At 53.0% G+C, this 69,819-nt stretch overlaps 4 protein-coding genes across 4 annotated transcripts; 1 reads left to right on the top strand and 3 right to left on the bottom strand.

Annotated features, from left to right (window-relative positions):
- Positions 1-8,887: 8,887 nt before the first annotated feature.
- Positions 8,888-9,448, bottom strand: LOC122152981 (olfactory receptor 14J1-like). Its single transcript, XM_042789112.1, has one exon. The coding sequence runs from the start codon at positions 9,446-9,448 to the stop codon at positions 8,888-8,890; it is 561 nt and encodes a 186-aa protein (XP_042645046.1).
- Positions 9,449-36,216: 26,768 nt separating this feature from the next.
- LOC116963974 (olfactory receptor 14J1-like) lies at positions 36,217-37,155 on the top strand. Its single transcript, XM_033002097.2, has one exon. The coding sequence runs from the start codon at positions 36,217-36,219 to the stop codon at positions 37,153-37,155; it is 939 nt and encodes a 312-aa protein (XP_032857988.2).
- An 11,753-nt stretch (positions 37,156-48,908) lies between these two features.
- On the bottom strand, positions 48,909-49,972 carry LOC122153140. The gene is made up of 2 exons (XM_042789242.1): positions 49,492-49,972; positions 48,909-49,425 (listed from the first exon to the last, which is right to left on the bottom strand). Exons 1-2 carry the CDS (start codon positions 49,928-49,930, stop codon positions 49,010-49,012), a joined length of 855 nt encoding a protein of 284 aa, XP_042645176.1. The 5' UTR covers positions 49,931-49,972; the 3' UTR covers positions 48,909-49,009.
- Positions 49,973-55,112: 5,140 nt separating this feature from the next.
- On the bottom strand, positions 55,113-61,422 carry LOC122152980 (antigen WC1.1-like). Its single transcript, XM_042789111.1, has 9 exons — positions 60,996-61,422; positions 60,096-60,416; positions 59,696-60,010; positions 59,027-59,341; positions 58,098-58,412; positions 57,212-57,349; positions 56,389-56,484; positions 55,873-55,956; positions 55,113-55,282 (listed from the first exon to the last, which is right to left on the bottom strand). The coding sequence occupies exons 1-9, from the start codon at positions 61,420-61,422 to the stop codon at positions 55,113-55,115; spliced, it is 2,181 nt and encodes a 726-aa protein (XP_042645045.1).
- Between the last annotated feature and the right edge of the window lie 8,397 nt (positions 61,423-69,819).

Below are 69,819 nucleotides of genomic sequence, written 5' to 3'. Positions count from 1 at the left end.
AAGCCTCCCATCTCCGGGGCTAACCCCTCTCTGCCCCCAAGGAGCTGCTCTGCCTTTCAGAGGGGCTGAGGCTGTGGTGGGAGTACCAGGAACCTGCCTTGGGACTAACCCAGACTGGGATTTTCTGGGGAATGAGGTGGAGGAGGTCAGGGGAGGAGGAAATCTTGGAGAAGTTGGGCTTGAGTGGAAAGTAGCAGGAAGAGAAAAACAACAGAGTATAAGTTGTACTGCATGACCACACAGGGTGAGGACACACCAGGGGATTTGTGGTGCAGAGCCAGGGCTTGTGGAAGGGTTGAAGGCATGCAGGTGCAGGAGAGAAGAGGCTGGTCTGTGCCCTTTTTTAGAATGAACAGACCAGGAATGTGACCCAGGGCCTTCATCTCCCCCCAGCCTCTCTCACTGGCCATTTCCAGCACTGGCTGCTCACCCAAACTTATGGGTGAGTCTTTCTGTGAGACCATCTCCATCCTCCTGCTGGTCTCAGTGCCTGTATGGGGGGACCGGCCAGCCCTGCCCGGCCTCTCTCCTGGCCCAGACCCCGGCAGACCCTGGAGCAGGGCTGTCTGTAAAGACCAGCATGGGACACAACTGGGTCTGGGCAGGGGTCAGATGCTGGGGGAGCCTCCAAACCATCATGGACTTAGGAGAAGGGGCAATGAAAACTGTCTTAGGGTTTGCGACACAGAACCTTTCAACTATCACAAACCAAATGAAGGAGGTGATTGGGAAAATCCAGCAGATATTGCTCAAGGGCAAATCATGCCAATATAACATCATCATCTTCTTCAACAAAATAACATCTTCTGTTGACATGGGGAGATCAGTGGATGTTGTTGTCCTGGACTTCAGCAAACATTCAACACTGTTTCCTACATCCTTCTCCTGGACAAAGTGGCAAGACAGAGATTGAAGCATTGGTGTGAGAGATGGGTAGGAAATTGGCTCAGAGGCTGCACTCAGAGGGTGGTGATCAATGCTTTTACTTAGGGTGGAAGCCTGTAGCACATTGGATCCCCCCAGGAATTGGTACCGGGTCCCATGCTGTTCAAGATCTTCATAAATGATCTGGATGTTGGGATTGAAAACACCCTCAGCAAGTTTGCTAATGACGTTAAGCTGGGTGGTGAGGTGGACATGCCAGAAGGGAGAGTCATCTTACAGAGAGACCTGCACAGGCTGGACGAATGGGCCAGCAAGAACAATATGAACCACAAGACAAAGACAAGTCAAAAGTCCTGCACCTGAGTCAGAGCAACCAAAGAGCCCAGTAGAGGCCAGGAGGTGTGTGGCTGGGGAGCAGCCCTGCTGAGAGGAACCTGGGGGTTCCTGGTGGACAGCAAGCTGAAGAGGCTCCGGCAGTGCCCCGCTGCAGCAACAACAGCAAATAGGCTCCTGGGCTGCATCCACAGGGGCGTTACGAGCAGACACAGGGACATGATCATCCCACTCTGCTCAGGCTTTGTCAGGCTACAGCTGGAGTGCTGTGTCCAGTTCTGGTCCCCACAATGGAAGAAATCCACAGGCAGACTGGAGACAGTCCAAAGGGCTAAGGACAGTCATTCACTGGAAGGAACTCCCCAAGGATGTGGTGGAGTCCCCACCACTGCAGGTTTTCAAGAAACAATTGGACAGGGTGCTAGGTAGTCTCATGTAGGCTCCCTTTCCCACAAAACTTTGGACCAGAAGATCTTTTGAGGTCACTTCCAACCTGGTCTGGTCTATTATACTGTGATTCGATGAATATCTCTTTGGCCAGTTGGGGTCAGCTGTCCTGGCTGTGTCCCATCTAATCCCCAAATTCTTGCCCATCCCCAGCTACTTGTTGGGAGGAAGAAGAGTAAGAAATAAAGAAGACCCTGATGCTGCACAAGCATTGTTCCACACTAACCAAAACACTGCTCTGTTCTCAACACTGGTTTAATCTCAAATGCAAAACAAGCCACCATAAAGGCTGCAACAATGAAAGTTAACCCCATCCCAGCCTGACCAAACACACTTGCAGTGGGGGCCCCAAAATTGATACGACAGTGTACAGGTGATCAAACGAGTGATGAGTGGAGTGTAAATCACTCCCCTCACTCTTCTGGCAGGGCTCCTCTTTAAACACTCTGGCTGCCTTTTCTATCAGGTCATGCTGGATTGTGCTGATCGTTGCTGGATAATGTTTTGCTTCCTGACCCCCAGCACAACCAAGGCCTTGGCCACAGAGCTGTTCCCCAGCCAGGCAGTCGTCATCTCCTGTCACTGTAGGGTTTCAATCTCTCCAAGGGGCAAGACCTGGACATTGTCCTTCTTCTGTCCTGTGAAGTTCCTGACAGGACAGTCCTCTCATCTGCCAGGTTTCATTGGAATGGCATCCCTAGGGCACAGGAATGGTCCTCTCAATTTACTGTCATTGACAAACACTGTCAGAATTGACTCCTCTGGGTTAGAGATAGAGTTGTTAAATTGTCCAGATCCCAGGAGATTTTTCTGTGCTGCCCCACAATGCCCCAGTATCTCCCACTGCACTCCAGGTAGGGTATGACCCCTTCACCACAGCTCTCTGAGCCTGAACCTCCAACTGGTGTTTCACCTCTCTGTCTGTTGACCCACCAGACTGTAATGGCCTAATGTGGGTACAAGAATATTGAGGGAGATCATGGCCAGTGTCTTGCAGCATTGGAAGTACCTGACATCCACTGTTCTTATGTCACGCACAAAAACAGTTACTTCATCCTGCAGGCAATCAGGTTAGCAGGGCATGATTTACCCTTGGAAAGTCCCTGCCAACTGAATTTGGACATTTTCTTCTCTTTTAGGTGCCCAGGAACGTCACCCAAGAGGACTCTAACTGACGGCACACTCCTCACCAAAGAGAGCTTGTACAGCCTGTGGTTCCCTGGGTGGCCCTTGTGGGCTCTTTCCAAGATGGCTGCAACATTGGCTTGTCCTCTCCCACAAGAAGCCTCTACCAATCCCATGACCTCTTAAAAGACATATGCCAAAGAAATATCCATATTCAAGTCTAACTTCATTGCCACTACCCTGCCTGGTTTACCACATACTTAATTTCTCTAATATTTCATGAATTTGCACCTGGCCAGGATACAATGAACATTTCTCACGTCACCTTTTCAGATGCAGACCCCTGAGGCAAAGGACCTTTCCATTATCTCCAGATTTCTCCTGCCTTTTATTCTTTGTTCCTTCAGATAACTCTCACCTATGTTGCTCTTTTGAACTTCAGGGAGTAAAAACTGTCAACAGCCTCATTTTCTCCTTAGTCAACACTTTAATTGTGTTTATACCTATCTTTGTGTATTTACCTACCTAAGGTATTTCTCCTGACAGTAGCCCTTGCATAAGGCAACCTCATTAGTGATATCTTGTATTTAACATATGCATCTGGATCAGTCTTTATTGCTGATGAAAGTTTATCATACTTTAGATTTCTTTGTTTCCAAGGAACAGAAACCCTTCTGTGCCTGTGGGCAGCCAGTTCTCTAAGGACAGCAGTGGGAGCTGGTGCAAAGGACCTGTAAGATCCAGCTGCAGAGATCAGTGGAGAAGGCTGATGTAAGGAGAAGTGATGCAAGTCCCAGAAGGCCAATGTGAAAAATGGTGAGACTGGGCAATGAGGAGGAAGGTTGTCCATTCTGTGGTGGACCCCAAGGGACTGTCCAGACCTCCCGAGGAGACACTCTGCATCAATATCAGACACAGAATGTTGTTATCACCTCTTCTCTAAACTGAAATTAATATAAAATGCTCTTTATAATGAAGAATCATTTTTATTAGATATCTTTGGAAATGTTCTTCCTTGACTACATTCCAAAATTAATTCAATTAGCTGTAGCAAGTCTTGAAGACTTCAAGAAAATAACAGGAAAATGCATGGCTTGTTAGTACATTCTGTATTTTAATGAGCCCCATGGTGTGTTTGGCCCGGAGTCCATGAGCCTCAGATACTGAGTGGAGACTGAGCAAAATACTCAAGAAGTCAAAGTCAGAAGAAAACCCAAAGTACCTTGAAGCATTGATTGGCCCCACTGAGGGCCATTACTGACAAAGCCTCCCCATGGACTCGTTAGAGCAGATAATTGGAGGCTGTGATTACAGGTAGGCAAAGGCACTGTGCAGGTGGCTGTAAGGCTGCAAAACCCCTTGGTTTGTTTTATGAAGCAGAAAGGCCAAGCCCTGACCCCCCAGGCCCTGCGAAGGCATGTCATGACCCTCACTGTGTGGGTCAGGGCTCTTCCTGGGGGCAGTGGGGTGTGAGGGTGAGCAATGCCACATTTAGGGAAACTGCACAACACCTCCCGGCTTCCCCAAGAAGGGACAAGGAGGAAACAATGTTCAGAGTTAGAAAATAAGATTTATCCTGGCAGGCTTCAGTGACAGAGGCAACTGCCATAGCCAAAGGGACAAAGAGCTTGGTTTTTTTTGTAGCCTTTCAGCCCTTTATGAGCCCTTGGCTACTTCTACTGCAGGTTTTCTTCTGCTGTCCCCTTCATGTATGTTTTTCCCTTCAGGCTCCTGACATCCATCTTGCTTTCCCACCTAGCTGTCACCTCAGCATTTCTGTACTTTCATTGATATATCTCCACCATCGCTGGCTGTTCCCTGACAAATAATGCCACGGGCTGATCACAAACTTCACTGACTGCCATCTTACACAATAATGACACCCTTTCAGTGAGATTTCCTTTTCTCACATCCAGTCTGAACTTTCCAAGCTGCGTTTTGTTTTCTTCTCTTCCCGCTACCAAGAAAAGCTCCATCATCACTGAAAGTGCCCTTCAAGCACTTTCACAGGCTACTGCTACAGTGCCCTGAGCCTCCACTTCAGCAGACTGAGGAAGCCCAGGTCCCTCAGCCACCCCACAGACCCCAAACTCCTTCCTCAGAGATCTCGTTTGAAGCTTCTCCATTTCCCCTCCATTCCTCCAGAACAGAGAGCCCCACCCCCAGACACACTAGTCCAGATGTGGCCACACCAGTACTGTGTGAACGGGGATGATAATCCCCTTCTCTGGGTGGCCACGCTCCTCCTAACTCTGCCCTGTTTGCACTTGGCCTTATTTATGCTGATCATGCCCCGCTGGCTCACATGGCATCCCTTGTAATGCCCAGGCTCTTCTCATGACGGTCAGTCCTGGGCTGGTCGGGTCCCAGCCTGCCCTCCTGTATGGGGTTATTCTCTCCCCAGTAAGTGACTGGCTGCTTCTACTTGTAAAACTTCATGAAGTTTCTATTGCCAAATCCAAGAGTTTCTCAAGGTCCCCCACAAGTGAATGTTCATTGGGCCAGATTTTAATGCCAGGCAGAAGTGACCTGGCAGCCAGCACCCGAGGGGACACCACGTGCTGCTGTGCTGCAGAGGCCCCTGCTCAGTCACCCCAGCAGTGCTGGAGGCAGGCGATGCCCTCCACCACCCCGCAGGTACTCTGCCTGCCTGCCAGCTCCTGCTCCAGAAGGGACCCCATATGTCCTGGGACACACGGGTGCTCCAGCTACACCAGGGCAGTGGCCACCTCTGTGTGGATGGCAGAATCATGTCCTGAATGTATATTTTGGAAAAACTTCTAATTCAGCATAAAAGAGCTCGATATAATAGATGAGAAAGTCTTCGTTTCCAGCACTGTGAGGTTTTTAAGGAAGATTCTTTCCAGTTTACTTAGTCTTTTATTAACAGCACCAGGGGTATGTCCTATCAAACTGAATATTGCTCTCTTGCTCTGTAGAAATAGTTTTATGCAGCCACTTATCACAATAAATTTTCTTACCAATAATTGAAATGGAGAAACATTGCTCAGAAGAGCTACCGTGTTTATACAGGCACATTATTTATTCTACTTATGCCTCTCTGTCTTTTCTCCTTCCTCCGCCTATTTAAACTTCAATGAGCTTTTCAATGGAAAGATCCCATGTGTCATAGAAGTCCTGCTGGAAGAGACCTGAGCACTATCTTGTCTGATTCTCCCTCTCAAGGCAGGGTGAACTAGATGAGGTAGCTGAAAGGCTCCCCCAGATTGTCATCATCCACAAAGGACATGAAGGTGAGCTCCATCCTGTCATACAAGGAGATAATAAAGACGTTCAACAGTGTTGGCCCAAGTGCTGGTCACTGAGGGAGGTCGCTAGTGACTGGTTCTCAGGAAGACTCTGTACCACTGATGACATCTGGGACTGATCGTCCAGCTAAACTCCCACCCATCTCATCATCAACTTCTTCAGCCCAGATAGCACCAATCTGGCTGCAAGGAGACCATGTCTAAGGCCCTGTTAAATTCCAGGCACACAACACTGCCTACATTCCCCTCCTATACACCTTCAATAATCTTTTTCTTTTCTTTCAATGGCCTGTAGGAGGACTTGTCCCACCACCTTCCCCCTTCCCAGGGGCTGAGGTGAAGGTGACCATTGTAATTCTCACAAACTTCTTTCTTATACTTCTCAAAGAGAAGTGCGATGTTTGTAATTTCTGAGGACCAGGAAACTTCCCTGATTGCTCTGGGTTTTTAGAGATGTTTGAGAAAGTCCATGATAACACTGTCCAGCTCCACCAACACCTCTTTGTCCCTTCCCACACCAAAAACCTTCTAAATATCACACATTTCCACAGAAATGCCCAGGACAGAGCACATGCTTGTCCTTCTCCTCTGGTCCTGTTCATCAGACAACCAGAAAGGATTTCTGCCTGCAGGCCCACAACTCTGAGGGGGTGTCTCTACAGCTCACAGCTTGCCTGAGAATTTTTCTCAGTGTTGTTTGTATCCCCCAGAATATCTCTGGTTCACAGTCTGTAAATGAGGGTATTGATCAGGGGCATGAGGATAGTGTAGAAAACAAATTTTGTCAAACTATCTAAGGAGGCCACAGGACTGTATCTGGGACAAGAATGACATGATGACTGCAGATGACATCAATACCCCTAGCCAAGATACAGCTGCCTTCTCAGCACAGACCTGCCAGTTTGGGAATCTTGCAGAGAGAAGTGGGTGGCACACAGCCTGGTACTGTCCTTAGGATGTAGCCACCAGAGGGAAACACTCAGCACCTGCAAAAAGTGCCAAAACCAGCACTGACACTGCTGTGAGCAGAGGTGGTACCTACAAGGAAGAACTTTTGTTTCTTTGTTAGTTGATTCAAAGAATTGTAAAAGAAGTTGAGAGAGGTGAAAGATGAACATACGTGTGTTTCTGAGTGCATTCACACTCCCTAGATGTGCTCTGTGCCTTCTGAAAGGTGAGAAATGCCTTCTTCTGAAGGGCAGCATCGCTCATGCTTGCAGAACCCCTTCTGAGTGCGCAGGTGAGATGCTCCCCAGGGCAGCTCATTTCATTCTGTGCATTTGAAGGCAGGGGCCAGACAGCCAAGGAAGGGTGATGGAGCAGGCAGAGGCTTTTGCAATGAACATGTCCAAGGAGGCTGAGATGAGTCTCACTGGGAAGGTGGGGTTGTTCCTGCAGTCACACACAGAAGTGTCAGGGCTCTGTCAGGTGCCCACAGCTGAGCTGGCCTCGGGCACTCCTCTTACACACAGGGCTGTTCAGAGACACGAGTCCTTCCCTTGCACACGCAGAGGCAGTGCACTGCAGGAGCCATAGTGTCTCTCTGAACTCCTGCTGCCACCCCCAGAGGCTGGGAGGCACCTCAGCCCTGCGGTGCTCGCCCTTCTCTGCACCCGTGGGAGATGCCCCGAGACATGAGGAATGGACTCAGGGACCATGGTTCAGGGAAGCACCTCCCAGTGCTGCATTCAGGGGGTTTCCCAGGGGATGTCAGTCTCTATGTGAAGTGACCCCAAGAGATGGTCTGTGCCACAGACCTTCGTGGCAACCCCAGGAATAGCTGGTGGATTTTGTGCTCACTCTGGTTCATCTCACCGCTCACACATGATGTGCAGGTTTATGCTTTGTCTGTACAATACAAACACGGACTTCTGACCTAGTCCTTTGTTGTCCTTCTGTGGAAGTATGAAAAACCTATCTGATCTGAGGTAAGAGGTCCATGCTGGAAATGGTGGTTGTTATTGTCTGGTCTGTGGCAATTGCCCTGGGGCTGCTTCCCCGGGGTGTCCAGCACACACAGACACAGCCCAGCCCATGCTTTCCTGGTCCTTCAGGTCTCTCACAGGAGCCTGGCTGTACAAGAACACTGCTGTGAGCCCCCACCCTACACATGCACACACTTCCACACTTCACTGGTGGTTTCTCTCCCAGACAATTTCCTGGGCATGGTCTTGAGAGCAACTCTGGAAGAAGACCTGAGCCTTCCTGCACTGCCCTGAGGAGATCCCCTTGTCTGATGGAAACGCTGTTATGAAGGCCAGCTCTGTCACGGATGTAACCACTGCCTGTCCCTACCTGCGGTCAAAGGACTGCCACACCATGGGACAGTGACCAAGGCACAAAACCACTCATATCTTAGACCAATACAAGGGCTCAGGAGCAGAAAGTGGAAGTGGAAAATGAGCAGCACTGGAAAGACCAAGTGGTTGTGTTTTTTGGAAGCACTACTGTGCCGTAGTGCTTTTCCCATCCACCTCTGCACACACGCACTAACCCAGCAGGTCGGGAGATGGCCTTGGAGGAATGATCTCAGAGAAACATGTTGCTGCAGCATCCTTTATCTTGTTTAAACAGAAAGGAAGCACAGGTCCTAATTTACACAGTCTCTAGGTCACACAAAATCTTGATAGTTGCATTATTAGAAAAAGGTCAAATAATGACAATTCTTTGTAGAGAACACCATGTAAATTAAAGAAAGCAAAAAAGCCCACCCAACCCCAACAAAAAAACAACAAAAGCTACAGATTATGCACTGGGATGTAATGATTTAAAATATGAGTGGTTTACAGAAGACAGGTACTTTATTTTTTCACAAAATCATTCTGTTATCATTTCCTCAGGGCATCCTTGATCTCCTGGTTCCTCATGCTGTAGATGAGGGGGTTCACTGCTGGAGGCACCACTGAGTACAGAAATGACACCACCAGGTCCAGGGATGGGGAGGAGATGGAGGGGGGTTTCAGGTAGGCAAAGATGCTAGTGCTGACAAACAGGGAGACCACGGCCAGGTGAGGGAGGCACGTGGAAAAGGCTTTGTGCCGTCCCTGCTCAGAGGGGATCCTCAGCACGGCCCTGAAAATCTGCACATAGGAAAAAAGAATGAAAACAAAACACCCAAATGCTAAACAGGCACTAACCACAAGGGGCCCAGCTTCCCTGAGGTAGGAATCTGAGCAAGAAAGCTTAAGAATCTGGGGGATTTCACAGAAGAACTGGTTTATGGAATTGCCTTGGCAGAGTGGTAGGGAAAATGTGTTGGGAGTGTGCAGGAGAGAATAGAGAAATCCAGTGCCCCAGGCAGCTGCTGCCATGTGGACACAAGCTCTGCTGTCCAGGAGGGTCCCGTAGTGCAGGGGTTGGCAGATGGCAACGTAGCGGTCATAGGCCATGATGGTGAGAAGAGAAAACTCTGCTGTTATCAAGAAGAGAAAGAAAAAGAGCTGTGCAGCGCATCCCAGGTAGGAGATGTCCCTGGTGTCCCAGAGGGAATTGGCCATGGCTTTGGGGAGAGTGGTGGAGATGGAGCCCAGGTCATTGAGGGAGAGGTTGAGGAGGAAGAAGTACATGGGGGTGTGGAGGTGGTGGTCACAGGTGATGGCTGTGATGATGAGGCCGTTGCCCAGGAGGGCAGCCAGGTAGATGCCCAGGAAGAGCCAGAAGTGCGAGCTGCAGCTCCCATCTGTCTGCAAATGCCAGGAGGAGAAATTTGGTGATGGAGCTGTCATTGAAAATTTGCTTCCACTGGTCATTGGGCACTGTCCATGGAGGAAAATACATTGAAAAGTTAGGGTAGACTTCTCTGAGATAAAATCTACTCTGTATCTCTCAGCAACTGCCTCTCCCTTTTAACCAAGACCTTCGGCCAGTCCGTCCGGTGAGCTCAGGTTGGTGTTGGCTGAGGGTGCCCCATGGAGCAGGGGCTCTGCTGTGATCTCTGGAGGAGTCTGTCCTGCCAGACAACCACAGATAAATCGGAACACATGTGATCTGAGATTACATTCAGTCATGTTTCCAAAGAGGTTTTCAGCATGTTTGCAAACAATTCACCTGACTGCAGGGCAGACCTCTGGGGATTATTTTTGTTCAGACTGTTCTAGTTGTACCACCACACAAGGAGTGGTTTTAAGGCTGAAATTCTTGGCATTTCTGCTGCACTCCTAGTGAAAACTTCTGGGTCCTGAGAGGCCAAGGGTCTGTCCTGCAGTTCAGAGTGAGGAGAGTTGTTCTGTCCATCAACCCTGGTTTCCTCTGCTCTGTGTTGGCATCACTTTGAGCTGGATGATGATAGACAGATTTTCCCCAGACAAGAAACTGGACACTGCTGGGACTAGAGGAATCCAGTCTCCAAGCACAGCTCTCCAAAGCCCTCAGCCCCTCTCATCACACCTGAGGAGGATCTCAGCTCTCCCCTCCCAGCCAGGGACACAGAGGGCTCATTGCAGCTGCCTGTGTGCAGATGCCCAGCAGCATTTCCATGGCCTTAGCACTGAGGTGTTTCCTCCCTGGGGCTGCTGGATAACACAGAGATGTCCTGGGAAAGCTCTGCCCACCTGGAGAGAAACCTGCAGCCCAGCACGAGCCCCTCAGAGCAAGAGTTGAGTGTCTTAAAATTAAGGTGTCCTGAAGAGAGAATTAGGTCCTTTATTTTCCCCTGAGCCCACAGATTATAAGCAAACTTTACTCCCATGGACACATCTGCACAGCAGGACCCGCAGGGTTGGGCTCAGAAATGCAGCTTAACCCTGTACCCCCATCCCAGTAAGTCCAGGGATGACAGTAAGAGGAGTAGATACAGGAAAGCAAAAATGGAGAAATTCCTGAATGCTGGAACTGCTGGAGTGAGAAAGGGACAGGCAGTTAGGTATTGAGTAAATTTTCCTCTTCAAGGCTGAGGCTGCTGCAAAGGTGCCCCATGGCCTTCAGGGCAGAGGCTGTGTTGAGTGAGAGAGGAGAGCAGGGGGTTGCTCCATGGAAGGCATCTGAACTGAAGGACTTGGCAGGGAGGAACTCAAATCCCCCCTCCCATGGTGTTCTGGGAGCAAATCCTTTTCCCTCCCTGTCCATGTCTCTGATACCTGGGGTTTTCCCTGCTGGGACCTGCTTTTGTGTCCCCTTATCTCCTCCCTGTAAGTGCTGCCAGCCCCCATCCCACCCGCTGTGTGCTCAGCTCTGCCCTGCAGACCCCTCCTGGCAGCAGGACACTGCCCAGGGGCAGCTCTGTGTGTTCAGGGTCTCAGGAGCAGCTCAGAAAAGTGCTAATGAGAAAAGGGATCTGAGTGCCTTCTCCACAATAAAAAAATAATCTAACCATTCCACCCAGTCAAACAAGAAAAGAAATCTGAAAGAGTCGCTGCATTTCAAGTGCAGTCTTGACATACTTCTTCAGAAGGACCCTCTGCAAAATCCTCAGAATGATTTGGAGCTGTGAGCAGCACTGTCATTTCTGTGATGGGGGTCTCTCCTTCCCCCCACAGCTTCTCCCCACAGCACCGTGGGGAGCTCCCCGGGCAGGCTGAGTGCTGACCCTGGCAGGCGGCAGAGTCCCTGCCCCAGCACACAGCCCCCTGGGGTGCAGGGACCCTGCTGGGAAGGACAGCCCTGGGCACCCCTGCCTGCACACCCGGCTGCACACCCCTGCAGCCGGCCCCGCCAGAAGGCAGCCCTCATGCCCTGGCCCTCGCAGGGGGCACCAGGGAAGCCCTGCTCGGGAGCAGATCCTCCTCCTCCTCCTCTAGGCAGGAGGCAGATTCCTGGCGGCTCTGCCGCCTTCCCCAGATCCCTCCCCGAGCTGCAGCTGCATTGCCCTGCACCCCCAGACTTACTGTGGCCAGGGCCCTGACACTTTCTCCTCCTCGGAGCTCTCAGCAGCCTCCCAGCCCAGGCTGCCTTGAAGCTGTGTGTGCCTCACTGCTCTGCCCTGGGTGCCTGCAGGCAGTGCCCTCAGCCCTGCTGCGCTTTGCAGAGGAGCTGCTCCTGGGCAGAGCTGTCTCTCTGCAGCGCTGCCCACTTGCCAGGAGCTCCCTCCGGCCCAGGAGCCCGGCCCAGCTCAGCACCACAGCAACAGCCCAAGGCACTTTAATGACCCCTCAGGAGGGTTTGGTGCCAACTCCATAAACCTCAGACACTGAGAAGAACCTGGAAAAACCTCTGAAGAAATCAGAGTTAAATTGAAACTCCAAAGTTTCTTGTGGTTTTAATGGCTCCCACTGAGGGCCACTGCTGACAAAGCCTCCCCAGGCTCCGGTTAGAGAAGAAATTTGGAGGCAGTGACAACAGTTTCAGAAAAGCAAGGGAAAGGTGTCTCTGATGTTCAAGTAAACCTGAATGTGTTGCATTAAGGCAAAGTGCCAGGCCTTGTGCCCATTAACCAAATGGCCAAGCCACGACCCCCAGCCCCTGGGAAGGGAGATCCTGTCCCTCCCACATTCCTCAGGGCTCTTCCTGGGGTAGGGGGTATGGAGATGTGCACCTCCCAGGCTCCTGAGGATGCACAAGGAGGCCATGAGGCCCCCGTGCTGCAAGGGACTGTGCCTCCTCACAGTCATCAGTGGCAGGGACAACAGCCAAAGCTAAAATGATGATGGGGTTGACTTTACTGGGGGCTTTCAGCTTTCCCACAGCCCTCTGTCATCTCCACCACAGGCTGTCCTATGTGGTTGCATGCCCTGCGCCTTTTCCCCTGCAGGCTGTCCTCATCCCCCCAGCTTTCTCCCCTGGAGAATCTCAGGGGAGAAATCCCCTGTCCTCATCTCCCCCAGCCTTACAGCCATGAGGCTCCAGTGCTGTAAGGATTAGGTGTCTCCTGGTAGGCCTGCAGTTGATTTCTTGAAGGCTGGGGACATCCACCGTGCTTACCAGCCTTGCTCTCACTTGACAGTCTTCCTACCCTTACTGATATCTCTCCATCCTCATGGGCTGTTGGTTGGAATGCAAAGCTTTGGCTAATCCAGACTCTTTCTGGGTGGCCTACTGTACTTCACTTGGAGGGACGCTTCATGTAACTCAGTGTGACACAAAATCCTCATGTCCAGTCTCAACTTCAAAAGCTTCACTATGTACCATTCTTTCTCATGTTGTTTCCCGATTTAGAGAAAAACCTCCACCATCTCTGAAACCGACACTTCAACCCATGTCAGGATAGTCTGGGTGGCCATGCTCATCCTAGTGCAGACCTGTATGCAGGTAGCCTTGTTTGTGGTCAGCATGCACCACTGTCTTGTATGGTGTCCCTCGTAGTGCCCAGGCCCTTCTCCTCAGGGTCCCTGCTCAGCTAGTCAGGTCCAAGCCTGCCCTGATAAATGAGGAGATTATTCTTTCTCCTAATGCAGGACTGGACACTTCTCCTTGTAAACCTCAAGAGGTTTCTGTTGGCCAGAATCCCAGAGTTTCTCAGGTTTCCCTGGGCTGAAGCTCCATTTGGTCAGCTGTTAGTGCCTCTGTGCAGATAGCTCACCTTGATGGTGATGGTGTCTCTCACGTAATAACAGCCTGAGGAGCTGCAGGGCTCTACAGCCCCAGGTAGGAATTACCATCAACACAAGCTTCAAAACACCAAATGAGATCACAAAACAAGCAAAGTCAGGGTCAGTGGAGAAAGGGTAAATGACAGTTGGGCTGTTTGTATGTTAGACCGTGTTAGTGGAAAATATATACCTGTATAGAGACTGAAACAATAAGGATCTCTCCAGAAGCTGGTTTGAGGTCCTCCAGCTGTCTGGGACCTGGATCCAGGATTCCCTCATCCCCCCAGTTCCTCCACGCACAGACAAGCACACGCACACTCAAATGACTCTCTCCAGCACAGCATCACAGAACCGCTGAGCCTGGAATGCAGTCAGCTTCCACCTCCTCTGTCCTTCCTCTTCATGCTTGGTTTCTGTCAGGAGCTCCTTTTTCATCCATGCCATCCTCCTGCCACCTTTTCTTGACTTCCAGCATGTCTGTGTGGACTGTTCTGGAGTGCAAAGAGGAGATCATTAACCATCAAACAGCTCTCTGCACCCCTTTCCTATTCAGGGCTGTATCCCATGAGATTCTTCCAAGCAGGTCCTTCAGCAGGTCAAAGCCTGCTCTCCTGATGTCCTGCCCCTTGCTTTCTTCCTTTCTCTCAGCATCCTACACTCTACTTTCTCACCCTTGATTGTTACAGCCCTGAGCTGCTCTTCCTAGTTTGCAAGTATCAAGTCCTGCTGCAGGGCCCCTCACCTCACTGGCTCCTCAGTCACCCTTGTCAGGAAGATGTCACCAGTGAGCTCCCAAATCCTCCTGGGTGGCTTGCACCTCTTCAGCAGAGGCAGCTGGGACAGTTTCAGTCTGCCATGAGGTCCAGGGCCTGCAGGCATGAAGCTCCTTCCAATTGTCTGAAGAAGGCCTCATCTACCTGATCAAGAGGTCTGGAGCAGAAATCCACCCATCCTCCCACAGTGCTGCCCATGTTGTTCTGCCCTCTGATCCTGGCCTATCAGCTCTCAGCTAACTCACTGTTAGTCCCCAGGCAGAGCTCCATGCATTCCTGCTGCTCTCTCACACCAAGGACAACCTCCCCTCCAGGTCCAGACCTGTGGCCTTATCAGTACCTGACTGCAAGACCCCACATTTTCTCCAGGTGCTGCTTTGAGCCACTTTCTCCCTCAAGCAACCAACTCACAGATCCTCTGGGCTCACCAGGCTCTAGTGCAGACATAGTTTCTCTAAATACCTGGCTCCCAAGACTCTCTTACTTACTGGTTAATCTGGTTTGATGTACACTACTGGTTCCACCCACTGACTTACCCACCAACATGACACATGCACACAGCTTGATCTCTCCAGTTGCTGGCCCTGAAGGTGCATGAGCCCCTTTGACTCGTGCTTCCCACTCCAGGGATGGGCCCTTGGACCTCTATCTGTACCAAGAGCAGACATCTCCTCACCCCAGAAAGTTGTGAAGGATGGAATTTCATAAGAAGACAGGACAGACTTTCAGTTGCATGGTGTGCATAAACCAATATACTGACCAGCCACACATGACCAGCTCCTTTCATCCCCTTTTCCCCCTGTTTTCTGATGCTTCTTTCTCCCCAAACCACCTTGGTCCTTCCCTTTCCCTACCTTTGGTTCTTTCCTAGGCATGCCACAGCAAGCCTGGCACAATCCCCAGTGCTCTCTCTGGCATCCCATAAGGACTCTCAGACCCCCAGAAGCAGAAACCCCCACCCTCAGTCGGCAAGGTCACCCTGGGAGGCTCCTCCGATTGACCCACTTGTTAAATGTCACACCCAGATCTTTTGGACCTCTCTGTGAACGAGTATTTTTCACTTTGGGTTTTAAATTGTTTCTCTGAAAACAGGGTGATTCCTGTCCTAAGAAATGGAAATTATTTTTGTTTGTGGAAGTTCTACAGATTAGGGCAGATAAAAATATCCATGGATGTTATATGTGAAAAGGAGCACAGTTTGTCTGACTATGACCAGGTCCTGATGACATCGACTCCACAAGGCATTTACTAGCACTGATCACACATGAGAAGGAGCATAACATACATCTATCCCTGATCACCTGGTAAGTCCTCTTCAGTCCCGTCCACCTCTGTTTCTGTGTTCCCTCCCTCAAAGTCTTTGTCATGTACACAAGACCCAGTGAAAAAGATTTTAAAGAGTCGGAAGTGCAAGCCAGGCCGACAATAACCATTTTCCAGTGGTTAAAACACACTGAATATGTCAAGCAGCAGTCATACCCTGAGATTAAAGACACCCTGGAGTATTTGAGGGCACATCATAGGAAGGATGACCAGGCACCTGTATTGGGCTTAAGTGGCAAGGTTTTTTTTTAGCAGCGGGGAGAGGGGCATGCAGGGGTGACTTCTGTGAGAAGATGCCAGAAGCTGCCCCATCATGTCAGATGTGGGGTGCATAGGGTTAGCTGAACCCTGTTTGAGCCCAAGGGCTTCCAGCTCTGGATGAGATGCCCACATTGCCTCAGCTGAATTCCTGCCCTGCACAGGGGAAACAAATTCCTTCTTTATCCCTCCCTATGCATCCTTTTTTTGGTTTTGGACAGGAAAATTAGATTTTCCAGACAGATGCATTGACAGCTTTATCAGGCCAGACCATATTTTAATCAGTTTCTCTCCACTGTTGGGAGAGGTACATTGGTGATGACTTCAGATGACTTCAGAGAACAGTCCCCAGGGGTGGCCCCGCTGCCTTTCGGGAGCTTTCAGTCCTCGAGCACCAGGGATCTCTCGAGGGACAGCAGCGGGGTAGAGAAAGTTGTGCCTTGGGATGGGCCGGGCTCCGGGGGCAGGAGGAGCTGATGGCAAGTGGGAAGCACTGGAGAGAGACAGCTCTGCCCGGGAGCAGCATCTCTGCGGAGCACGGCAGGGCTGAGGGCACTGCCCACGGGTGACAAGGGGAGAGGAGAGAAGTGAGAGGGATGTAAGACAGTGTGCAGTGGGAGGATGCTGAGAGTTCACTGGGGGACAAATCATCACAGCTCCTAACACGGTAAGTCTCTGGCTGCAGGTGGGAACTGGTAGAGTCTCTGGGAGGGTCCTTCTAGAGCTGGCACATCCCAGGGCTGATGCTCTCTGGAGCAGTGATTATCTGCCGAACAGTCGGGGGGACGGGGCATGTCATCTCCCTTTTCCTGGGCACGGCTGCAGGAGCGTGAAGCTGGGTGTGCAGCCAGGGGCACCCCGGGCTGTCCTTCATCACAAGCACCCCTGGTAGGGCAGGGTCATTGTGCTGTTGAGGGGGTGAAGCGTGGGTCAGGGCTGCCCACAGGCTCCTGCTGACAGCCTGGACTGCTCTGGGGGGGAATCCAGCAAGATGGGAAAAAAGGGAGGCTTCAGCTGCAAGGGAAGGAGCCTGTGCTTTCAGTTTGCTACTCTGGGTTGGCTGGGTAGAGCAGCAAGAAGCTGGAGTGACTCTCACTGGTTTGGAGAAGGTACTGACAATGCAGATCTGTTTCACTGAGAGGTGAATGAATCTGGGAGCATCAGAGCAATTCCCCACGGTTTAGAGATCACCAGCATCACCAGTAGCATGCTAGGCAGGTTTTCTCTGCCATTCCTACCTGAGTTTTGAAGGACAGAGAAGGTCCTGGGCAGTGCCCTGCCCCAGGAGGTGTCTGCAGGGCAGAGCTGAGCATGCAGCAGCTGGGATGGGGTCTGTGAGAGCAGGAAATGGGAACCAAAAAACCAGGAAGCCAGCAGGCACAGCTCCAGGCAGCAGAGATGTGGGTAGGGAGTGAGATTTTTAACAGAAATCCTGTTTCATGGGATCTACTGGCACCTCTAGCCATGCCCTGCAGTGCAGATCCCTTCCCCTGTTGTTGGAAAATGGGTGAAGAAAAAACAGTTGTTTAGGGTAGCGTAAGAACTTAAGCAATCAGCCAAACACCTGTAACACGTTGTCTGTCGCACAGAGGTCCTTCAGCTAGGCAACTGTGATAAACAACTCATGGGGAATGCCTAAATGGAGAGGCTTTGTGTGTAAATTGGGAGACTCCTAATGAGAAGCCCTTGTCCTTGGAGATTAAAGTGCTCTGAAAAAGAATGAACTAGCTGAATCTAGTTTGGAGATAAGAAGTGCATACATAAACCAATGAAGTCCAATTCCAATATATAGGAAATGTTCTATAAGGGTTCCTTTCCAAACACCACCACAGACTGCTAGAGACCACCAATGACCCCATGGAAGCCCCTCGGGGACCTAAACTGCATGCCTAATAACTATGTATATATGATAATGAGTTTTAGGAATTTAGATGAACAGTGATATAAGTTTTGGCTACTGTAATGTACGTTGGACATGTCAGGTGATATGATTCCCTCATGTCCCCAGCCACATAAAGTAATGCTTGTTCATTAATGCTAAACCCACCATGAAGGAGTTTTCATTCCTGATTTCTGTGACACTGACATCTCTCCCCTTCTCTCTCCCACCCAGCAGAGCCTCTGCCCTCACAGCCATGGAGTCCAGCCCACCAGCAGCCTCCTCGCCCCCCTGAGTGCCAAGAAGAGGTGAAGGGCATCTCTCCTGCCCCGTGCCCGTGCAGCACAGGGGCTGAGGGTGACTGCCCTGTGGTGTCACCGGCTGGGAGGTGGTGGGCAGAGCTGGGACAGGGGAAGGCTGTCCCGAGTGCCTGGCTGTCTCTCTGCTGGCCTCTCCCAGCTGGGCCATTCAGGCGCGTCTGCTCGTCTCTCCTCGCGCCTGTGCCGCTGCTGCTGCAGCTGTCAGGCACTCTGGGGGTGGGAGGTTCAGCTAAAGGGTCAGCGCGGAGCTCGTGGGGCCTCCCACACAGACGTGTCCATGGGAACCCAGTGTCCCAGCTCTCCTCGAAGCTGTGGGGCTCTGGGCCATGCAGCCCGTGAGGGTGGGGACTGAGCTGACTTCAGGAGATGCCACCATGAGGACACTTGGTGACTCCTTGCGGTGTCCTCCCAAGCTGGTTGCTGCCCTGAAGATGGCATATCTCTCCCGCAGAATTTCTGTGTAAAACCCATTGGAGAAGCCCTGAGATGCTACAAGCAGGATTATGTTAATTTGTTGGAAAAATGAACTCTGTGTCCTTGGCAAGGAGTGGGGTGCTGAGACCTTGTGAATGTTCCTGGTGGCAGGGTGAAATACTTAGTATTCTGCCGTGGATCCCTCTGCTCTCAGCGGTATCTGATTGCTTCTCCGGGTACCTCAGGAGTGCAATCCCCCTCCATTTCAAGGGGCAGACACAGGGCAGCTGGGAACAAGACAAAGGGACAGACCAGCTCGCCTGTCCCTGTGCTAAGCCACAGCAAATCCTTTTGCCTCCCAGGATTTGTAGCTGCTCAGCCTGAGCACAACAGAGATGCTCAGAATTTCTGCCTTCAGAGAAGACTCCTTAAAGGAGGTGGGGCTGGGGTGGGTTGGTGTAGTGAGAAGGAATAACTTTATGAAAGAAAAAACACACAAAAAAATCCTGATTCAGTCAAGTTTGCTTGGGATTTGGGGTGGAGATGCTGTCAAGCCCTTTGATGATGAGAGGGAATTCACCTGAGAAGATCTATCAGACCTGGTCCCTACGTGCCCCTTGCTCCCAGGCAGACCCTGGCCTAGAGCATGTCCAACACGTCTTGGAGCCCACGGGCCCTGCTCTTCACAGCACCCCCAGCCAGCACAAACCAGAGCAACAGCCAGGAAGCTGCACAAAGATCTTGCCAAGCAGGAGAAAGGGAGGGGGGTTTGGCTGATGGAGCATGAATATTTGAGGGATGTCTTTGGTTTTGCACAGAGAAGTCTGTCCTCACTTGTCACTGTCTTTTCCTTCTGGTACAGACCCCTGGGTTCATATGGAGACCATGTCCAACAGCAGCTCCATCACCCAGTTCCTCCTCCTGCAGTTCGCAGACACACGGGAGCTGCAGCTCCTGCATTTCTGGCTCTTCCTGGGCATCTACCTGGCTGCCCTCCTGGGAAACGGCCTCATCATCACAGCCATAGCCTGCGACCACCACCTCCACACCCCCATGTACTTCTTCCTCCTCAACCTCTCCCTGCTGGACTTGGGCTCCATCTCCACCACTCTTCCCAATTCCATGGCCAATTCCTTCCAGGATACCAAGGCTATCTCCTACCGAAGCTGTGCTGTCCAGGTCTTTTTCTTTGCATTTTTCATTGGAGGAGAGTGTGGTCTTCTCACCATCATGGCCTATGACCGCTACGTTGCCATCTGCCAACCCCTGCACTACGGGACCCTCCTGGGCAGCAGAGCTTGTGTCCACATGGCAGCAGCTGCCTGGGGCGGTGGGTTTCTCAATTCTCTGCTGCACACTGTAAATACTTTTTCTGTACCACTCTGCCATGGCAATGTGGTGGACCAGTTCTTCTGTGAAATTCCCCAGATTCTCAGGCTCTCCTGCTCAGACTCAGGCTATCTCAGGGAAGTTGGGTTTCTTGTGGCTAGTGTATCTATAGTCTTTGCTTCTTTTATTTTCATTGTGCTGTCCTTATGTGCAGATCTTCAGGGTCGTGCTGAGGATCCCCTCTGAGCAGGGACAGCACAAAGCCTTTTTCACATGTCTCCCTCACCTGGCCGTGGTCTCCCTGTTCATCAGCACTGCATTTTTTGCCCACCTGAAGCCCCCCGTTATCTCTTCTCCAGCCCTGGATCTGGTGGTGGCTGTTCTGTACTCAGTGGTACCTCCAACTTTGAACCCCTTCATCTACAGCATGAGGAACAGGGAGCTCAAGGATGCGGTGAAGGAATTGATCCAACGCACCTTGTTCCACCAGCAGTAACCTGCCTCACCTTCTCTGCAGATTACTTGCAACTTGGATTAGGTCAGACTTCTGATTTATATTTCCCTTGTAATAACTGTCGTAAGAGGTAACTGCTTGGCTTCATTCCACTTCTCTAGAGGCTTCATCTGTTGTGTCTGACCCTTTCACAAATGCCTTGAACACTCTACCTAATCCAGCCGACATGATAGCATCTCAGCAATAAAAGGGGTCACCTGCGTGCAGTGCCTGAAGGCTGGGCTGTCCTAAGAAAGATGCTGCCAAAAATAAGCACAAAGAATTGGACTTTTAAAAATGTCTTTTCTCATTCTTTACTTCCTGCTATTGGAGCGATAAACTTGTGGCAACTGTGTGATCTATTGGACAGCCAAGTGGTGCTTTTAAAGACTATTCCTGGTTTCCAGGGGCTGTGTAGATGCTGGAGGAGCTCTCCATTACCTCTTAGGTAGCCACATATATAGCAGGGCTGATGGCATATAGTGTTCCCTGTGGAAAGGATTCTGGAGGGGTCAGGAAAGAAAGGACACTCTCTGTGTGCCCTGGGGTGGGCAGTGAATGGACACTCAGAAGATGAGACACCCCTCAAAGGTGAAACTCATCCGGAGTAAAGCACTAATCCAGACACCCACAAGCCATGACCCTTGCAGTTTGGTGTGAGCCAGCTGAAAATGCAGCAGGCACGGGGAAAGGAGACTGGAGAAATGTGGAAGCTGCCCGAGGAGCCCCAGGGCAGGGGGTCTCCTGCTGTCCTGGGCAGCAGGGCTGGTGGGGAGGCAGAGGCAGGACAAGGGCAGCTAGGGCTGAGGGATCACTTGCAGCATGAATGCAGGACAGACAGAGAGTGCCTGGCCTCTGTTTCCTCGTGCTCTTTGGACCAGCTCAAGTAGTGGGAACACTGAGGAGGCTGCCATCCCCTCGCTCGGATGCTCCCTGGGGCTGCTGTGCCCTTCAGAAGGGTTGGAGCTGTAGGGTGAGTGCCCAAGTCCCAGCCCACTCCTGACCTCTCCCCTGGCTCAGTCAGACAGAGCTTTTTGATCAGGTCGTCAGCCGAAGGAACAAGGCAAAACATGTAGCACTGACCTGCCCGCCACAATGGTCTTACAGGTAGCTGTGAGATCCCTCACAAGCATGGGGAATTGGATGTCCCCCCACCACCTGAATTTTTGGTGTCACACCTCAAAAAGCAGTTTGCATTTCACAGGCCCATTGTCTGTTTCTTCTCCTTCATGTGGTTCTTCCTGGGGATCCCCTTTGGGTCTTTTCCTCTTTGTTCCAACACACATGGCCTTCCCAAGTTGGCATTTTGCCCTGGTTTTCCATTTTCGTAGCCCACATGGACTGTGTCTTCCTGCACAGTTCAAAGCCCAGACTTGGCCCCAGTAACCCTGCATGGCCGGTCTGGGATGTGGGGGCCTCCCAGTCTGGCTCACTGGGCTGGACCCCTCTTTACACGTGACAGGATTTGTTATGGGGGCCCCTTGGAGTGTGACACAGTGGCAGTGTCCTCCTCTCTCCTTGCATCTCTGGTCTCTATGTGAAACATTCTAACTCAATTCTAACTCTATTTTCCTTTGTGGGTTTCCTCCATGCAGTAATTATTAAGGTGAACCTCACCATCAATCTTACTGAACCTTATCAAGCCCCTATCAAAACTTTGTTCAGTTCCATCGCACTTATGGAACTCTATCAATTTATTACCTTACCTCAATAAAACATATTGCTGCTTCCCTCTTTTGAATGAGGTGCATTCTGCTCTTCTCAACACCATGGAAGGGCCAAGGTCCTTCTTTTCCACTCTCTCCTAGTAGGACCCCTAGAAGGAAGAACATTTCTCTGTGTTCATTGCTTAAAAGAATGGTGAAGGAAGTTCAGCGAGGTGAACCGCGGAGGTGTGTGTTTCTGAGTGTATTAATATTCCCTAAATGTGCTCTGTGCCTTCTGGCAGTTGAGAAATGCCTTATTCTCAAGGACAATATTGCTGATGCTTACAGAACCCCTTCTGACTGTGCAGATGAGGTGCTCCACAGGTGTGCTTCTCTCATAGCGTGCATTTGAAGGCAGAGGCCAGGTAGACAAAAATGAATATCGTACTGGCAATGAGCCTTTCCAAGGTTGTTATGAGCCAGACTGGGAATGCAGGGAAGCATAAAGGTTCTGTGGTCCCCTTGGGTTAAATTAAAGTGAAATGACACCAAATGACTGGTTAAAATGTTATACTTGCAGTAGAAACAACTTAAACTTGGAAAAGGATAGCAAGCAATGTGGCCTCTTATTAATAAACCTGTAAGGAAGAAAAGAAAGGAAGTAAAGGAAAAGGGAGAGAGAGAAAGAGAGTCGAAGTATGTGGATCACCACCCCAAGTTCCAGCATTGTCTCAGGTCCGGTAATCTTGAGCGGTAGGTGCACCCCCAGCAAAGTTTTCTGTTGCCTTTTTAAGTTCATTTTCTCTGCTGGTGTTCATACTAGACAAGGAGAGGCAGGTTCTCCTCCAACTCATTTCCATGAGAGATGAGGAAAAGGTGGAATGTGGGTTCTGTGTGTGCGTGGAAGGGGGATCAGGTGCCCCTGCCCCCTTGTCAATTGAGTCAGTGGTTCTGCTCGCCCCAACACCATTGATTTTTTCCTCAGTTTTTGCTTAGGTCCTTCTGGTGCTGGTTCTTTCTCTCTCTTATCACTCCTTTAACCTGAACATATGGTTTCACTCAGTTTGTTTCCCTTCATTGAGGCTTATCTAAGGAATTTGGCAATACAACCATGAGGGAGTGGAGCTGTGCACCCTTCGATACACTCCATGCTTCCTTGGGCGGCGTTCCTTAGACTGATCACAATGACCAAAGCTTGTCAAATTTTTCTGTGTTGATGAATGCTTGAGGCATTTACTCCTTCAGTTCCTTACACATAACTGCCTGTAAAACCCTACGTGGGGCTCACCTAGGGTCGGGTGGTGGTGAGACGCTGCCACTGCTGGAGGAAGAACCATGGACGGCTGCCACGGGGTCTGTGCTGGGCAGATATTTCCCCACCCTGAACAACCACCCTGGTCCACACAGTGCCTGCACCATGGGGCTGTGGGGCCATGTGGGGCAGCAGGACTTGGCCAGCCCAGCTGAGGAGGTCCTCCCTGCTCTGCCCACTGCCACCCATCGGCACTGCCACAGCCCCTCTATGCTGGGCGATGAGGTTTCTGTGGGTGCCCTTCTGTGGGCCGCGTGGGCACCCACAGGGTGTGTCTCTGCTTGGAGCTGGTCGCCTTGGCCTGCCTGCACAGTCCTGGCAAGGCTTGGCGTTTGAGATGGGCTGTCATAGTCCTCAGCACATGGCATGAGCGCCACCCTAGGAATGACTCTTGTATAAGAGCTCACAATGTGCTGGGGGCATGGGTGAGCCCTTCAAGATGTCCTCACACCAGGATTCTTCTTGGTACAAAGGGGAATCATGGCAGCCTGAAGTGATTTCTGCTGGATGGAAGCTGTGAGGGTTGCACAAGCACTCACAGATAGAAGGAAAATCTTTTAAAAGAAAAATTTATTGGGCTCTAATGATGTCAGTGCAGTGGGGGTGCATACAGGCACAACTCTGATACCCAGCTCCACCACTGTTATGACCAGAGAAGAAAACAGCTTCATACTGACCCTCAGACCTGATGTGCCATAGCTCCTGCCTAAGTTGGTCTCCAAGCCCATATTCAGACAACTTGTGCTAGATCAAGTGCACCGTGCCTTGTCTCCATGAGTTTGGAACATCTTTATTGACCGAGATCCCACCATCTCCCCTGAACCCTTGCTCGGCTGCTTGGCTCTGAGGGATTTCTCAAAAAAACCCAACCCTCAAAACCAAACAGCCCACTTAGCTTCTCCTAGTACACAATGTGCTCCAGGCCTCAACCATCTTTCCATCCTCTGCAGGACTATTCACAGCCTGTCAAGGTCTTCCTTGTGCTGGGGAGATCCACACTGGACACAGCAACCTTACTGGGGCCCATGAATAGAGGAGAAGAGTCAATTCTCTTAAGCTGCTGGCTGTGATTTTGTTAATCCTGCCTGGGGTGAGGTTGGCCTGCCTCTTCCCAAGGGCACACTGCTCCCTCCTGTCCCACTTGTGCACCCAGACTCCCAGGTCCTTTTCTGCAGAGCTGCTGTCCCCAGCCTGGCCTCTTGTCTGGAGTTGTCCCAGCACAGTGGCAGGATGAACACTGGCATTTGTCTTCAACTTTGTGTGGGTCCCAGGCAGCCCTTTTTTACTGAGGGCTACTGCATCCACCTCTCTCCTCATCCAAAGGGCCCATCATCTCATTGTAAATGGTATTCAGGTTGGTCAGGCACAATTTGCCCTTGTTCAGTTTTTCCTGGAAGTTCCAAATCCCCTTTTTGTCCTTCAGGTGCTTGGAAATAGCTTCCAGGAGGATTTGCTCCATCACTTTCCCAGGGACAGACGTGAGGCTGAGCAGCCTGTAGCTCCCTCATCTTCCTTTTTTCTCTTCCTGAAGATGGGTGGCATGTTTGCCTTTTCCCAGACATCAGGAACCTCCCTGACTGCCATGGCCTTTCCAGGGTAACAAAAGAAGCCACACAATGACTTTGGCCAGCACCCTCAGCACCCTTGGCTGAAACTCACCCCATAGAGGACCCACAGAGTCATGTATGGCCAACCAGCTTGCTGAAAGTCTCTCCACATGTTCTTGGTCAGTAGGCCCACACCTTCACTGAGTTTTGAGTTTTGGGCCCACTTTTTTTTTTTTTTTTTTTTTTTTTTTCAGCCTTGCTGTGGCTGCCAACAACCTTAACGAAGCCCCTTTTGCTACCTTCTGAATGCCTTGCCAGTTTGAGCACCAGTTGAGCTCTGCCTTTCCTAGCTCCATCCCTGCATTTACAGACAAGGTATCTGTGCTCCCCCAGGGCAGCCTGAGCCCCTTCATCCCTCTGTGCATCTCCACCCCGTCCCACAGGCAGGCTGGTGGCAAGAGGGTGGCATCTGGGGACAGCACAGCAGTGCTGGGAACAGGGGCACCAACAAGGAAAGTGGGGGTGTGAGCCATGGCCTGGGCTGCACACAGGGGCACGGGGTGGCTGGTGCCTCGGTGGTTGGCCAGGCTGTATGGGCTTGCGCTGGATGCCAACTTGATAGTAGGAGTGCTGGGATTTCCTTGGACTTCCAGTGAAAATGTGGCTGCAGCGAAAGTAAGTGGGCAGGCTCAGGCGCAGGCAACTGCAGTGGCAAGGTTGTTTAAGAAAGTGTGCTGGCCTCCTGCCATGGTTGCTCAACTTCATCCATAAAAGCCCACATAGTTTTTGCATTTCAACAGGGTTGGCCTTGAAGATGAAACAGTTGTCCAAGGCCCCTTTGTTCTACAGGGCAGTTTCCCAAGAAATCCAGCCCAGGAACTTCCTGAACAAGCCAAAAATTTCTCCCTTGTACTCCAAGGCTCTGATTCTGGGGTTTGTCCTGCACACCTCTCTTGGGAGTTTAAACCCCACCATCTCCTGGTCACTGCAGCCATGTGACACCGACCCTCAGAGGAAAAGCTCATGTGCCCATGGTTACAAGTTCCTGGTGCTCTGTCTCAAGTATTTGCTCCAGAATGACATGACAGGACACATCAAGCCTCTCATCTTGCTGCACCCATTCCTGGAGGAACAGAGAAGTGACAGGGTTTGACTGTCCTCTTTTCAGTGCTGAGGGAGGATTTGGGGAAGTGCGGTGCTTCCCCCTGCATCAGCTCCTTCATCTCACTGAGAGGTGGGGCTACAACATCTGCTGGGCAACCAGCCCAGGTTCTGGATGCCACCAGTCTTCTCTGGGGACATGCTTCTTTTAGCCACCAGCCGTTGCTGGGTCCTGCTCCACCTGCTGCCAACCCAAGGGCAGCTTCATCGCCCTTCTGGCCTTTGGCAACTTCTGCTCCACGTGGCTTCCTGCCCCTCCGGGCAGCTCTTCTTGCCTGGGTGAGAGCCACTCACAGGTGACCAACAGCCTCCAGAAGAGTGGCTGTAGGGGAGAGGGAAGATGGGCTTGAAGGGTTGCACTGGCCTTTCACCACCAGGAATTGTCTCCTTTGTATCAGCCCTTAGGAAGCCCTGCCAAAGCATCTCCCAAATTCAGTGCTGGCAGGAGGATCTCCTATAGACCCCTCTGGTCTGAGCCTCCTCCAGACGTCTGCACCCCTGGGCTGGATGCTCTTCCTGGCACGGGAGGATCAGGCCACTCTCCTCGTACCCACACCATCTCCACCTTGGGAAAGAAACACCTCTAAGATTTGAAGACACACTTCAGGCCTGCCCATTGCTCCCACCCCCCACTTCTCTGGATATCCAGAATGACCTGGGGGGTGCTTGGGCTCCTCTTTAATAGGACATAACCAGAGTCTTCACATTTGTCTCAGGACAACAAATGGCACCATCCAGACCCCAAACTCACCTGCTGCAGGTCCTGTACTGCATGGTGGTGATTGGTGTCAGGACCAACTGCTACTCCCAGCTGTACTCAGGGCTGTGGTCACACCATCAGATGAGATTTTGGGCACCAAAAAGGAATATTGTGGTATACCCCCAGCTGACAGTTAAGCACCATGCAGCCACTCACTCACTATCCCCATATGTCCCCTGGTGGGATGTGGAGGAGAATCAGAAAAAAAAAAAATATGAAAACAACAAAAAATCCTCATGGATTGAGATAAGAGGAATTTAATAATTGAAACAAGATGTAGTAATAATAATAATATTAATGATAACAATAGAAATAATTGCAATAATTGTAATGAAAAGGAAGATAACAAAAAGAGAGAGGAATAAAACCAAAGAAAAAGACAAGGGGTGCTCAGTGCAATTGCTCCGTACCCACTGATCCATGCCCAGCTGGTCCCCTCAAGCAGTGATCCACATCTCCCGGCCAACCCACCACCTTCCTCCATCCTGTTTATATACAGGGCCTGATGTCCTGTGGTATCAAATAGCACTCTGGCTAGTTCGGGTCAGCTGTCCTGGCCATGCTCCCTCTCAGATTCTTGTGCCCTCCCTCACTGGTAGCATGGGAATCTGAACAATCCTCGACTTAGGATAAGCCCTGCTCAACAACAACTAAAACATCTGTGTGTTCTCAACATTGTTCTCACCCTAAACCCAAAGCACAGCACTGCACCAGCTGCTAGGAAGAAAATTAACTCTGTCCCAGCTGAAATCAGGACTTTGCAGATTGCCTTTCTTGGTAAGCCTGGCTCCTTGCAACCCTTTTTGTCAAATAGGCAAGTTCTTATGGGCCCCACTGCCCTCTGCATCTGACATGCACACCAGCTGGTTGGATCATTCGGCCTCTGTGACCAAAGGCCATGGGTCATGCTCATGATCCAGGCCTTTTGCAAGCACCAGTTTCCTTCCTCTTGTTCTTTGCAGTCACGTGAACTAGGATCAGAAATGTCAGGCTGTGCTCTGCCTGTTGTGACAAACTGCTCAGCCCTCGTCATGGTCTGCCTTCAACCAAAAAGACTTTTCAGCATGCACAACATTCTTGTTGGGGTGGCTTCTGCATCCGTGCCTCCACTGCCTGCTGGCAGGAGTTTGCTGCAAGTTTTGGAAAGCAGCAAATGCTACTTTTTGTCGCTCCTATCCCCAAACTTGACCTTATTGTTGCCCAATAAGGTGTGGTACTGACCTTCTGAGGCACATAGATTTAGGTCAACCTCACTGCTCATTGTCTTCCTGTGAAGTTCATTGTGACTGAGGATGAGCTAGCTCATCGTTACAGTGGTGCTTTCCATCTTCATCATCACTTCCATTAAATGAGCATTTCTTTTTCTTACCCACACTGCCATGCATCCACTCAAGTTATTGTCTTCTCAGAGGAACCATCTGCACACATGCCTTAAATGCTGATGTGCTGGAGCTTCAGTGCACAGCGACCTTGAGATACTTGTGGCTTTGGCCAGCAGGAACCTCAATTTGTACAAGGAGAAGGGGCAAAGTGGGACTGGACCAGCAGAGGAGTGAGTCTGAGGAGAAGGCCCTGGGCACTGTGAGTGATGCCATATGTGCCGCTGGTAAAGGCTCACCATGAATAGAGCCAGCTCCTGCATACGGAGCTGCATTGCAGCATGACCATCGAGACACGGGGAGTTATCATCCCCCTCGACTCAGCACTTGTGTGGCCACACCTGTAACATTCTCTGGGGCTTTCCATTCTGAGGAGCAGGAAGGAAAGGGAGAGTGCCCAGAGGATGTCTGCAAAGGTGGGTTTAGAGGGCATGAAGCACATGAAGTGTGTGGAGTGGCTGAGGGACCTGGGCTTCCTTGTCCTGGTGGTGTGGAAGGTCATGCGGGAGTAAAAGAGTAGCTTGAAATTAGGAGTTTTGGGTGTTTTCAGAGATTTTGGACCTTTTCTTTGTAGTGGGAAACCACCTGAGAAAGGAAAAGCATCACAAAGTGCAGCTTGGGAGGTTGAGACTGGACAGGAGGAGAAAGAAATGTCCCTTGAAGTGTAGTGCTGTGGTGCCAGAGGTCAGCCAGAGTCTGGATCAGTGCAATGCTTTGTGTTCCAAGGAACAGGCAGGGAGGAAGGAGAGATCTCAGGAAAGGCAGGGAGATGCCATAGGTTGGGTGTCCACAGCCTGGGGGTCTCCGTCCCCTTGGCTATGGCAGTTGTCTCTGCTACCAAGGCCTGAAAGGAGACATGATAATTGCATGGAACAGGGGCCTCGTGGTTTCCTTGCAGCCCCCCAGGGAGGCTGGGAGCTGTGGTACCACTGTCCTGCACTCAGCATTGCCCACCCCACCCCACAGTGCCCCAGGAAGAGCCCTGAGCCAGTGTGAGGGATGGGATCCCCCTTCTTGGGGCTGACCACTTGGCATGATAAAATATATCAAGTTTTACTCAGCATCAGCTCCCCTTGCACAGTGCCTTTGCCTACCTGTACTCACAGCCTCCAATTTTCTTCTCTAACTAATCCATGGGGACACCTGGTCTGTAATGGGCCTCAGAGGGGCCAATTAACACTCCAAGACACTTTGGCTTTTGCTTCTGACTGTAACCCCTTCAGAGGTTGGTTCAGGCTCCTCTCAGTATCTGAGGTTCAAGCACCAAATACACCCCGGGTCTCATTAAAGTGCAGAAAACCCAAAGGAGCCACATCTCTTCCATCAATTATTTCAGGACTTCCAGGCTTGTACAGCTAATTGGAGAGGCTTCAGGAGTCTACTTAAAGTGGAAGATTTTAATGACAACTTCGTAAATATTTTTTTTTTCTTTGTTCATTTTGAAGGGGTTTTTAATCCTTTCTTAATTTTACAGAAGTGAGAGAAGCTTTCTCCAATTCTGATGGTCTTCTACGGAGGACAGGAAATGTAGCAACAGCGGTCTCCTCATGGTCCCCCACTGTATGGGCAACTTTCCTCCCCACCTCCCCAGCCCCACCATTTCCCTCAGGGGCTGCCTGGGACTTGCATTCTTCTACATCAGACTTCCTCACTGATGTTCACAGCTGAATGTTACAGCTCCTTTGCACCAATTCCCACCTGATTTACCCTGAGACTTGACTGTGAATAGTCACAGGAATCTTATTTACTTGAAGAAAGAGAAGTAAAACATGATACAAATTATTTAAAAAAAATCAACAATAAACTCCTCAACTGTATGCCAAGTCCAAGCCTCCACTAAGGTCTACCTTCCTCAAGCGATGACCATAAAAGAAATAAGCTAGACAAATAGATAGGAAATTATAAATATACGCACAATTAGCAAGTTGGCTAAAGAGAGAGTTTGGCAGTTTAAATCAACTTTTCCACCTTCTTGGCCAAATTTCTAGCCCAGAGCCTTGTCACCAACTCGTGCCTCTAGTGATCTCCCTGCCCATCTTCCTGTGCCTCCTTAGCCCATGCCCACCTCTAGCAAATGAAGTTGGGGTGTTGTGGGCAACATTTTACAGTCAACTGAAAAATCATTTGTCAATGTTCAAAGCATTTCTGAGGTATAACTGAGAAAGAAATGCACTTGTGTTACACCATGTGGTTGTTAACATCATTATATTTAACAAAACCCATCCTCTAAGACAGGCTGTTGTAAAAGCCCCCCTGCAACTGGACAGAAATTAAGATGCAAGAATAAACTAATTATAGTTGCTGGAGTCTAACAAGCTCCCAGGGGAATGTTACTGAGTCTGGAGAGCTATGGGAGGAATAAAGAGTCTTTGGGGTTTAGTGGGGCGTGCTGAGGGGTTTGGGTGAGGAAGCTCCCTCAGGAGATTGACGTGAGCCTCTCTGGGGGCTGATTAGAGCAGAAGAACAGAGGCAAGTGACTTCAGGGTGACAAAGAAAGGAGACAGAGACATCCTGTGTCGTGTAGCTCCTTGGATGTGCCCTGCCAAGGGGCTCAGTGCTAATTCCCAGCTCATTTGAATGGTGATGCCTTTGGTCATCAGCAGCTGAGGTTTTCCCCCCAGTCACTCTGAGGACAAATACACGCCGAGTGCCACATCCTTGCCCCTCAGGCCAGGCTCTGCCCTGCTCACCCTAAACCTTTGCCTATACCTTAACACTTAACCCTGAAAGGTGAGCTCTCATCCTTAGCCCTGCCCTGATCACTGAAGCTGAAACCCTCACCAGATACCTGAAATCTAAGCCCTACCTACCTCCCTAACCCTTTCCCTCAACACCCCTCATCTTCAACCTCTCTCCTAAGCCTAGCTCATGTTTTCTGCCAGATAGAAGGAGAGCACGGATTGTGAGGTTCCGGAGGGAAAGGTCAGGGAGATGAGAGGTTGGGGGCAGCCAAGAGGAAGAGGAAGGCAAAGGGGACATGGCTGGTGTGTAGGTTGTCGAAGCTGAGTCCTCTCCGATAGTTGGCCGAGTAACAACAATCTCACCGATGCGGCTACATGTCGTCCCCCTTTATTGCCTGAATCGCTTGGTTATATCCTTTGCACAGCAAGCACCCGCTGTTCACGTGCCCCATACCCCTTGATTAGTGGTCATAAGCAACTTCTCACATGCCCAAAGGGAAACTGTGATAGGCAAGCATCTTGCAGTTTGCTACATACTTGTGCTTAGCTTAGCCAGATACATAGCTGGGAAAATTCCTCAGTTATCTTTACTCAACAGATACAGTTCCTCACAACACAGCCCTTCAAGGTCATTCTCATAACACAGCTGTTGTTAGCAGTCTGATCTCAGGCCTGGATTGTCCAAACCTTGCAACAAAATATCATGGCCATTCTCCATCAGAAATGCTTCTACATAGGGTCTCTAAATACCTGGCTCCCAGGACTCTCCTCCTTGCCGGTTAATGCACCAACATGACACATGCACACAGCTTGATCTCTCCAGTTGCTGGCCCTGAAGGTGCACAAGCCCCTTTGACTCGTGCTTCCCACTCCAGGGATGGGCCCTCGGACCTCTATCCGTACCAAAAGCAGACATCTCCTCACTCCAGAATGTTGTGGAGGATGGAATTTCATAAGAAGACAGGACAGACTTTCAGTTACATGGTGTGCATAAACAATTATGCTGACCAGCCACATGTGACCAGCTCCTTTCATCCCCTTTTCCCCCTATTTTCCGATGCTTCTTTCTCCCCAAACCACCTTGGTCCTTCCCTTTCCCTGCCTTTGCTTCTTTCCTAGGCATGCCATAGCAAGCCTGGCACAATCCTCAGTGCTGTCTCCGGCATCCCATAAAGACTGTCAGACCCGCAGAGGCAGAAACCCCCACCCTAAATCGGCAAGGTCACCCTGGGAGGCTCCTCCGATTGACCCACTTGTTAAATGTCACACACAGATATTTTGGACCTGTCTGTGAATGAGTGTGTTTCACTTTGGGTTTTAAATTGTTTCTCTGAAAACAGGGTGATTCCTGTCCTAAGAAATGGCAATTATTTATGCTTGTGGAAGTGTTGGGGATTAGTCAGATACAAATGTCCATGTGGGATATGTGTGAAACTGAGCACAGTTTGTCTGACCATGTGTTGTAGTTTGAGCCTGGTCAGCAGCCAAACACAACGCAGCCACTCGCTCCCCCTTCTCTTCCCACAATGAGAAGGGATAGATGAGCCAGGCTTGGGGATAAAGATAGGACCGGGATGGGAAAAATCATCACCCTTTATGGTCACGAGTGAAAGACAGACTCGTTAGGGGAAGAAAAAAAAATAACATACATTTATTACAGACACTAAAAACTTGTAACAGAGTAGGAGAGTGAGCAGCATTGCCACATCTTGAGAACACCTTCCCCCCACCCCTCCCTTCTTCCCGGGCTCAGCTCTGCTCCCGATATCTCTACCTCCTCCCCCAGTGGCGCAGGGGCAGGAATAGGGGGGTGCAGTCAGTGCTGCTGCTTCTGCCATCTTCGGTGGGGAGAGTTTCTGGAACTTGTTCCCCCTGCTCCAGTGTGGTCCCCCTCTCAGAGGAGAGAGTCCTCCACAAACTTACAGGTGCCTAGGTACCTGTATTGGGTGTATGTGGCAAGGTTTTTAGGTAGCAGCGGGGAGGGAGACATAGAGGGGTGACTTCTGTGAGACGATGCCAAAAGCTGCTGCATCATGTCAGATGTGGGGTGCATGAGGTGAAATGGATCCTGTTTGAGCCCAAGGGCTTCCATCTCTGGATGAGATGCCCACATTGCCTCAGCTGTATTCCTGCCCTGCATAGGGGAAACAAACCCTTTCCTTGTCCTGCTTTGTGTGTCCTTTTTTTGTTTTGGGACAGGGAAATTACATTTTTCAGATGGGGACATTGACAGCTTTTACAGGCCAGACCATGCTCTGCTAGGACAAACTGTGCTGGAACCAGTCTCCCTCCACTGTCGGGACAGGTACATTGGTGATGACTTCAGTTGACTTCAGAGAACATTCCCCAGGGGTGGCCCCGCTGCCTTTCGGGAGCTGTCAGCCCTTGAGCACCAGGGATCTCTCGAGGGACAGCAGCGGGGTAGAGAAAGTGGTGCCTTGGGCTGGGCCGGGCTCCGGGGGCAGGAGGAGCTGATGGCAAGCGGGAAGCACTGGAGAGAGACAGCTCTGCCTGGGAGCAGCATCTCTGCGGAGCACGGCAGGGCTGAGGGCACTGCCCACGGGTGACAAGGGGAAAGGAGAGAAGTGAGAGGGATGTAAGACAGTGTGCAGTGGGAGGATGCTGAGTTCACTGGGGGACAAATCATCACAGCTCCTAACACAGTAAGTCTCTGGCTGCAGGTGGGTACTGGTAGAGTCTCTGGGAGGGTCCTTCTAGAGCTGGCACATCCCAGGGCTGATGCTCTCTGGAGCAGTGCTTATCTGCCGAACGGCTGGGGAGACAGGGCATGTCATCTCCCTTTACCTGGGGACGGCTGCAGGAACGTGAAGCTGGGTGTGCAGCCAGGAGCACCCCAGGCTGTCCTTCATCACAATCACCCCTGGTAAGACAGGGTCATTGTGCTGTTGAGGGGGTGAGGCGTGGGTCAGGGCTGCCCACAGCTCCTGCTGACAGCCTGGACAGCTCTGGAGGGGAATCCTGCAAGACAGAAAAAAAGGGAGGCTTCAGCTGCAAGGGAAGGAGCCTGTGCTTTCAGTTTGCTACTCTGGGTTGCCTGGGTGAGCAGTGAGAGATGGGAATGACTCTCACTGGTTTGGAGAAGGTACTGACAATGCAGATCTGTTTCACTGAGAGGTGAATGAGTCTGGCAGCATCAGAGCAATCCCCCACAGTTTACAGATCACCAGCATCATTAGCAGCAGGCTTGGCAGGTTTTCTCTGCTATTCCTACATGAATTTTGAAGCACAGAGAAGGTCCTGGGCAGTGCCCTGCCCCAGGAGGTGTCTTCAGGGCAGAGCTGAGCACGCAGCATCTGGGATGGGGTCTGTGAGTGCAGGAGATGGGAACTGAGAAACCAGGCTGCCATCAGGCACAGCTCCAGGCAGCAGAGACGTGGGCAGGGAGTGACATTTTTATCAGAAATCCTGTTTCAGGGGATCTACTGGCACCTCCGGCCATGCCCTGCAGCGCAGGTCCCTTCCCCTGATGTTGGAAAATGGGTGAAGAAAAAACACTTTTTTAGGGTAGCATAAGAACTTAAGCAATCAGTTGAACACCTGCAACACGTTCTCTGTTGCACAGAGGTCCTTCAGCTAGGCAAGCATGATAAACACCTCGTGGGGAATGCCTAAAAGGAGAGGCTCTGTGTGTAAATTGGGAAACTCCTAATGAGAAGCCCTTGTCCTTGGAGATTAAGGTGCTCTGAAAAAGAATGAACTAGCTGAAGCTAGTTTGGAGATAAGAAGTGCAGACATAAACCAATGAAGTCCAATTCCCATATATAGGAAATGTTCAAGAAGGGCTCCTCTCCAAACACCACCACAGACTGCTAGAGACCTCCAGTGACCCCCATGGAAGCCCCTTAGAGACCTAAACTGCATGCCTAATAGCTACTATGTATATATGATAATGAGTTTTAGGAAATGTGATGAATAGGTATGTAACAGAGGGATATAAGCTTTGGCTACTGTAATGTATGGTTTACATGTCAGGTGGAATGATTCCCTCATGTCCCCAACCACATAAAGTAATGCCTGCTCATTAATGCTAAACCCAGCATTAAGGAGTTTTCATTCCCGATTTCTGTGACACTGACATCTCTCACCTTCTCTCTCCCACCCAGCAGAGCCTCTGCCCTCACAGCCATGGAGTCCAGGCCACCAGCAGCCTCCTCGCCCCCCTGAGCGCCAAGAAGAGGTGAAGGGCATCTCTCCTGCCCCGTGCCCCTGCAGCACAGGGGCTGAGGGTGACTGCCCTGCGGTGTCACCGGCTGGGAGGTGGCGGGCAGAGCTGGGACAGGGGAAGGCTGTCCCGAGTGCCTGGCTGTCTCTCTGCTGGCCTCTCCCAGCTGGGCCATTACAGTGCATCTCGTGGGTCCTCCCACGCAGACGTGTCCTTGGGAACCCGGTGTCCTAGCTCTCCTCGAAGCTGTGGGGCTCTGGGCCGTGCAGCCCGTGTGGGTGGGGACTGAGCTGACTTCAGGAGATGCCACCATGAGAACACTTGGTGACTCCTTGGGGTGTCCTCCCAAGCTGGGAGCCGCCCTGCAGACTGCAAATCTCTCCTGCATCATTTGTGTGTAAAACCCAATAGCGAAACCCCGAGATGCTACAAGCAGGGAAAGGGTGATTGGTTGGGAAAATGAACTCTGTGTCCTTGGCAAGGAGTGGGGTGCTGAGACTTTGTGAAGGTGCCTGGTGGCAGGGTGAAATACTTAGTGATCTGCAGTGGATCCCTCTGCTCTCAGTGGGGTCTGATTGCTTCTCTGGGTACCCCAGGAGTGCAATCCCCCTCCATTTCAAGGGGCAGACACAGGGCAGCCGGGAATAAGACAAACAGACAGACCAGCTTGCCTGCCCCTGTGCTAAGCGACAGCAAATCCTTTTGCCTCCCAGGACTTGTGGATGCTCAGCCTGAGTGCAGCAGAGATGCTCAGCATTTCTGATTTCACAGAAGAGTCCCCAGAGGAGATGGGGCTGGAGTGGGTTGGTGTGGTGGAAAGGAATAACTTTATGAAAGGAACAACACAAAAAAAAAAAGCCTGATGCAGTCAAGTTTGCTTGGGATTGGGGGTGGAGATGCTGTCAATCCCTTTGATGATGAGAGAGAATTCACCTGAGAAAATCTATCAGACCTGGTCCCTAGGTGTCCCCTGCTCCCAGGCAGACCCTGGCCTAGAGCATGTCCAACACATCTGGGAGCCCACGGGCCCTGCTCTTCACAGCACCCCCAGACAGCACAAACCAGAGCAACAGCCAGGGAGCTGCACAAAGGTCCTGCCAAGCAGGAGAAAGGGAGGGGGTCTGAGGTGGGGTCACGAATGTGTGAGAGATGTCTTTGGTTTTACCCAGAGAAGTCTTTCCTCACTTGTCACTGTCTTTTCCCTCTGGTACAGGCCCCCGGGTTCATATGGAGACCATGTCCAACAGCAGCTCCATCACCCAGTTCCTCCTCCTGGCATTTGCAGACAGACGGGAGCTGCAGCTCCTGCACTTCTGGCTCTTCCTGGGCATCTACCTGGCTGCCCTCCTGGGCAACGGCCTCATCATCACCGCCATCGCCTGCGACCACCACCTCCACACCCCCATGTACTTCTTCCTCCTCAACCTCTCCCTCCTCGACCTGGGCTCCATCTCCACCACTCTCCCCAATTCCATGGCCAATTCCTTCCAGGTTACCAGGGCTATCTCCTACCAAGGCTGTGCTGTCCAGGTCTTTTTCTTTGCATTTTTCCTTGGAGGAGAGTGTGCTCTTCTGACCGTCATGGCCTACGACCGCTACGTTGCCATCTGTAAACCCCTGCACTACGAGACCCTCCTGGGCAGCAGAGCTTGTGTCCACATGGCAGCAGCTGCCTGGTCCAGTGGGTTCCTCAATTCTCTGCTGCACACTGCAAATACTTTTTCTGTACCACTCTGCAATGGCAACGTGTTGGACCAGTTCTTCTGTGAAGTTCCCCAGATCCTCAAGCTCTCCTGCTCAGACTCAGGATATCTCAGGGAAGTTGGGTTTCTCGTGGCTATTGTATTTGTAGTCTTTGCTTGTTTTATTTTCATCGTGCTGTCCTATGTGCAGATATTCAGGGTCGTGCTGAGGATCCCCTCTGAGCAGGGACAGCACAAGGCCTTTTCCACGTGCCTCCCTCACCTGGCCGTGTTCTCTCTGTTCATCAGCACTGCATTTTTTGCCTATCTGAAGCCCCCCTCCATCTCTTCTCCATCCCTGGATCTGATGGTGGCTGTTCTGTACTCAGTGGTACCTCCAGCTTTGAACCCCTTCATCTACAGCATGAGGAACAGGGAGCTCAAGGATGCGGTGAAGGAATTGATCCAACGCACCTTGTTCCACCAGCAGTAACCTGCCTCACCTTCTCTGCAGAGTACCCAGAGCTTGGATTAGGCCAAGCCTCTGATTTATTTTTCCCTTCTGATAATTTTCATAAGAGGTAACTGCTTGGCTTCATTCCACTTCTCTAGAGGCTTCATCTGTTGTGTCTGACCCTTTCACAAATGCCTTGAACCATCTACCATATCCGGCCTCCCTGAGAGCATCTCAGCAATAAAAAGGGTCTCCTGAGTGCAGTGCCTGAAGGCTGGGCTGTCCTAACAAAGCTGCTGCCACGAATAAGCCCAAGGAATTGGACTTTTAAAAATGTCTTTTCTCATTCTTTACTTCCTGCTTTGGGGCAATAAACTTGTGGCAACTGTGTGATCTATTGGACACCAAGTGGTGCTTTCAAAGACTATTCCTGGTGTCCAGGGGCTGTGTAGGTGCTGCAGGATCTCTCCATTACCTCTTTAGGCAGCCACATGTATAGAAGGGTTGACGGCATATAGTGTTCCTTGTGGAAATGATTCTGGAGGGGTCAGGAAAGAAAGGACACTCTCTGTGTGCCCTGGGGTGGGCAGTGAATGGACACACAGAAGATGAGACACACCTCAAAGCTGAAACTCATCCAGAGTAAAGCATTAATCCAGATACCCACAAGCTATGACCCTGCAGTTCAGTGTGAGCCAGCGAAAATGCAACAGGCACAGGGAAAGGAGACTAGAGAAATGTGGAAGCTGCCCGAGAAGCCCCAGGGCAGGGGGTCTCCTGCTGTCCTGGGCAGCAGGGCTGGTGGGGAGGCAGAAGGGGAACAAAAGCAGCCAGGGCTGAGGGCCACTTGCAGCATGAATGCAGGACAGACAGAGAGTGCCTGGCCTCTGTTTCCTCTTGCCCTTTGGACCAGCTCAAGTAGTGGGGACACTGAGGAGGCTGCCATCCCTCTCTGGGATGCTCCCTGGGGCTGGTGTGCCCTTCAGAAGGGTTGGAGCTGTGGAGTGAGTGCCCAGAGTTCGGCAGCACCCCGCAGCAGGCACTGCCATGGGGCTGGTCCAGACTGGGCTGCTCTGCTGAGCTGCGCTGGGGAGAGGGCAGGGGACGTGGAGAGAGCCAGGGAGGGCTTAGCCTGGGCTGGCAGGTTTCTTGGGAGAGGAAAACCCCAGTGTTAGCTGGGCTGTGTAAACAAACAAAGTGGGATCACAGAGCAGTGTGGTCACGGTGCACAGCCAGGCCTTTTGGAGAAGGATGCAAACCATCAGAGGCAAAAAAGAGAGGAGCTGGTCTGTGCCGTGGTCCCCAGACACCCTGAGGAAGCTGCCCCACCAGCCCTGGCTATTTCCATCTCTGGAGATACAAGCAGCCATGGGCAGGGGCCTCTGCTGCTTGGTGACCTCTACCTTCCTGCTGGGCTCAGTGCCCACAGGAGTGATGGCCAGCCCTGGGCCGTCTCTCCTGACCCAGACACTACCAGACCCTGCAGCACAGTGTTACAACCCAGACTGGGAGCTCAGGGAGTTGTAAAGTTTCTGTGATCCCCTCAGGTTAAATTCAGATGAAATGACACCAAATGACCACTTAAAATGTTTTACTTGTGATAGAAACAACTTAAACTTGGAAAAGGATAGCTCTTATTGATAAATTTATAAGAAACAAACAAACAAAAAAAAGGAATAAAAGTAAAGGAGAAGAAGAGAGAGAGTAAAGGAATCTGGTCCATCACCCACGTTCCAGCATTGTCTCAGGTCTGGTTATCTTGGTGGTGGGTGCACCCCCAGCAAAGTTTTCTCTTGCCTTTTAAATTCATCTTTATCAGATGTTTTGCATACTAGACCAAGAGAGGCAGGTATTCCAAGAACACATTTCCATGAGAGAAAAGGAGAGGTGGAGCACAGGTTCCGTGCGTGCATTGTGGGGGGACGGGGTGCATCAACAGCCTTGTCAATTGAGTCAGTGGACATGCTCACCTCCCAATCCCTTATTTTTTTCCTCAGTTTTTGCTTAGGTCCATCTGGTGCTGGTTACTTACCTCTCTTATTAGTCCTTTAACCCAAACATATTCTTTCACTGAGTCCACGATTCCCTCCTTTGAGGTTTATCTAAAGAGTTTGGCAATACAACTGCGAAAGAGTGGAGCCGTGAGTACTTCGATACACTCTGTGCTTCCTTGGGCAGATAGTTTGTTCCTTAGACTGATCACAAAGGCCACAGATTGTCAAATTTTTCTGTGTTGATGAATGCTTGAGGCATTTACTCCTTCAGTTCCTTACACATCTCTGCCTGTAAAACCCTACGTGGGGCTCACCAAGGGTCGAGTGGTGGTGAGAGGCTGCCACTGCTGGAGGAAGAACCATGGACGGCTGCCACGGGGTCTGTGCTGGGCAGACATTTCCCCACCCTGAACAACCACCCTGGTCCACGCAGTGCCTGCACCATGGGGCTGTGGGGCCATGTGGGGCAGCAGGACTTGGCCAGCCCAGCTGAGGAGGTCCTCCCTGCTCTGCCCACTGCCACCCATCGGCACTGCCACAGCCCCTCTGTGCTGGGCAATGAGGTTTCTGTGGGTGCCCTTCTGTGAGCCGCGTGGGTACCCACAGGGTATGTCTCTGCTTGGAGCTGGTCGCCTTGGCCTGCCTGCACGGTCCTGGCAAGGCTTGGCCTTGGAGATGGGCTGTGACAGTCCTCAGCCCATGGCATGAGTGCCAGCCTAGGAATGACTCCTGCAGAAGAGCTCACACTGTGCTGGGGGCATGGGTGAGCCCTTCAAGATGTCCTCACACCAGGATTCTTATTGGTACAAAGGGGAACCATGGCAGCCTGAAGTGATTTCTGCTGTATGGAAGCTGTGAGGGTTGTACAAGCACTCACAGGTAGAAGGAAAATTTTTTAAAAGGAAAAATTTATTGGGCTCTAATGATGTCAGTGCAGTGGGGGTGCATACAGGCACAACTCTGATACCCAATTCCACCACCATTATGACCAGAGAAGAAAAAAGCTTCATACTGACCCTCAGACCTGATGTTCCATAGCTCCTGCCTAAGTTGGTCTCCAAGCCCATACTCAGACAACTTGTGCTAGATCAAGTGCACCGGGCCTCGTCTCCATGAGTTTGGAACATCTCTATTGACCAAGATTCCACCATCTCCCCTGAGCCCTTGCTCAGCTGCTTGTCTCTGAGGGATCTCTCCAAAAACCCCAACCCTCAAAACCAAACAGCCCACTTAGCCTCTCCTAGTACACAATGTGCTCCAGGCCCCAACCATCTTTCCATCCTCTGCAGGACTATTCACAGCCTGTCAAGGTCTTTCTTGTGCTGGGGAGACCCACACTGGACACAGCAATCCTACTGGGGCCCATGAATAGAGGAGAAGAGTCAATTCTCTTAAGCTGCTGGCTGTGATTTTGTTAATCCTGCCCGGGATGTGGTTGGCCTGCCTCTTCCCAAGGGCACACTGCTCCCTCCTGTCCCACTTGTGCACCCAGACTCCCCGGTCCTTTTCTGCAGAGCTGCTGTCCCCAGCCTGGCCTCTTGTCTGGAGTTGTCCCAGCGCAGTGGCAGGATGAACACTGGCATTTGTCTTCAACATTGTGTGGGTCCCAGGCAGCCCTTTTCACTGAGGACTACTACATCCACCTCTTTCCTCATCCAAAGGGCCCATCATCTCATTGTAAATGGTATTCAGGTTGTCCAGGGAGAATTTGCCCTTGTGCAGTTTTTACTGGCAGATCCAAATCCCCTTCTTGTCCTTCAGGTGCTTGGAAATGGCTTCCAGGAGGATTTGCTCCATCACTTTCCCAGGACGAGACGTGAGGCTGAGCAGCCTGTAGCTCCCTCATCTTCCTTTTTGCTCTTCATGAAGATGGGTGACATGTTTGTCTTTTCCCAGGCGTCAGGAACCTCCCTGACTGCCATGGCCTTTCCAGGGTGACAGAGCAGCCACACAATGACTTTGGCCAGCACCCTCAGCACCCTTGGCTGAAACTCACCCCAAAGAGGACCCACAGAGTCATGTATGGCCAACCAGCTTGCTGAAAGTGTCTCCAAATGTTCTTGGTCACTAGGCCTACTCCCTCACTGAGTTTTGAGTTTTGGGCCCACTTTCTTTTTTTTTTTTTTTTAGCCTTGCTGTGGCTGCCAACACCCTTACTGAAGCCCCTTTTTCTACCTTCTGCATCCCTTGCCGGTTTGAGATCCAGATGAGCTCTGCCTTTCCTAGCTCCATTCCTGCATCTACAGACAAGGTCTCTGTGCTCCCCCAGGGCAGCCTGAGCCCCTTCAGCCCTCTGTGCATCTCCATCCCATCCCACAGGCAGGCTGGTGGCAAGAGGGTGGCATCTGGGGACAGCACAGCAGTGCTGGGAGCAGGGGCACCAACAAGGAAAGGGGGGGTGCGAGCCATGGCCTGGGCTGCACACAGGGGCATGGGGTGGCTGGTGCCTCGGTGGTTGGCCAGGCTGTATGGGCTTGTGGTGGATGCCAGCTTGAGGGTAGGAGCGCTGGGATTTCCATGGAATTCCAGTGAAAATGTGGCTGCAGCAAAAGCAAGCAGGCAGGCTCAGGCACAGGCAACTGCAGTGGCAAGGTTGTTTAAGAAAGTGTGCTGGCCTCCTGCCATGGTTGCTCAACTTCATCCATAAAAAGCCCACATAGTTTTTGCATTTCAACAGGTTTGGCCTCGAAGATGAAACAGTTGTCCAAGGCTCCTTTTTTCTACAGGGCAGTTTCCCAAGAAATTCAGCCCAGGAACTTCCTGAACAAGCCAAAAATTTCTCCCTTGTACTCCAAGGCTCTGATTCTGGGGTTTGTCCTGCACACCTCTCTTGGGTGTTTAAACCCCACCATCTCCCTGGTCACTGCAGCCATGTGACACCGACCCTCAGAGGAAAAGCTCACGTGCCCATGGTTACAAGTTCCTGGCGCTCTGTCTCAAGTATTTGTTCCAGAATGACATGACAGGACACATCAAGCCTCTCATCTTGCTGCACCCATTCCTGGAGGAACAGAGAAGTGACAGGGTTTGACTGTCCTCTTTTCAGTGCTGAGGCAGGATTTGTGGAAGCGCGGTGCTTCCCCCTGCATCAGCTCCTTCATCTCACTGAGAGGTGGGGCTACAACATCTGCTGGGCAACCAGCCCAGGTTCTGGATGCCACCAGTCTTCTCTGGGGACATGCTTCTTTTAGCCACCAGCTGTTGCTGGGTCCTGCTCCACCTGCTGCCAACCCAAGGGCAGCTTCATCACCCTTCTGGCCTTTGGCAACTTCTGCTCCACGTGGCTTCGTGCCCCTCTGGGCAGCTCTTCTTGTCTAGCTGAGAGCCACTCACAGGTGACCAACAGCCTCTATAAGAAGAGTGGCTGTAGGGGAGAGGGAAGGTGGGCATGAAGGGTTGCACTGGCCTTTCGCCATCAGGAATTGTCTCCTTTGTATCAGCCCTTAGGAAGCCCTGCCAAAGCATCTCCCAAATGCAGTGCTGGCAGGAGGATCTCCTATAGACAGCTCTGGTCTGAGCCTCCTCCAGACGTCCGCACCCCTGGGCTGGATGCTCTTCCTGGCACGGGAGGATCAGGTCACTCTCCTTGTACCCACACCATCTCCACCTTGGGAAGGAAACACGTCTAAGATTTGAAGACACGCTTCAGGCCTGCCCATTGCTCCCACCCCCCACTTCTCTGGATATCCAGAATGACCTGAGGGGTGTTTGGGCTCCTGTTTAATAGGACGTAACCAGAGTCTTCACATTTGTCTCAGGACAACAAATGGCACCATCCAGACCCCAAACTCACCTGCTGCAGGTCCTGTACTGCACAGTGATGATGGTGTCAGGACCAACTGCTACTCCCAGCTGTACTTCTCAGGGCTGTGGTCACACCATCAGATGACATTTTGGGCACCAAAAAGGAATATTGTGGTTTACCCCCAGCTGACAGTTAAGCACCATGCAGCCACTCACTCATTATCCCCACATCTCCCCTGGTGGGGTGTGGAGGAGAATCAGAAAAAAAAAATGAAAACAACAAAAAATCCTCATGGGTTGAGATAAGAAGAATTTAATAATTGAAAGAAGATGTAGTAATAATAATAATATTAATGATAATAATAGAAATAATTGCAATAATTGTAATGAAAAAGAAGATTAAAAAAAGAGAGGAGTAAAACCAAAGAAGAAGACAAGTGGTGCCCAGTGCAATTGGTCCGTACCCACTGATCCATGCCCAGCTGGTCCCCCCAAGCAGTGATCCACATCTCCGGCCAACCCACCGCCTTCCTCCCTCATGTTTATATACAGGGCCTGATGTCCTGTGGTATCAAATAGCACTTTGGCTACTTCAGGTCAGCTGTCCTGGCCATGCTCCCTCTCAGATCCTTGTGCCCCCCCTCACTGGCAGCATGGGAAACTGAACAATCCTCGACTTAGGATAAGCCCTGCTCAACAACAACTAAAACATCCCTGTGTTCTCAACATTGTTCTCACCCTAAACCCAAAGCACAGCACTGTACCAGCTGCTAGGAAGAAAATTAACTCTGTCCCAGCTGAAATCAGGACTTTGCAGATTGCCTTTCTTGGTAAGCCTGGCTCCTTGCAACCCTTTTTGTCAAATAGGGAAGTTCTTATGGGCCCCACTGCCCTCTGCATCTGACATGCACACCAGCTGGTTGGATCATTTGGCCTCTGTGACCAAAGGCCATGGCTCATGCTCAAGACCCAGGCCTTTTGCAAGCACCAGTTTCCTTCCTGTTGTTCTTTGCAGTCACGTGAACTAGGATCGGAAATGTCAGGCTGTTCTCTGCCTGTTGTGACAAACTGCTCAGCCCTCGTCATGATCTGCCTTCTACCAAAAAGACTTTTCAGCATGCACAACATTCTTGTCGGGGTGGCTTCTGCATCCGTTCCTCCGCTGCCTGCTGGCAGGAGTTTGCTGCAAGTTTTGGAAAGCAACAAATGCTGATTTTTGTCACTTTTATCCCCAAACTTGACGTTGTCGTTGCCCAATAAGGTGCGGTACTGACCTTCTGAGGCACATAGATGTAGGTCAACCTCACTGCTCATTGTCTTCCTGTGAAGTTCAGTGTGACTGGGGATGAGCTATCTCATCATTACAGTGGTGCTTTCCACCTTCGTCATCACTTCCATTAAATGAGCATTTCTTTTTCTTACCCATACTGCCATACATCCACTCAAGTTATTGTCTTCTCAGACGAACCATCTGCACACGTGCCTTAAATGCTGATGTGCTGGAGCTTCAGTGCACAGGGACCTTGAGATACTTGGGGCTTTGGCCAGCAGGAACCTCAAGTTGTACAAGGAGAAGGGGCAAAGTGGGACTGGACCAGCAGAGGAGTGAGTCTGAGGAGAAGGCCCTGGGCACTGTGAGTGATGCCATATGTGCCGCTGGTAAAGGCTCACCATGAATAGAGCCAGCTCCTGCATACGGAGCTGCATTGCAGCATGACCATCGAGACACGGGGAGTTATCATCCCCCTCGACTCAGCACTGGTGTGGTCACACCGATAACATTCTCTGGGGCTTCCCATTCTGAGGAGCAAGAAGGAATGGGAGAGTGCCCAGAGGATGTCTGCAAAGGTGGGTTTAGGGAGCATGAAGCACATGAAGTATGTGGAGTGGCTGAGTGACCTGGGCTTCCTTGTCCTGATGGTGTGGAAGGTCGTGCGGGAGTAAAAAAGTAGCTTGAAATTAGGAGTTTGGGGTGTTTTCAGAGATTTTGGACCTTTTCTTTGTAGTGGGAAACCACCTGAGAAAGGAAAAGCATCACAAAGTGCAGCTTAGGAAGTTGAGACTGGACAGGAGGAGAAAGAAATGTCCCTTGAAGGGTAGTGCTGTGGTGCCAGATGTCACCCAGAGCCTGGATCAGTGCAATGCTTTGTGTTCCAAGGAACAGGCAGGGAGCAAGGAGAGATCTCAGGAAAGTCAGGGAGATGCTATAGGTTGGGTGTCCACAGCCTGGGGGTCTCTGTCCCCTTGGCTATGGCAGTTGTGTCTGCTACCAAGGCCTGGAAAGAGACATGATAATTGCATGGAACTGGGGCGTCGTGGCTTCCTTGCAGCCCCCCAGGGAGGCTGGGAGCTGTGGTACCACTGTCCTGCACTCAGCATTGCCCACCCCACCCCACAGTGCCCCAGGAAGAGCCCTGAGCCAGTGTGAGGGATGGGATCCCCCTTCTTGGGGCTGACCACTTGGCATGATAAAATATATCAAGTTTTACTCAGCATCAACTCCCCTTGCACAGTGCCTTTGCCTACCTGTACTCACAGCCTCCAATTTTCTTCTCTAACTAATCCATGGGGACACCTGGTCTGTAATGGGCCTCAGAGGGGCCAATTAACACTCCAAGACACTTTGGCTTTTGCTTCTGACTGTAACCCCTTCAGAGGTTGGTTCAGCTCCTCTCAGTATCTGAGGTTCAAGCACCAAATACACCCCGGGTCTCATTAAAATGAAGAAAACCCAAAGGAGCCACATCTCTTCCATCAATTATTTCAGGACTTCCAGGCTTGTACAGCTAATTGGAGAGGCTTCAGGAGTCTACTTAAAGTGGAAGATTTTAATGACAACTTCGTAAATATTTTTTTTTTCTTTGTTCATTTTGAAGGGGTTTTTAATCCTTTCTTAATTTTACAGAAGTGAGAGAAGCTTTCTCCAATTCTGATGGTCTTCTACGGAGGACAGGAAATGTAGCAACAGCGGTCTCCTCATGGTCCCCCACTGTATGGGCAACTTTCCTCCCCACCTCCCCAGCCCCACCATTTCCCTCAGGGGCTGCCTGGGACTTGCATTCTTCTACATCAGACTTCCTCACTGATGTTCACAGCTGAATGTTACAGCTCCTTTGCACCAATTCCCACCTGATTTACCCTGAGACTTGACTGTAAATAGTCACAGGAATATTATTAATTTTGAAGAAACGGAAGTAAAATATGAAACAAATTATTAAAAAACAAACAAACAAACAACAATGAAGTCCTCAACTGTATGCCAAATCCAAGCCTCCACTAAGGTCTACCTTCCTCAAGTGATGACCATAAAAGAAATATGCTAGACAAATAGATAGGAAATTATAACTATACGCACAATTAGCAAGTTGGCTAAAAAGAGAGTTTGGCACTTTAAATCAACTTTTCCACCTTCTTGGCCAAATTTCTAGCCCAGAGCCTTGTTACGACCTCATGCCTCTAGTGATCTCCCTGCCTATCTTCCTGTGCCTCCTTATTCCATGCCCACCTCTAGCAAATTAATTTGGGGTGTTGTGGGCAACATTTTACAGTCAACAGAAAAATCATTTGTCAATGTTCAAAGCATTTCTGAGGTATAACTGAGAAAGAAATGCACTTGTTTTACATCATGTAGTTGTTAACATCATTATATTTAGCAAAACCCATCCTCAAAGACAGTCTGTTCTAAAAGCCCCCCTACAACTGGACAGAAATTAAGATGCAAGAATAAACTAATTATAGTTGCTGGACTCTAACAAGCTCCCAGGAGAAAGTTACTGAGTCTGGAGAGCTATGGGAGGAATAAAGAGTCTTTGGGGTTTAGTGGGGCGTGCTGAGGGGTTTGGGTGAGGAAGCTCCCTCAGGAGATTGACGTGAGCCTCTCTGGGGAGTGATTAGAGCAGAAGAACAGAGGCAAGTGACTTCAGGGTGACAAAGAAAGGAGACAGAGACATCCTGTGTCGTGTAGCCCGTTGGATGTGCCCTGCCAAGGGGCTCAGTGCTAATTCCCAGCCCATTTGAGTGGTGATGCCTTTGGTCATCTGCCGCGATTGAGAGACGGAGACCCAGCTCGATGCAAGTCAGGATCTACTTTATTGAACACAACAACCGATTTTATATTCCAAACAGACAAAGAGAGACATGTGTTTTAAGCTGATTGGCACAATGGTTAATCACCTAATACATATTACAAAAGTTGAGCTCATGATTGGCTAACGTCTAAGGTCAGCTTGACTTTTTCTGCAGTTAATTTTCTGCTAGCTCACAGCATTCTTCTCCTTAACAACTTCTACTCCTGTTTCTATAGCACATGCTTATCTCTAGTTACGAAACCAGCCCTCCTGGAAGAAATCGTCCTTAGCCCCAGGGGTGTAACAGTTTGCTTACAGCTTATGCAAATTACGAGACGCCAAGTTGAGCAGGTCCTTGCTGCTAGAAGGAGAGACCAGGCTGCCCCCGGCATCTCCCCCTTCTTGTTGCACAATAAGGACCCTTTTCACTGAACTGGCTATCAGGTTCTGCACACACTGCAAAAAACAGGGTAAACAAAGTAACAAAAGAATAAAAACTCTAAAGCATACACAATCATTTTTACAAGGCTTCTCAACCATCCTGATAGGCCCCAGCATTCTGTTACATTCTTAGAGGCATTCCCAGGTAGAAACTGTGCCTGGAGGCCCTCAGGTATTGGCCAATGCTCCAGGGGCAATCCCACAAGGCATGTGGAAAAGGGGTTGCTAGGGGAGGCTGTGGCCAGACACAAAGTATCCTGTCCGGTAAGGTTCGCCAGCGTTACCCACACATTAACCTTAGGTAATTTCTGCAATGGACAGTTCTCGATACTTATTCATGTAATTCCTTCTTCAGTTGTGATGTTTCCGGGCAGTTCTTCTGTCTGCTGTCCAAAATTCTGATTGGAGCACTCCGGTCCGACTCCAGTTGGTTGTGGCAGGGGTTCACGAAAAGGTCGTACGCTCTTCGCGGGAATCCATCTAGGCCCTTTCTCTGTAGAAACACAAGCATAACCTCTACCCCATGTAATAAGGGGATAAGGTCCCATGACTGTACCTGTTTCTGGATCTCGGATCAGCACGGGCGGCTTGATTTGCAGTTCGAGCGAAGCATTCGTATTAAAATGACGGACTATGGGAGGATTACTGTCTATCAAAGAACAATTCAGAAAATTAAAAACATATAAAGCTTTCTGAAGACGTTCCTCGGGGGTAACGGTCCCTATTCCCCCTTTTTGTTGTTGCAATAAGCGTTTCAGAGACTGATGAGAGCGTTCAATTAAGGATTGGCCCGTGGGGGAATGAGGGATACCCGTAATGTGGTTGATCCCCCAAGAACTCAAAAACTTTTTAATTGCAGTTGAAATATATGCAGGGCCATTGTCAGTTTTAATTTGAGAAGGTATGCCTAAAGTGGCAAAAGCACGCAGCAGATGTCGTTGAACATCGCGCGCCTTTTCGCCAGTATGACAAGAGGCAAATAATGCCCCAGAAAAGGTATCAATAGAGGAGTGAATATATTTTAAGTGACCAAACTCCGAAAAATGAGTGACGTCGGTTTGCCAAAGTTGCAAACTTTGCAATCCTCTAGGATTAACTCCTCCTGCTATTGTAGGAAATGAGTGCCTTTGACAATCGGGACACACAGCAACTATACTGGTTGCCTGCTGAGTAGTAAGGCCAAATTGTCGCTTAAGCCCACCAGCATTTTGGTGAAAGAAAGCGTGGCTAAGTTTTGCTTGTGCTATGCGGTCTGGCAGTACCTGTACCGGTAATGTAAGCAGGTCAACTTGCCGGTTCCCTTCCGCTATAAAGCCAGGTAAGGAAGTGTGAGATCTGACATGCATAATGAAATAGGAATGAATGCGAGAATCTAAAAGAAAAATAAGCTCCTGTAACAAAGCAAATAATGCAAAATGTGAGACATTTCGTAACACAGACGCCTCAGCTCGTTCAACAATCCCTGCAACATAAGCTGAATCAGTGATGATATTAAGCGGTGTAGACCATTTTCTAAAGGCTCGGACGATGGCAGTCAGTTCCACGATTTGGGGGGAACCCGGCACTGTCTTTATATCCGATTCCCATTGTTTGCGCTGGTCGTCCCACCAGAGGATAACAGATTTATGGGACTTCCCAGATCCATCGTTACTGTGTGGCTGGTTGCCAGGTCCAGCCCGGCGCTCCCGGCTGTGGCTGGGTGAAGGCTTGAGGCACTGTCGTATCCCTCTGCGGCAGCGGAGGGGTTAACTGCGGAACTTGTGTCTGCACACGCCGCCGTCCCGCGCTCCGCGATCGGTTTCCCTGTATCGGTTGCCCCTGGGAGTCATACTTAGAGCGACATTGGTTAGCATAATGGCGCCCCTTCCTGCACCTAGGGCAAATCCCCGGTGCCTGGGGCTTGGCTCCAGATGTAGCAGCCATACAATTCTTTTTCAAATGGCCAGGTTTGCCACAGCCATAACAAACCCCGGGGCCAGCTGTGCCACGCATGGCAGCAAAAGCAGCGGCCATCGCTTCAAATTTATGATCTACGGTGCCAATTCTATTACAGGCTTCCACCATTTCCACGAGAGAGGGATTAGGGTTCGGAAGAGATTTCAATAACTTCTTACAATCTGCATTGGCATTTTCCACCGCTAACTTTAACAACAGAATTTCCCGCGCTTCCACATTATCTATCTGGCGCTCTAAGGCTTGTCGTTTAATATTTGCCCATACGTCCTGGGGATCGGGAGGGTAGAGATCTGGCTCCTCCTCTGGGTCCACTGGTCCTGGATCAAAAGGATCATCCTCTGGGGGGTACTTGGCGGCGCCCACCTCAAGAGGCTCCGAGGTCTTCTTATCGACCGGGAGACCTTTCCTGTCTTTAGTATCTTTATTCTTAACGGTCTCCTGAGCCTTCAGAGTTTCAAAGATAGTCCTCCACCACGGGAGCATGCGCTGTGCTTCAGCATTCCCTGTTGTAGCCGCGTCCCACAGCTTAATCCCCACGTCATCCCAAAGCTCAGTCGTTAATATACTGGAAGCAGTTACAGTGGGGATTTTCACTTGTACCCACTTGAGCATAACCTTAAGATCTTGCCCAGAGAGATTCTTTTCATATTTTTCAAGAAGGGCTTTCATAAGTTCGTACACGTCCCTCTCTGGGGAAGACACCTGACTTCCCATGTCTCCCACAGCTCACCTCACAACTCCGGAGGGATTCTTAATGCCGGCTCCTGCTTCCTTTCAGCAGCTCATTCAAAGTTCTGTGGGACTCGCAGCATGCCACGCAGATAGGTGGTTCTTAATCCCGAATCACGTCGGGGTCACCAATTTGCCGCGATTGAGAGACGGAGACCCAGCTCGATGCAAGTCAGGATCTACTTTATTGAACACAACAACCGATTTTATATTCCAAACAGACAAAGAGAGACATGTGTTTTAAGCTGATTGGCACAATGGTTAATCACCTAATACATATTACAAAAGTTGAGCTCATGATTGGCTAACGTCTAAGGTCAGCTTGACTTTTTCTGCAGTTAATTTTCTGCTAGCTCACAGCATTCTTCTCCTTAACAACTTCTACTCCTGTTTCTATAGCACATGCTTATCTCTAGTTACGAAACCAGCCCTCCTGGAAGAAATCGTCCTTAGCCCCAGGGGTGTAACAGTTTGCTTACAGCTTATGCAAATTACGAGACGCCAAGTTGAGCAGGTCCTTGCTGCTAGAAGGAGAGACCAGGCTGCCCCCGGCAGTCATCAGCAGTTGAGGTTTTCCCCCGGTCACTCTGAGGACAAATACACGCCGAGTGCCACATCCTTGCCCCTCAGGCCTGGCACTGCCCAGCTCCCCCTAAACCTTTGCCTATACCCTAACACCTAACCCTGAAAGGTGAGCTCTCATCCTTAGCCCTGCCCTGATCACTGAAGCTGAAAACCTCACCAGATACCTGAAATCTAAGCCCTACCTACCTCCCTAATCCTTTCCCTCAACACCCCTCATCTTCAACCAAGTCTTTCCCTGGGCTGGCCTAACCCTGGACAACAGCCCTGGGTGGGGTGCAGCTCAGCAGAAAAGGCCCTGCGGGTCATGGTGGTCAACAAGCTTCACATGAGTCAGCGGTGACGGCTGGCAACCCAGAAGGCCAACAGCATCCTGGCTGTCTGAAGAGGAGCATGGCCAGGAGTTGAGGGGGAGGGATTCTCCCCTTCCATTCAGTGCTTGCTAGACCACATGCCCAGTACTGTACTGAGTTTGGGGCCTCCTGCCCCCAGTACAGGAAGGACATTGATCAACTGGAGCAAGCTCAGTGAAGAGGCACCAATACAGTCGGGTATGTGTAGACGTGCAGGGGGCTGGAGAGCTTCCCACCTGAGGAAAGGTTGAGGGAACACTCTCCAGTATGGAGACGAGAAGGCTTTGGGAAAACTGGTAGGAGCATTTCAGTACCTGTCAGGCAGCTAAGAAAATAGAGCCAGGCTCTTCATCGTGGTGGATGGTGGGAAAAGGAGAGGTAAGGGACAAAAGTGGAACGAATGTTCAGGCAGGAGATGAGGACCATGAGGTCATAACCATGAGGTCACTTACACACTGGAAGAGGTTATCTTGAGAGGCTCTGCAATCCAGACCCTTGGAGGTTTCCAAGCCTCCTTTCCCCCTACATATGGTCTCCCAATATTGAACAAAAAGCTCTGGCTCAGGCAAGAATGAAGCAAAAGCCTATGGCACCAACACGAGCTCTTCCTCCCCTGGCCCTTCACTTCTCTGTGAGAGGTGTCTGCCACCAATCCCACACTTCTTTCTTCCTCAGCCTTTGCAGCTGCATGTGCCTGGCCTGCTCACTTGACTTTGCAACCATCACCTTTGTATTTAAGGCCCAACACATATCTTGTCACTCCCACTGTAAGCTGGCACCCACCCCGCAACTGCAGCCCACCTGGCCACAGGGGCACGGAGAGGCCAGGCCCACTCTGCTTGCACTGGGCACATCTTTTTCCTGGGAACGTCCCCAAGGATCTCTCCTCACGTGTGTCAGGCTTGTGGCCTGGCACGGGTGGCACAGGGACAAGGGCTGCTGGGGCAGGGCTGAAAGTAGCTCAGCTGGGAGAGCGTTAGACTGAAGATCTAAAGGTCCCTGGTTCAACCATGGGTTTCAGCAATGTTTTTCTCCCTTAGGGTCTTGCAGAGCCCGTCTGCCTTTGTCCATCCTGCCCTGTCCCTCCTTGCTCCTTCCCCTCTTGCCAGAGCACTGCCCGTGTGCTGTAGCTGCACATCTACAGGTTAGAAGGAGCCTTCCTCTTGCACCACAAGCCCCCAGGCTTCCCCTGGGCAGGACTCTCCACTCAGTGTGTCTTTGGGGTGTTCTCCAGCTGGGTCTCCTTCCCTGCTCCACAGAGATCGGGATCTCTCCACTGAGGGGTCTCTGCAAAGACTCTGTCTCTCTCCTCATGGTCATTCTCACTGGTGCAAAGACTGCTCCTTTCCTCACACACATCCTTCACCTCAACCTCAGTTCCCAGACCAGGGCACACTGCCCACAGGGAGGCCACTGTCCCCCCACTCCCAGGGAGAGGCACTCCTTGCAGCTGAGAAGCACAATTGTCCCATGTTTACCACCACGAAGATACCACCCCTGCATGTGGTCAGGCTCTCAGCCTTGGAGTTAACAGCTGCCCGTGCTCAGCCACCCTGCCACGGAGACCCCAGCCAGGGCTGTCCCAGGGCACTGCTTTGCTGTCAGGACCGGCCTCAGTGCTGAGGGAGTGGGGAGATCCCTGAGCCCAACCCACACCCGCAGCCCCAGGGAGATGGAAGCCTGCTGTCCACCTCACCTCCTGGGATGGAGTGGTGCAGGGCAAGGCCCAGGGACTAGAGGAGGGGTTATGGGATTTCTGCCCCTGTGTGCCCCCACCACACACCCTGGGGTGTCATCAGAGCCTGGGGGCACCTCGCCCTGTTGCACTGCTCCTCCTTGGGAACAGGGAGCCCAAACTCAGAGAAATAAGACTGCTCTCCCATGGGCTTTCCACATCTGAGCTCTGCCCAGTGTGGGGCAGTGGTGCTGAGGGCTGGGGTCTCACTGCGACCCCCCTCAGGTAGATCATCAGGAGCTGCAGGAGCAGACACAGATCTGGGACACAGTGGCAATCCTGCTTTGATGCAGAGAAGGGACCCATCTGGCAGGGGCATCCTGTTAGGTCCCAAAATGCATGAAACAGGTTCTTTCTGCTCAGTGGTGCTGCCCTCTCAAGCACACCCACGCCTGAGGCTTATTTCCTCAAGGAGGAAGAGGCAAACCTCTACCAGGTGCCAGATTATGGGAGAAATATTACACCTGTGGGAGGGCAGAGCTGGTGGGGCAGTCACACCGGACAGGCACTGGGCTCTTCTCCCCAGTTCCCACTTGGGGCACCTGGAGTGTGCAGATCAGTGTCCATACTGTCCAGAGGCCCCCACCATCCCGTGTTCAGAAGATAACACTCCCCTCTTCTTTACTTCACCTTTATACCTTATTTCTCTGAGATGCAGGGCTGGAGCTTATCCCAGTGGGAGTTATCCAGGCTGTGTTTGCAATGCCCATGGATGTCACGCATCATTGTGGGGGTCTTGCCCTGGGAACACTGCTCTCCCATGGGGGCTGCCAGCAGGAAGGCTCTCAGGTGTGGGGCAGGGGGATGTGTGAACCTCGGCTCCCCCCAGGTGCCCCCAGGGTCAGCCCAGGGGTGGAGGAGCTCCCAGAAGGGAATGGGACAACACTGCAATAGGAGAGGATGTTGGCAACGTCTGCCTCCTCTCCACTTCTGCTCCAGGGCCAGATCCTGCTGTTTGCAGCACTATGGAGCTGCAGCTACTCCCCACAGGCAATCCTGCCACAGACACCCAACGCACCTTCCAGCCTGCAGAAAAGAAGCCCATTGTGGAAGAGCCGGTGGCATGCGCAGACCCACCAGCAGGAGCAGGGAGGGCAGTTGGGCAGTTTGGGCGCCAGGTCCTGCCCAGGTGCCAAACTCTTCTCCCAGCCTGGCTTCTGCACAAAGTTTCTGTGCCGTGGGTGCTGGGGCAGGTGAAACCCCAGCTGAGGGAGAGGGACCCTGTCTCAGCTCCCAGCAGCACCTGTTTTACTGGAGGGACACAAAATCTCCACTGCCATGGAAAAGTGTCCACATGAGCATCCTCCCGGATGGGCCCTTCTCCAGGCCAGGGGCTGGAGCACAGTTTTTGGCTGCCGCACGCGTCTTGTGGGGAAGCTTTCTCCATCCCCCTGGCCCTCTAACAGCGCTGAGGGAACAGTGCCCTCATCCTCGGTGCTCCAAGCCCTCACAGTACCTGCCCACAAGTACTGCCCCGCACACAGCCCAAACTGACATCCCTGGCAAGGCAGCAGGGGGGCGGGGTGGGAGCTGGAGGGGAGCAGGAGGAGGGTTTCCCAGGGCTGCTCCAGGTCTGCAAGGCAGGAGGAACAGCCCATGGAGACTGGGGTCCTGGCAGAGCATGAGGAGAGAGAATCCCAGCCACGTGTTTCCCAGGAGGTGGCTCTGCACCCTGTGCCAGGGCAGTGGGGAGCAGAGCTGCCTCCCAAGCATTGTGGGAGGTAATCCGTGGGCCATGATCCCACCTGGGGCTGGCTGGGGTTTTCAGGGACCTGCGGTCACCTTAGGGCTTGCTTCTGTGAGACAAAAGCCCAGGGCTCACCCTGACATGGCAGCTCTGTCGTGGCCTCTGCATGGTGGGATCGGTGTGGCCCAGGCAGGGCCTGGGGGAAAGAGCAGCTGGAACCCTTAGGGGGAAGAAATGGGTGCTCCCACTGGGGTGCATCATGGGACCTATCAGAGAGTCACTTTGATTAGAAACTGCCTGTGGGCAGCAGGATGGATGTCTCTCTCACCAAGATTATTCCCCAGGGACTGTGGCCTCACGCAGCCCCACAGGCTGACCCTGAGCCTGCTGTCCCTGAGACGTGCCCCTTCCCTACGACCGTGTCTCTGTTCTCTGCTCCCCCTGAGCAGCCTCAGGGAGATGCCCTGACACCTGGCAGGGAAGCATCAGCTCTGAGTCAAAGCCCCCAGAGGCTTTTAATAAGCAAATATAAGAATGCACAGCATAAAAATGGGAATAAAAATGGAGGAAACTCCAGGCGGTTTCTGCTGCCCATGGCTCAAGGGAGACAGTCCCCTGGTGCTCGTGGCTCTCCCAGCTGCACAGACCTCTCCTCCCTCCCGGCTGCACCCAGCTGTGCAGCAGGGATGGGCTCTCCTGGCCTGGGGCTCAGGGACTGCTGTGCACCAAGCTCGGTGTCACAGCCTTTGCGTCCTCACAGAGAAGTGCCACAGGCACCTCTTCAGCATCATCATAGCCCATGCTCCCCGGGGACGGGGATGATGTGTCTCCTTCAGCTCCAGGGACCTCAGCACTTCTCCAGGAGCGCAGGCTGCCCCCTGCAAGCAGCAAGGCCGGACGTTTCAGTTCACCCCATGGGGTCTGTACACCACCACCCTCCCTGCTCCTCACCACCTTCAGCTCCTTCTCCCACCCCTGGGCCTTTCAAGGAAAACTCCTATGCCAGGTTCCCCCTTCCCAGCAGGTTTTGGTGTCAGTAGGGTAGTGACTTGAGGGGCACCAGGGATGGCACCCTAGGAACAGGCAGTACTCTCTTTCCCTCTCACCTCCAGGTGCAGCCCTGGGCCCTGCTCCCTCCTCTGGCATCCTGGGAATTTCCCACTCTCCCTGCCCAGGCACAGCATCCTCCCCCAGGTCAGAAACCTCCCTGGCATCATCGTAGCCATCTGCTGTGTCACCTCCAGGCAGGACAAGGACATCTGAAAGGAGAGGGGAGCTGGTGACAGTGAGAAGATCTGTCCTGAAGAGCAGAGGATGGGAGGATGTGCAGGGACACAGAGCGCAGACACTGGGCTTGGCAGAACCACAAGAGATGCCCATGTCCTCCCCTTCTCCGATGGTGACACTCAGGGACACCTCTGTCCACCCCATGTCTGCAGGGAGATCAACCCCTTCCTGCCTCCGTTACCTGGTGCTGATCCCAGACCATTCTCCTCCTCGCTGACCCCAGGGTGGGGCTGCAGCTGGGTCAGGGACTCCTCTGAATAGGAGCCTGGAGAGATGCACAGCGGGTGTTATGGAGCAAGCCCCACTGACGTGGTTCACGGTCAGCGCTGCTGGGGAAGTGGGACCCACAGAGCTGGGGCTGTGTGGGGAGGAGGGCTGGGAATTCACCCTGCTTCCCCGGGACAAACCCTGTCTCAAAGGAGCTTCCAGAGCTGGCCCAGGACAGCCCCTTGCCTCGCTCCTCGGGTGTCTCATGGGGTGCAGGGGCAGGAAGAGAGGGGCTGTCCAGCTGGGACAGTCAAAGCTGACTGGGAGAAAGCTTCTCTCCTGGGATCAGGACCTGGATGCTCTTCCCCACAGCTCCCACAGCCACAGCACCACAGGGACCACAGGCTGGGGGGCTTCAGGGGGTCAGCTCTGGGTTGGGGCCAGAGGAATGGGTCCTGCGGATGTGCCTCCAGGGAAGACCCACACCCACCTGAGCGATCAAACCTGGCTCGTTTCTCCCACGCTGGGCTGTACCCGATCTCCTCGTACACAGCCTCGGGGAAGGGCTCCTGGGCTCTTCTGGAGCCTGGGGACAGAGGCAGGGCTGGCACAGGGACAGGCAGAGGGGCAAATAGACCTCACTGTGCTCCCCCAAAACGGTTCCTTGGGCCACCTCAGGACAGGCCGAACAGCACAGCCCCACTGTGCTATCCAGGCATGTCTACCACATCCCCAGTGAGGGCAACATCGATGTGAAGATCATCTGGGGCAGCGTCACCCTCACATCATTGCTTTGGAGACAGTGCTCATGCCCCTCTGGCCTGTGCGCCATGTCCCCATTGTCTCACCCTGGATCTGTTACCACCCTTCCTCTCCACCTGGAGCTTGCCCCTACCTGCCCCACGGGTCTATAGTAGGGCCCCTGTCCTGCCAGGGTGTGGGCAGGGCTGGGCAGGGGGACAGCCTGGGGGCCTAACACCACAGTGATGGACCCTGCTGCCCCACACTCCTCCTAGCATCTCTCTTGCCCCAGAGCCCCCTCCAGCACTACCGAGAGCACAGCCAGCCTTGGCCATCCCCACTCTGCCATTTCTCTCCTCACCCCATGGCTAACTGCCCCCACCTTGGGGCTCTCTCTACCCCTTGTTGCTGGTGCCCCACGGCCAGTCACTCAATGGGGCAGCACATGTGACAGGTAGCAGCACACAGTCTCACCCTCCCGCTCTGCCTGTGCCCCTCGCTGATACCCCCCGCCGCACCCCACAGCCCTGGCAGGAGGTATCTCCCCCCGGCACCTCTGGGCAAGGACCCACCTCTGCGCCCAGCCCCGGCGCTCAGCACTTGTCCAGCCAGGAGGGCCAGGAGCAGGCAGACAAGGGTCCCCAGGATGATGCACATGATGACGGGCACTGAGACTCTCCCGCTGCTGCTCTGACGGCCTTGGGTGGGATCTGCATGGGAGAGAACTTGGAAGGGGCAGCACCAGTGCTGGCCCCATCACGCAAAGCAGAAGCAGGTGGATGGCCCCAGGGGTGAGTGACAGGGAAGCTTCCACCCTCCTGGGTAAATTACAGCTCTCCCCAACCCCCTGCCACCACTCCAGTATCTCCTCCAGGCAGTTTCACACCCCAGCAAGGAGCCCCTTCCATCCAGCTGTGGGTCACAGCCTGGCCCTGGGGTACCCAGCCTCCGGGGAGGACAAGTTACCTGCTCGGGGTGGGGGTGTTGTCATCCTGGGTGTAGCTGCAGAGGAGGAAAAGGAGAGCTGGGCTGAGACACTGGGTGTGTGGGTATCAGGAAACCTCCTCCCCAACACACCGTGTTTGTGTGTGTGTGTGTGTGTGTGTGTGTGTGTGTGTGTGTTTCTCTAGATGTCCCTGACACATCCCACCCAAATTGCCCCTCCTGTAGTGCCAGAAAGGGAGGCCGGGACAGAGCCCAGCACCTCTACTCTGGGAGGCAGGCAGGATGTCAGAGGCAGCCCAGGGGATAGCCCTGGGGCTGCAGGGCCCCACGGGCAGTGGCCAGAGCACGGCCAGTTACACCGAGGCTGCTCCCTGCCTGGCACCGGGCTCCTGCACTCCACAGGAATGTTCTTTCTCTCGGAAGGTCGGGGGCCATGCCCGGACCACGTGAACAAAAGGCCTTCCCCAGCTCCCTGCCAATACCCGAGCAAGGGCTCCCAGCCCTGCCACTAACCTGAGCAGCTCACGGCAGCATCTTCCTTGTGCCGGCAAGCCCCGCTGTCCCCGGGCCAGGCCCAGCAGTCCTGCAGGGATGGCTCCGTCCCCCGGCACTCCACCTGCTCCAGCCAGATGGGGCCTGTCCCCATTCCAAACGCAGCCTCATGCAGGGCAGACACTGCGGGGCCACAGCCCAGCTGCCTGCACGCCACCTCGGCATCCTGCATGTCCCACGAGTCGTCGCACACCGTCCCCCAGGAGCCACGGTGCCAGACCTCCACTCTGCCCGAGCACCCGTCCTTGCCTCCCACGGCACGAATCTTCTCCCTGGCTGGAGAAGAGTAAGACCTCCCATGGCACCGGGAGAGCAGGCAGAGCCCTGCCAGACACAGAGGGGACCTCCCTACCTGTGCAGCTCGTGGAGTTGGGGCACGGCGCCGGTGAGGTTGGAGGCATTTCTGGCTGTCCCCCTGAAGAAAGAAACACTGTGGTGAAGGGGCTGGTTTGGGGGATCATGCAGAAGAGAGTGGGGCTGAGCTCTGCTCGGGCCTCCCTGCACCATCTGGGGCACGGCAGCAACTAAAACCCTGTCATCCAGGGGACACGTGCAGGACTGTGGGGGGACCCTGATTGCTCAGCCCCAGAAGGTCCCTGGCTCACAGAGCAGCAGTAGCTTGTCTGTGGAGGGGAGGCTCTTCTGAAACATGTTTGGTCTCTTCTGAGACTTCACGTGGAGATGCCTCTGCCTCCTCCAGGCACTGCTGGTAAGCTGGGTGACAACTGCTGCTGGAAATGTGTGTGGCCGCGGTCATGTTTGTGCCACTGACAGCATAAGGGTCTGGCATGGAAAGTAAAAGCTTCTCAAAGCTCTTTCTCTGTGTTTGGCCATGCCCCATGGGGAGCAGGAGCTGGGGTGACACTGGTGCATGGGTGGCTCAGAGTTACCATTGCAGGTGATGTGGATCTCCTCTTCCAGGTATTCACATGACTGTGGATTCCAGGGCGTGGAGGGACACTGCCAGAAGGAGCTGTTTCTCTCCCCACACTGAACACGATCCAGCCAGGCAGGGCCAGACACCCTGCCAGAGGGCAGGCGTATTTCCAGGGATCCTCCGTCCCCGCAGCCCAGCTCCTTGCACGCCAGTGTCACAGTGTCCTGAGTCACGGAGTTAGAGCAAACACTCCCCCATGTCCCGTTGTAGAAAACCTGCAGGCGCCCGGAGCAGCCGTCGCTGTTCTCCAGCCTCAGGGCCATGAACTCTGGGAAGAAAAGGCCCCAAAGCGGGAACAGGCTGATCTGGGGCTGTGGGAGCCAGGACACCTCTACACCCCCCCAGGCCCTCAGCTGGGCAGGGGCAAGGCCACCACATCCCCCTTGCACCCAGGGGCAGAGAGAAGTCCCGGATTTACAGCCAGCCCTGCCCTTCCCGCGAACCCTCGGGGACAGCTGAGCTCCCCAGGGACCCACCGTGGGACTGAGGGTGTCCGTGCATGGGTGGGCCTTGGGCAGGAGCTCAGAGGCAGCCAGGGGCAGCCTTGGCCATGGCCGGCTCTCCCCGCGTCCTGCCCTCCCCGGGACCAGGCTCCCACCACAGCTCCTGAGGTGGCACAGACCTGAGCAGACGACTCCCGCATCCTCTTTGTGCCCGCAGTCGTGCTGCCCCCAGGGCCCAGCCAGGCAGTCCCAGAGAGCAGCTTCGGCCCCGGAGCAGTTCACACCATCCAGCCAGATCTGCCCGGAGCCTTCCCCGAAATGAGCGGAGCCGGCTGCCTCCACTGCCTCTCCGCAGCCCAGCTGGTGGCAAACGACGGCGGCATCAGACAGGTCCCAGCCGTCATCGCAGACAGTCCCCCAGATGCCCTGGGAGTAGATCTCCACTCTCCCCGCGCAGCGCCCGGCCCCGTTCACCAGCCGGACCCGCTGGCTCCCTGCAGCGGGTGGAAACCCCAGTCGCTGTCAGGGCCTGCCTGCCTGCGCAGACCGTCACCTGGGCGCCTGGGCAGTGCCACTCACCCCGGCAAATGACTCCCACATCCTCCGCAAGCCCTGCCGCCAGCGCACTGCTGGGCAGGGAGGTGTTGCAGAGGGTCAGCTTGGCCTCGTGCCCTGCACACCGGACCCCTCGCAGCCCCACGGGGCCCGTCCCTCGCTCAGGCTTTGGGGGGTTGTAGGCTGTCCCTGCCTCTCCGCACTGCAGCTGCCGGCACACCACGCTGGCCTCCTGCACGTCCCACTGCTCATCCAGGACTCTGCCCCACGCCCCATCCTGGAAGATCTCCACTCGTCCGTCGCACCGGCTCCCTCCGCCCACCAGCCGCAGGGATCCAAAGCCGGCTGGGCCTGGGGAGAGCAGAGATGCCACGGCCATCGGTGGCACCGGGAGCATGGCACCCTGCAGGGAGCAGGGCAAGGGGGGATTTTCAACCAAACGGGACAAGGTGGAGCCTTGTGCTGACGAGAAGTGAGGGCAAAGCCTGGGCCCTCTCTGCAGCTCACAGCCAGGTCAGCTGCTGCTGGGGGCACCAGCTCCTGCCTGGGTGGGGGGATGAGGCTCTGCAGGGCTCTCTGTGGGGACGGGATGCGGTCGGCTGCAGCCAGAGGGATGGAGCAGAGCCCTGCAGCCCTGTCCTGGGCTCGCTGCACAGTACAAGGACAGAGGAGCCTGGGCCTGGCGGTGGTGCTGGGGCCTAAGCCACTGCCCTGGGGGCAGATGCCTGCCTCCGTTCAGTCCTCAGCTCTCCCAAAGTCGAGCGGTCAGTCTGAGCAGGGAAAGCCCTCCAGACAGTTCCTGGGGAAGCCAGGGTTTCCCCAAGGAGAAATTCAGCCTGATACGGCCATGGAACCCCTACTTTTAGTGGCTATGTTGCACACAAGTGACAAATGGAGTTTATGCAGCATTTTTCCAGCACTCACCTGAGCAAAGGACAGCAGCAGCGTTCCCTTGGGAGCACGGCGAGGCGCCCAAGGTGGTCACTGGGCACTGCTGCAGGAGAGCTTCAGTCCCGTCACAGTGGAATGAGTCTCTCCAGACAGGGCCAGTTTCTCTCCCAAAATATTCTCCTCCAGGAATGGACTCAGCAAACCCGCAGTTGAGTTGACGACAGAGAACGTGGGCATCCGAGAGGTCCCAGCGGGAGGCACAGAGGGTCCCCCAGGTTCCCAGCACCTGGACCTCAACCCTCCCCGCACACACTGTGCTGCCGTTCACCAGTCTGATCCCTGTGTACTCTGGGGACAGATGTGGAGAAAAGAGAGTGGATTGGTGCTCCTGTACCCTCAGTAGCTGGTGGAGGGGCCAGAGGGACCACATGTCTTTGTTCTCCTTCTGCAGTATTGTCATGCTGCAAACAAACCCATCAACCCTTCCTGTCCTCACACCCGGCCCAGCACAGTCCCTGCTCTGTTCCCCAACCCCTACCACAGCCCCGGTGTTCAACAGCCCACCCTGAGTCCTTACCTGTGCAGTTCACAACAGCGCTGTTTGCGTGGGTGCAGGGCTTGTCCCGGGGGGGCCCTCTGGGGCAGGAGGTGAGGAGGGATTCATTCCCCACACACCGCAGCTCTCCATCCCACATGGGACCCACCCCTTCTCCAACGTGACTTCCTCCAGTGACAGGCAGGGCTACGCCGCACTGCAACTCCCTGCAGAGCACATCAGCAGCCTTGGGACCAAAGTGGGAATCACAGACACTTTTCCACAGGTCCCCGTCACGGATCTCCACACGTCCTGAGCAGCGGTTCTTCCCTTCCACCAGACGGAAAAATCCTGGAAATAAATCAACTGGGAGTTCCCAGAGCCTTGTGGCATTCCCATGCCCACATCCCAGACCATCTCCACGCAAACTGTGACAAAAATCGCTCACTGCACATCTCAGAAGAAGCTATTTAAGGAGTGATGGTGTCACAAAGGCATCCATGTCAAGTTACACACTTTCTCTCCACCATCACAGCACTCAGGGGTGTGTGTCTATTACAGACCCACAGCAGAGTCTGCAAACCACGTTGGCACCGTTGGGACCAAAGTGTGAGTCACACAGGTCCTCATCATGGATCACTATACGTCCTCAGGAGGACCGGTGCCCTTAGAGCAGCCGGACAGATTCTGGACCAACCAATGACCCCTGAGAGTTCCCACAGCCATCTGGCAATACCATGACTACATGCCAGCTGATCTCCAAGGTGGCCACAGGCAAAAAAACCCTACGACATCCCCAGCTGCTCTCAGGGGGTGCTGGTGGCACAAACACATCAGCCAAGGGACCTGTGTCTGCTAAGGGGGACAACCGCAAAGTAGCTCCCCGTCTCACGCCCTTCCACAGGACGGTGGGTGGCCACAGGAGTCACTTCTGGTGCCTCTGGCATGGGGACAGCTGGCCCTGAGCACTGCCAGACAGCTCCTGGGTGAACAGGAGGAGAAAGATGGCAATCAACAGACCATGCAGGGCAGGGATGGAGGGTTCATCTGCACCAGCTCAGGGACCAGGCACAGTAAGGCACCCTTGGGCAGGTTCCCACTGGCTTTCCCCAGGGACTGGGCACTCCAGTAATGACAGTCCCAGCTCAGCAGTGTGACTGGCCACACTGGGCAATGCTCCGATGCCTGACTGTTGCTCCCTGAGGGCACAGCCAGGTTCCTTCCACAATCTGAGCCCCAGAGGTATGGAATAGGTTGTCATCTTACCTGAACACACCACTCCAGCATCATCAAAATGACCACAGTCATGTTCACCCCATCCTCCATGTGTGCAGTCAGACAGGGCAGATTCGGTGCCATTACAGCCAACATCATCCATCCAAATGGGGCCAGATCCTGGCCCAAAGTGTCCGTATTGAGGAGCTTCAACAGCAGACCCACAGCCCAGCTGTTTACAAACCACTGCTGCATTCTTCATGCTCCAGTAGTGACCACACACAGTCCCCCACTTGCCCTGTTGTTTCACCTCCACTCTCCCAGCACAGCGCCTGCCGCCGTCTGCCAGCCTCACCTCCACAGCACCTTCAAACACTGACACAGGACCAGTAAGGACAGCGCTCAGCACCAGCACTGCGGGTCTGGGGAAGCCCTGTGCAGGTGGAGTCAGAGGCACCAGGGTGGGAGCCCACTCCCCTCCAGGCTGTCCCCAGGGCAGTTCAGGAGTCCCGTCTCTCCTCATGGGCTGTGCAAGACTGGGGGTGCCCAGCTCCAGCCCTGCTGGGTCATTTGTGGCACCACACACTCTGACACTTCCATCCACTCCAACAGCCCCTCGCCCCTGACCTGTGCCCACCCAGGGCTCCTGCTCCTCCCCAGACAGCACCCTGAAAAGGGACCTGTCCCCACCAGGGATCCCCCAGGCTCACATGGCTACTCCTCCCCAGAGCCCCCAGCTCCCCTGGACCACAGCCTGCCCTGGGCCTCTCCCAACTCACCCTCCTCCCTCAGGACTTTCCGTGTCCCCTGTGGAGCAGAATGATGGTCCCAGTGAGGCCTCCCAACCCATGCTCCCTCCTTGTCCTTGGGCATCAGCCCAGACCTGACCTTGTCTGGGATCCCCGCAGGAAGCTTACCCCTTTGCGAGCCTCTGGGAACAGATACCCCAGTTCCCTTGTCTCCACAAGCACAACCCACCCCCGGTCAGGCCGGGGATCACCCTGACTCCGGGACAAGAGTGAAGAGCCCACACCCCTTCCTGGGTACCCCGGAGGCTGGCTGTTCCTCTGGGATGACAGAACAAAGAGCCACCAGTTAAGGCACCACCAGCTCACAGGGAACAGAGCTGGCAGAGCCAGGGCCCCAGGGATGGTGCCCAAGGATGGCAAATCCACACGCGGGTACCAACGGCCAGAAACGTGGGAGCCCTGGAAGCAGAAAAGCCCTTCTGCCACGCAGAGAAGCACAGGCTCAGTGAACCTGTTCACTTTCTACCCCTTGTCACATAGACACACGGGAAGAAGCCCCATTTCCAGAGGGATCCCTGTGCTGCTCCTTGGACCCAGGGCTTTGTGGCAGGGTAGCAGGCGTTTCCCCCTGCACAACTGCACCCAGAGGAGCAGCTACAGTAACTAAGGGGACAGAGGGACTCTGTCCCCATCCTGAACCTTTCGGCATCCGTGCACCAAATGCAGGAGGATGGAACAGAAGCGAGACATTGGCTTCTGCATCTTTTCCTGCGTAACTGCAGACTGCAGGAGACAACATCACCCCTCCTGTTCTCATACCAAGGCCAGCACTGTCCCTGCCCTCCTCCCCTGCCCCCGGCACAGCCCAGGTGTTCAACAGCCCACCCTGAGTCCTTACCTGTGCAGTTCACAGCAGCGCTGTTTGCTTGGGTGCAGGGCTGGTCCCGGGGGGACCCCCTGGGGCAGGAGGCGAGGAGGGATTCATTCCCCACACACCGCAGCTCTCCATCCCACATGGGACCCACCCCTTCTCCAACGTTACTTCCTCCAGTGACAGGCAGGGCTGCGCCGCACTGCAACTCCCTGCAGAGCACGTCAGCAGCCTTGGCACCAAAGTGGGAATCACAGACACTTTTCCACAGGTCCCCATCACGGATCTCCACACGTCCTGAGCAGCGGCTCTTCCCTTCCACTAGCCGGAAAAATTCTGGAAAAAAATCTAATCAACTGGGAGTTCCCAGAGCCCTCTGGCATTCACATACTCACATCCCACACCACCTCTAAGCAAGATGTGACCAAATCACCCACTGCATATCCCAGTAATAGCTTTAAGTTTCCTTGTAATATTTCTTTGAAAGGACAGATTGCGTAGAAGGTAGGTCCTTGAAAGGAGCTGTTATTGTTAACAATAGGCCTATGAAGATAGTAGTTGCTTAATTGCATATATTTTGAGGATAGTGGTTGCTTAATTGGATAGCCTTGCACTTATCTACTGACCATCCAAGGTCAGCTTTGATTAAGTAGGATACGTGGTGAATGCCCAAAGATAATAACAAGAAGAAGAGTTACAAAAAGACAAGAATGGCCTGATTTTGTCATGTGTGAACTTAATGAAAACAAAGATGAGTATCAATATAGACAATTTTAAGAAAAGGACAAGGTAAAGAAAATGAGCAAGGAGGAAGTAACAGCCACCGACATACTGAAACGACCACAAGGATGCACTACCACGCCTGTGTAAAGGACATTATAATATTAAAAGGAGAACCAGGGAAGGCTTATACTTATGTATATACTCACCATAAAGATAATGAATATGTATGACCTTTTCCTATATTAACAGGATACTAACAAGTTCAGGGGGTCGGTGCTAGGTGGAATTATGCCTCACTGGCCTGGCACCAGTAAAGGAATGCTTCTTTCAGAAAAAATAAACCTTGGTCTCTGAGAGTTTCTTTACAGACTGACTTTTACATTAACGACAGAGGAAGCTGTTGGGAAAGTGTTGGTGTCAGAAACACATCCAGGCCAAGTTACACACCTTCTCTCCACCATCACAGAACTCAGGTGTGTGTGTCTATTGCAGACCCACAGCAGACTCTGCAAACCACGTTGACACCGTTGGGACCAAAGTGTGAGTCACACACCGCTGTCCAAAAGGCCTCCTCATGGATCACTATACGTCCTCAGGAGGATCTGTGCCCTTAGAGCAGATGGACAGATTCGGGACCAACCAATGATCCCTGAGAGTTCCCACAGCCCTTTGGCAATACCCTGACTACATGCCAGCTGGTCTCCAAGGTGGCCTCCAGGAAAAATCCCTACGACATCCCCCAGCTACTCTCAGGGGGTGCTGGTGGCACAAACACATCAGCCAAGGGACCTGTGTCTGCTGGGGGGGACAACCTAAAAGTATCTCCCCATCTCACGCCCTTCCCCAGGACGGTGGATGGCCACAGGAGTCACTTCTGGTGCCTCTGGCATGGGGGCAGCTGGCCCGCAGCACCGCCAGACAGCTCCTGGGTGAACAGGAGGAGAAAGATGGGAATCAATAGACAATGCAGGGCAGGGATGGAGGGTTCATCTGTGCCAGCTCAGGGACCAGGCACGGTAAGGCACCCCTGGGCAGGTTCCCACTGGGCTTTCCCCAGGGACTGGGCACTCCAGTAATGACAGTCCCAGCTCGGCAGTGTGACTGGCCACATTGAGCAATGCTCTGGTGCCTGATTTACGTTCCTTTAGGGCACATCCAGGTTCCTTCCACAACCCCAGCCCCAGAGGTATGGAATAGGTTGTCCCCTTACCTGAACACACCACTCCAGCATCAAGGATATGATCACAGTTATGTTCACCCCATCCTCCGTGTGTGCAGTCAGACAGGGCAGATTCGGTGCCATTACAGCCAACATCATCCATCCAAATGGGGCCAGATCCTCGCCCAAAGTGTCCGTACTGAGGAGCTCCAACAGCAGACCCACAGCCCAGCTGCTTACAAACCACTGCTGCATCCTTCATGCTCCAGTAGTGACCACACACGGTCCCCCACTTGCCCTGTTGTTTCACCTCCACTCTCCCAGCACAGCGCCTGCCGCCGTCTGCCAGCCTCACCTCCACAGCACCTTCAAACACTGACACAGGACCAGTCAGGACAGTGCTCAGCACCAGCACCGCGGGTCTCGGGGAAGCCCTGTGCAGGTGGAGTCCGAGGCACCAGGGTGGGAGCCCACTCCCCTCCAGGCTGTCCCCAGGGCAGTTCAGAGATCCCTTCTATCCTCATGGGCTGTGCAAGGCTAGGGGTGCCCAGCTCTGGCCCTGCTGGGTCATTTGTGGCACCACACACTTTGGCACTTCCACCACAACAACCCCTCGTCCCTATCCTGTGCTCACCCAGGGCACCTGCTCCTCCCCAGACAGCACCCTGAAAAGGGACCTGTCCCCACCAGGGCTCCCCCAGGATCACATGGCTACTCCTCCCCAGAGCCCCCAGCTCCCCTGGACCACAGCCTGCCCTGGGCCCCTCCCAACTCACCCTCCTCCCTCGGGACTTTCCGTGTCCCCTGTGGAGCAGAATGATGGTCCCAGTGAGGCCTCCCAACCCATGCCCCCTCCTTGTCCTTGGGCATCAGCCCAGACCTGACCTTGTCTGGGATCCCCCCAGGAAGGTCACCCCTTTACGAGCCTCTGGGAACAGATTCCCCAGTTCCCTTGTCTCCACAAGCACAACCCACCCCCGGTCAGGCCCGGGATCACTCTGACTCCGGGACAAGAGTGAAGAGCCCACACCCCTTCCCGGGTACCCCGGAGGCTGGCTGTGCCTCTGGGATGACAGAACAAAGAGCCACCAGTTAAGGCACCACCAGCTCACAGGGAACAGAGCTGGCAGATCCAGGGCCCCAGGGACGGTGCCCAAGGATGGCAAATCCATAACCGGGTACCAACGGCCAGAAACGTGGGAGCCCTGGAAGCAGAAAAGCCCTTCTTCCACGCAGAGAAGCACAGGCTCAGTGAACCTGTTCACTTTCTACCCCTTGTCACATAGACACATGGGAAGAAGCCCCATTTCCAGAGGGATCCCTGTGCTGCTCCTTGGACCCAGGGCTTTGTGGCAGGGCAGCAGGCATTTCCCCCTGCACAACTGCACCCAGAGGAGCAGCTACAGTAACTAAGGGGACAGAGGGACTCTGTCCCCATTAAGAACCTTTCGGCATCCGTGCACCAAATGCAGGAGGATGGAACAGAAGCGAGACATTGGCTTCTGCATCTTTTCCTGCGTAACTGCAGACTGCAGGAGACAACATCACCCCTCCTGTTCTCAGGCCAAGGCCAGCACTGTCCCTGCCCTCCTCCCCTGCCCCCGGCACAGCCCAGGTGTTCAACAGCCCACCCTGAGTCCTTACCTGTGCAGTTCACAGCAGCGCTGTTTGCTTGGGTGCAGGGCTGGTCCCGGGGGGACCCCCTGGGGCAGGAGGCGAGGAGGGATTCATTCCCCACACACCGCAGCTCTCCATCCCACATGGGACCCACCCCTTCTCCAACGTTACTTCCTCCAGCGACAGGCAGGGCTGCGCCACACTGCAACTCCCTGCAGAGCACGTCAGCAGCCTTGGGACCAAAGTGGGGATCACAGACACTTTTCCACAGGTCCCCGTCACGGATCTCCACACGTCCTGAGCAGCGGCTCTTCCCTTCCACTAGCCGGAAAAATTCTGGAAAAAAATAAAAAGAAATCAACTGGGAGTTCCCAGAGCCCTGTGGCATTCCAATGTCCACATCCCACCCCACCTCTAAGCAAGCTGTGACCAAAATCACTCACTGCACATCTCAGAAGAAGCTGTTGGAGCATTGTTGGTGTCACAAACACATCCAGGCCCCCCTGCACCCTTTCTCTACACTATCAGAAGATCCAAAGATATGTGTCTGTCACAGCACCAGACACTGCTCAGACAAACTGCTGCTTCACAAGGTGCCCTGTGCTGCCTGGCATGGTCCCCCCAGCACCAGTGGTGTGCGCAGTTTAGGTCCAAGGCCAAGGGCTGTGTGCCACCCTGCTCCTCTGTCCAGGCACAGCACTTGTGCTCCCTGAAAAGTACTCATGCCTGTGATGGTGAATGACCCATGGGGACCAGCCACCTCATGCTGTTCCTCCAGTGTGTGATGTTCCAAGTAAGACCTGCCCTGCTTTCTCCAGCACAGGGTCCTCAGCACTGTTGTCTGGGAACTGGCAGACTGAGTGGAGTCCAGTGGATACCAGTGGACACACTGGGGCAGGGACAGAGTGTTCATTTTCAGCCTAAGACACTGGCTGAAGAGGGGCTGAGACACCGTGGCAGGGTTAGTTCACCCTGGGGTAGGCTCACTCTGGGCTTTCCCCAGGCACTGGGGTCACCAGCAATGACAGCCCCAGCTCGGCAGTGTGACTGGCCACATTGAGCAGTGCTCCAGTGTCCGCGCGTTGCTCCCTGAGGGCACAGCCAGATCCTTTTCACTATCCCAGCCCCAGAGGTATGGAATAGGTTGTCCCCTTACCTGAACACACCACTCCAGCATCATCAAGATGACCACAGTCATGTTCACCCCATCCTCATGTGTGCAGTCAGACAGGGCAGATTCGGTGCCATTACAGCCAACATCATCCATCCAAATGGGGCCAGATCCTGGCCCAAAGTGTCCGTACTGAGGAGCTCCAACAGCAGACCCGCAGTCCAGCTGCTTACAAACCACTGCTGCATTCTTCCTACTCCAGTAGTCACCACACACGGTCCCCCACTTGCCCTGATGTTTCACCTCCACTCTCCCAGCACAGCGCCTGCCGCCGTCCACCAGCCTCACCTCCACAGCACCTTCAAACACCAAGATGGTATGGGTCAGGACAGCACTAAGTCCCAGCACTGCGGGTCTGGGGGAGCCCCCTAGCAAGGTAGAGTCAGAGTCACCAGGGTGGGAGCCCACTCCCCTCCAGGCTGTCCCCAGGGCAGTTCAGGGGTCCCTTCTATCCTCATGGGCTGTGCAAGGCTGGGGGTTCCCAGCTCCAGCCCTGCTGGATCATTCTCCATCCCACCACACAAGGCACCTTTTCCCACCCCAGTGACCACCTGCCTCCTGCCCATGCCCACCTGCACACTGCCCAGCCCTGCACTGGACACCTGCTCCTCCCCAGTACCCCCTGAACAGCCCCGTGTACCCAGGCCTGCAGCTTCCCATACAACTGCCTGCCCCAGCGTCAACCAAACCCACCCCCTGCCCAGGGCTTTCCGTGTTCCCACTGAGATCCAGAGGATCCCCCCACCCACATCCCCTTCACATCCCTGGTGTCAGTCCAGTCTGCACTGGGCTGGGTCCCCCAGGAAGGGTGTCTCTC

This window comes from Tyto alba, unplaced genomic scaffold (genome assembly GCF_018691265.1).
Source record: "Tyto alba isolate M040663 unplaced genomic scaffold, T.alba_DEE_v4.0 Super-Scaffold_15, whole genome shotgun sequence".
NCBI classification, from domain to species: Eukaryota; Metazoa; Chordata; class Aves; order Strigiformes; family Tytonidae; genus Tyto; species Tyto alba.
The sequence above is the reverse complement of the archived record's forward strand: the minus strand, read 5'-3'. Positions and strand labels throughout refer to the sequence as shown.

Coding starts and splice junctions, on each gene's coding strand:
- LOC122152981 (XM_042789112.1), bottom strand. CDS start 9,448: ATGGCCTATGACCGCTACGTTGCCATCTGCCAACCCCTGCACTACGGG.
- LOC116963974 (XM_033002097.2), top strand. CDS start 36,217: ATGTCCAACAGCAGCTCCATCACCCAGTTCCTCCTCCTGGCATTTGCA.
- LOC122153140 (XM_042789242.1), bottom strand. CDS start 49,930: ATGCTCAAGTGGGTACAAGTGAAAATCCCCACTGTAACTGCTTCCAGT. Junction 49,426..49,491: donor GTTAAAGTTAGCGGTGGAAA/ATGCCAATGCAG, acceptor CTCTCGTGGAAA/TGGTGGAAGCCTGTAATAGA.
- LOC122152980 (XM_042789111.1), bottom strand. CDS start 61,422: ATGACAATACTGCAGAAGGAGAACAAAGACATGTGGTCCCTCTGGCCC. Junction 55,957..56,388: donor AGCCAGGTTTGATCGCTCAG/GTGGGTGTGGGT, acceptor GCATCTCTCCAG/GCTCCTATTCAGAGGAGTCC. Junction 55,283..55,872: donor TGGTCTGGGATCAGCACCAG/GTAACGGAGGCA, acceptor TGCTGCTTGCAG/GGGGCAGCCTGCGCTCCTGG.